Raw genomic sequence first — 72,089 nt, 5'->3', positions numbered from 1 at the left:
ATGCTACTTGCTTCTCCTCTTGACACACTTATTCCAACAATGCCTCTATGGTTGGTTCGACAGTCTTTTGCAAAACTTCTTTCTCCCTCTGTCGTAGCTTCGTGAGCTTACTATCCATTTCCTGCAACAGCTAGAAGGACTCATCTTGCCACGGTTGAGTCCTTTCTATCAAAATATTCTCCCTTCGCCAAAGATCTTCAATCTGATTTTGAAGATTCGCTCCTTCTGTGATCCTTGCAAGCCTCTGTGCGACTGGTAAGGTCTATGAAATTGCCCGGATTTCATCCAACTGCTTCTACTTTTTCTAGAGCTCCTCATCAATCTGCTGAATATTTGGATCTTCCTGCAGTGAGGTCCAAATCTGCATGGTTTCATCTAGTAGTCTGGCACAGTCCACCACTGTTAGTGATGCCTTTCAATGCAGCTTTGAAATCCTTTTCCCTCTACTTACATGCTTCTAGTGGCGTGACTGGATGCAACCTCATTTGCAACTCAATAATATTGACTTCATACTAAAACTTCATTTTGGCCAGCTTATTCTTTGAGTCCCTTATCACAAGGGCAAGGTTTGGGACCTTCTCTGCTAGTGACTCCTCTTCATAGAGCTTCACGTCTAGAACTATGCTACAAGTATATGTAATGACTTTTTCCAGCTGTGATTGTTGCTAGCGTGCTCCATCCCTTTCCTTAACCAATTTATCGAGTTCCTTCTTCAACGAAGCTTTGTCTTTCTCCCCCTGAATGCTTAGCAACAAAGTGTGCTATTCTCGCTCCTTTAGTTCATCTGTAATATTTTGATAGAGTTCATTTAATACCTGGATCGACAAGATGACAATGTTCAGTTGACGCTGTCCTAGGCTTTTGCTCGCTCTCTATCTTCTGGTGATTCAAATTGCAATGATCTAGCTGGTACCTGCAAGATCCTTACTCCAAACGTTGTTTCTATTACTATATGTGCTGGTTTTTTGGTTATCTGTGCCAGTACCTTTAACTCCATGATGCCTTGCTGCACCTATGTCAAAATCATTTTGTAGCGATCATCGACCTTGTCCTAGGTCTCAACCGTTACTTCCTGGACCTTCTCACCAATCTTGTCAATGTCCCCATCAGTGAGGACAAGCGGTATTGCTCCCTTATATTTTCTCGCCTTCTGTTTCTTCCTTGGGCCCGACGTAGTTACCGTAGGTAACCACTTTTTGATGATGAATCCTCTGTTGGATCTACGTCGCTAAGAGGGTCATAGATATCTTGTTCTGTCTCTGGATCAGTCTCTGGCTTTGTCTCTAGGTCTGGTTCCTCTACTTCTTTACCTTTGTTTGTCCCACTTGGACCTGCGTGCTGTGCGGTGCCCCCTGCTACTTCAGTGTCTTCTATGGTTGGGGTCATCCATTCGGTTGACCATTTTTGTATTACTGTGAGTAGGTCATCTTAAGTGACCAAGTATGTCAGATGGTTCCATGTCTTTGTTGGATCTTTCCATGCCTTGATGTAGACTCTGTGGAAATCAACCTTGAATGCTGTGATGTTGCAATACTCCTCATACAAACTAGGCGATAACCTGGGCTACTGATTCACTACCATGTGCAAATCCATGCTTAATATCACAAAGAAAATTATGTTTTCCTACGTCATGCACGATGACTCCTTAGTATGCCACAGTGAGGCATACCGCGCGAATTCACATACATTTGTTTCAACAGGAGGAAATTGTGAGTCCTCTGGCTCCTTCCATGTGATCAAAGCAATGATCAAGATCAACCACGCATAGGGAAATGTTTTTCTTTCCTCTTGCACTTCTTGACAATCCTCCAAAAAATCCTTGCACAAGTACCCGAACCAGTTTAACAGAACCCCATCACTGCACTTCGCTGCCAAAGACACCATGACCACGAGAACTTCATTCACTCTACACTTCCTCATTATTTTCCCTACTAAAATATGTGTGGCAAAGTGCACCCCATGGTTACTGATAGAGTTGATCTCGTAATCACGCGACTTCTTTATAATATCAAACTTCTCCTTCATGGTTTGTGCCATTGCCTTGTCTTGGTTCTTTTCGACAAATTCTTCGGCGGGGTCCTTTCCTTGGTGAGATAGTCTAGTAATCCTCCTGATCAACATTTCATCAATTGGGATCCTCGTTCCCAGCTAGAGGCATCCATCATGAACTAATGCTAATAGCTTTCGAACACAGGCTCTGTTGGATGTGCTTCTACTGAAGTGTGGAAGATATATCATGTTTAACAGGCCTGATCTCTGCAATCCTATAGCCCACCGATGCGACTCCAACCTCCTAACTCCACTCCCTGAGAAATAGACTTGGTGTAAGTACTTGCTTGGTTCGAACTGCGGATATTTTATTCTGTCATTAAAGTCCCAGTCACCCATTTTCAACTGTGGTATTTTCCCCAACACTTCGCTTTCAAATGACACTTTCTCCTGTAGCAATGGTGTGAAAGTTCCGAACTTCATATCTTTCGGATCTTTGACTGATTAGGTGCTCAATTTTATGCTCAAAAATCAAAGTGTTAGAATTTCACGCTCAGCTTCAGATCGAAGAGCTCATCATTCTGAATCCAATGGTGCAAACGACACTCAAATCTGAGCTCGTATGCAAAAGTTAGAGCAAGTCAAAGTTTAAGTTTGACTTGTCTATATAGCAGGATTAGATGACGTGGAAAAGGTCCTAGCGAATGAGGAAGCACCAAGTGGTAGGATTCCATTGGACCTCACATATTGCATATCGCAGTCGTACGCAGAAAGGTGTTAAGAATCGGCCCGACGTAGATAGGTTATGATGTGATTTATTTGCAATCGTATATCGCAGATGGACGAGTATTATAGAAATGGCCCCTGATAGGTTGGGCTACGATGCGATATCGCAATCGCATACCGCAGGAAACACAAGTTTCACTTAATATTGCCGCTAGTTCTTCGCTGATTGCGATGAGCGATAAGACCTCGGACATGATACTTTTATGGTCCACAGTTTAAGTTCCCGTTGGGTCCGCCGATATTGCATCACACAATCACACATTTCCACTGTGTTCACAGATTTTATGCCACCGGTACTTGTCGATTGCAATTTGCGATATGGCTAACAGGTTATGGCCCGCGACACAGCCAAATTCTCGCATAGTTAGCAGATTTTGGAGCGAATTTGTGGGATTATGTCGGTTTTGAAGAAATTTGTGGAACAAATAGTGGGAGAACTAGGAGAAGTCATAACTTCTTTAGTTCCTATCCACACTGTATGAAAAAAGAGGCTAGATAGCCATTTTTGAGCATTCTGAACTCATTGAGACATATTTTAGAGGCATTTAAGCATTGTAAACACACTTTTGTTGTAATTTTGAGCATAATAAAGAGGCCCAAGTATTGGACGCTGGACCAAGGAGACGTAGCCCAAGAGGGGTGAACTCCTCATCAAATCTCTATGTAATGTGTTGTATTTTGATGTTCTTTGTTGTTATTTTGCTGCCGTTCAACATATGTTTTATGTTAAATTGTTTATAACATTTACATAATAAACTCTCATGGGAATCAGTTAATTAAGCAAACAAGGTGAATACTTAAGCACTTTATAAGCAAATGATAAGCATCTTGGGTTTTATTCTGAATGGGGAATTAGCACAACATTACTAATCTGCTCCATTTCAGATCAAGTTGGTATGAGAGCACTAGTTTTTGCTTACTATATTTGCTTTGTGAAAGAAGGATTTAATTGTTTGCAAGTTTGTGTCATGCTAACAAGGTTAAAACTCAAAAGAGGAGAAGGGAAGCTGGTTGAAAGCCCTATAGTTGGCTCAAGGGGAAGAAGAGAAAGGTTGCCAAAGTCCTCTACACCAATACATCCTCAAGTTGCAAAAGTTGTAGTTGAGTCTTCAGAGACTATGTCTCATGAAGGAGAACCTACCATGAAAGAAGATGAGAAGGCCTTTAGAAAGGATTTCTTTGATATGACAAAGATGGTGAAGGTCCTCTATGAAGAGAGGAATAACAAATTTCAAGGAGAAAGTTCCAAACCCCCCAAAGGAGAATGTTCTTAAGGAGGAGGTAATGGGAATGGAGACAAACCTCCACCCTCTCCACCATCTTCTTCATCTTCTACTTCACAAGCATCTTCACACTCTTCCACTAATACAACCCTTACTCATACTTATCATCATTCTACAAAAGGAACTATTAAATCACCTTTTCTAAAGCTTGATGTTAAATTCGAGTTGCCTATGTACAATGGAGAAGTTAATGCAGAAAATATGGATAACTGGATTCATCAGTTGGAGGTGTATTTTAGAATTCAGAACCTTCAAGAGGATGATATCAAAATTCAGTTGGCTTCGTTGAGAATGGAGGGTGCAACACCCATTTGGTGGGAAGCAAGGACTTAAGACGAGATCAAAAAACATGGTAAGATCTCTATTGCTTGGTTTGATTTCATTGCTTCTATAAAAAGACATTTATACCCTTTAGCCCATATGCAAAAAGCTATCATGAATTGGAAAAATTTTAGACAGTTAAAAGGTCAAAATGTGCAAGAGTATACTTAAGAGTTTAGGAGAATAGCTCTTATACTAGGAGTAGACTTACAGTCACAAGATGCTTCACTGAAATATATAGGAGGTTTGCATAGCTATATTTGACACACCATTCTTATGTTTAATCCCACTAACCTTGATGAGGTTTGTGTTCAAGATACACACCTCGAAGAAAGAGGGGAAAATGTACAAGAAGAAGGTAAGAAGAAACCATTCCAGAGTGGTGGAAAAGGAAAGAATTTTAAAGGAAAGTAGAATAAAAATGCTTCTGTTAAGAAAGAAGGGGAGAAACCCGTGTGCAAGAATTGTTCCAAAGAGGGTCATAATGAAGCGCATTGCTAGAAGCTTCATCCCAAATTACGACAGAAGAAATTTAACAATACAGGGAAGCAAAATACAAACACTGCTGTACAACAAGACTTGGGTTTTGACTCAGGTGATGAATCAAATATTGTAACCACAATCACTAAGGGAAAAGCCGTGGAAAAAGAAAGCAAAGAGGAAGTCGTGGCAAGCACCAGCGCAAAAAATAACTCCAACAACGTTTCAAATGAGGAAAACAGAATTGAGTTGTTCCACATCCAAGTTATTTCCAAACACACCAAGATTGATACGTTATTTGACAACGAATCTCAGGAAAATTTAATTTCTACAGACTTGGTCAAGAAATTGAATCTGGAAATTGTGCCTCATCATAAACCGTATCCGTTGGGTTGGATAACCAAGGATGCAAATCTTCAGGTCACAAGGAAATGCGTTTTCAGGTTTGCAATTATTGCCAATTTCGTTGATGAAGTTGAATTAGATGTAGTTTCGCTGGATATTTCTGGAATTGTGTTGGGAAGCCTATATCTGTATGATAGGAAAGTCGTTTTCCATAGATTTGAGAAAAAATATCATTTGTTCAAAGATGGAGTGGAGTATATTGTGAGAGTCCATCGTAGGAAGCTTAATTTATCTTTGGCAAGCATGGGGCAAATGAAGCGACTAGTCAATTCCAGCAAGAGTCTCGTGCTCCTTATGATCAACTAGAAGAATGACACGGAGCATGAATTCTTTGTAGGCTGTGACGTGAAGATGAAAGCTGAATTGGTTTATGTGGTCAATCAATATGGAGATGTGTTTCAAGAACCAAAGGGATTGCCACCAAAAAGGGGAATTCAACATGAAATTCAGCTACAACAAGACTGTCCACTCCTAAACATCGATATGTATCAAATATCAATTCCAGAAAGTTTAGAAATTAAGAAACAAGTCCAAGAATTGTTAGATAAAGATGTAATCTGTCCCTCTACTTTGCCATGTGGTTCACCAATTGTTTTCGTACCCAAGAAAGATGGAACCTGGTGCATGTGTGTAGATTATCGAGCTTTGAATAAAATTAATATAAAGAATCAATACCCACTGCCCAGAATTGATGATTTGCTAGATCAATTGAAGAATGCAAAATATTTCACTAAATTAAACTTGAGAAGTGGATATCATCAAGTTAGAATAACTGAGGAGGATCTTTGGAAGACTACTTTTAAAACCAAATAGGGATTGTTTGAGTGGCTGGTTATATGTTTTGGTCTTTGCAACACTCTAGCTACATTCATGAGAGTTATGAATGATGTTTTAAGATCCTTTCTTGATGAGTTTGTAATTGTCTATTTAGATGATATTTTGATATTCAACAAATCACGAGAAGATATGTCAAGCATATTAGGAAAGTGTTGGATGTCTTGAGAAAATAACAGTTATTTATGAAGATATCTAAATGTGAATTAGGGAAAATTTCCTTAGTGTATTTGGCCCACATAGTTGGAGGAGGTGAGTTGAAGATTGACCCCTCTAAAGTGTCGGTCATTGTGAATTGGTCAATACCCAAATCAGTCACAGAAGTAAGGAGTTTTCTGGGAGAAACGCAGTATTGGAGGAAGTTTGTTAAATTGAAAACTAGGGCCAAACTTCAAGTGGGTCATCTTATTCATGGTTAATAATATTTTTATTAGATTCCTCTCATCGAGAGGTGTAGGATTGATCTAAAGATCATCCGATTCCGATAAGTATTTATGGAGATATGAATTTATTTTGATTATGGAATTATTTTTAGATAGAGGAGGAATGACCTGTTATAGAGTTTTTGTGAACGCAACGTTTCGGACTACCAAGTGAGTCCATCATCAGGGGATGCGTCAATTATTATCAAACCAACCTACAACTCATGTAGGCTCAGAAGCCCAACAATCGCATTTATTCAAACATCATCAGTTGTGTATAAATACAAGAGGACTTTTCCTCATTTGCACTCACTCATCTCATCACATCTCTCTCTCTCTCTCCTGCGCAGAAAAGAGGGTCTTCTCTACTGCGCAAAAAATAGTCTCTGTCTCACACATGTGGAAGGAAGCTGCTAAAACTAAAGATGCAATTGCAGATCCAAAGTTTGACCAACGTGGATCATCAAACCTCCTCTTCTAAACTGCGATGTAGGTTCATCTGAACCTCCTCTGAAGGCTGCAACTTTTGGTGGTGGAATCAAGTCGATCCGACGGTCGGTTTGCGAGATATCGATTGCCCTAGTTTGAAGGAAGCTGCTGAAACTGAAGCTGAAACTGCAGATCCAAAGTTTGACCAGCGTGGACCATCAAACCTCCTCTTCTGAACTATGTTGTAGGTTCATCTGAACCTCCTCTGAAGGCTGCAACGTTTGGTGGTGGAATCAAGTCGATCCGACGGTCGGTTTGCGAGATATTGATTGCTCTAGTTTGAAGGAAGCTGCTGAAACTAACGCTGCAATTGCAGATCCAAAGTTTGACCAATGTGGACCATCAAACCTCCTTTTCTGAACTGTGCTGTAGGTTCATCTGAACCTCCTCTGAAGGCTGCAACTTTTGGTGGTGGAATCAAGTCGATCCGACGGTCGGTTTGAAATATCGATTGCCCTATTTTGAAGGAAGCTGTTGAAACTGAAGCTGCAACTGCAGATCCAAAGTTTGACCAGCATGGACCATCAAACCTCCTCTTATGAACTGTGCTTTAGGTTCATATGAACCTCCTCTGAAGGCTTCAACTTTTGGTGGTGGAATCAAGCCGATGCGACGGTCGGTTTGTGAAATATCGACTGCCCTAGTTTTGATGATGAAGCCGTTAACGCTGATGCTGCTGATCTAGGGTTTGCTACTGCTGATATCAATTAGATTTATTGTACTATTTCTCTTTGCTGAATTACTAAAGATAAAAGAAGATTTGCTCAAAGGGTTTCCCCACACATTGTGGAGTTTGTCCTTGGCTAACCGCCACATCTTGTGTCTCTTTCTTTGCTTGTTTTCTGTCAATCATTTAATGTTCTATCTGGACTTTACTTTATGTACATGTGATTGCTAATATGTGGAATATAATAAGAAAAAGAAGTAAAGTATTATAAGCATAGAACATACCATAAATTAACAAAGTTCATTGCCAATTTCTCTTCCATAGAAGATCCACTACATGCTTTGACCAGCATGAAGGTTGTCTTCTAGTGGGGAGGCAAACAACAAAAAACATTTGATGCTTTAAAATAAAAGATCAATTCAACCCCAATTTTAGCATTACCGGATTTGAAACAACCATTTGAAATGCAAACAACTCAACTTTTCTTTCAAAATGTATGGGTTCATTTTGATTGCCTATTTCTATTGTAAGTGATCGTGATTCCTGATTTGTCAGGAATTTTTGGTCAAGTTTTTGGAACTTGATGGACACCAAGTTGAAGAAAAGTACAACATTCCATCCACAAACAATGGTCAAACTAAAGTGGCTAACATGACAATTATTAATTTTCTAAGAGGATATTGAATTAAACATCCTAAGTTGTGGGATGAACAATTGCATTATATTCAACATGCTTACAACTGACCAAAACACTCTTCTACTCTAACTTCGCCTTTTGAAGCATATCTTGGTTAATTTCTTAAATCGCCTCTGGATTTTATCTTTGAGAAAGATGTCGCTATAGATGGAAATAGCGACATAGACATAGAAAATAAATTCATTGAGAAAATTCAATTGATTCACCAAACAATTCAAGAACAACTAGAAAAGAGTCAAGGCAAGTATAAGACAAGGCATGATAAGCATCGTGTGGATCATCAGTTTCAAGTAGGTGATGAAGTTTGGCTATACATTAGCAAGGAAAGGCTTCAAGGTGAAGGTAAAAAGCTGAAACCAATCCGTTATGGTCCATTTAAAATTCTGGAAAAGATTGGTAATAATGCTTTCAAGCTTGATTTGCCTTCATATATGCAAATTTATTCCGTTGTTAATGTTGAAAATTTGAGATTGTATGAACCTCCTTTGATTGAAGATCAAGGAGAAAGTGTACAAATTCCATCAATTGAAGAATTTTATCCATAATTTCTTGATGAGTTGTTGGCTTAAGGGGGCCTGACCCAGGTTTAGAGTTGTTCGCGCCAACCAACAAAAACCTAACTGCTGGCCCTTTTGGCAACAACCTGCATAGCGCAGGCTGCGGTCTCACCCAAAACAGTATTGGGGGATGCTAGAACCAGGTTTTTGCATCCAGGGACATGTGATAAGTGGTTCTTAAGCTCCTATAGTTCAGATATGCCTTCACACAGATCGGTAGTCTCCAATGGATCACTACTGCAACTCTATAAAAACGGCTTCAAGACTTTCACAAAGGTCTGCAATCAGTTTTTTTGGACCTTAACTAGGAAAATTACCTACTTTCACGCATTAAGAAATAACCCTAGATCTGATTTCGCGCAGATCTATCCAATTCATTAGAAAACATAGTAGAATCAACCCTTAACTTCGTGAACACAAATAATTACTTAAAGCATGCATAAATAAGATAGATTCAACAGTTTCATGCAACATTCATACATTATTTCATGAAAACATATCATTGAGCGACAAAATATAACATAAAAATAATCAACATAAATGCTTAGATTGCACAATAATTCTTCAAAATTAGTCTTTATTGATCTTCAATGTCCAGATTACAAATTCTTCTACCCTGCACACTCAACTACAGGGGTCCACGCACTCATCTACAAACTTACCAAGGCCTCCTATGCACTTAGCTACGGACTTACCAAGGCCTCCTGCGCACTCAGTTGCAGGAGCCTTTCCCTTCTTGCCTAAGTATAGGAAGCAGAGCCTTCCTGCCTTAGCGCTTGCTCAAAACAACAAAAACCATTCAAATTTCACAATTCTTCATTCTTAGTTTTTTCTAATACTCGCTATGACTCAACTATTTATAATTTTCTTCCATACAATACCATGGTCTGCGGACCGTGGGAGAATCTTAAAACCGACCCAAATAAGGGGCTAAGACCCCTTGACTCCTATCTACCTACGCGCTCCACATCCACATTTAACAGAGACTTTACATATTTTACAAAAATTTATACAAAACTTGGGTTAACTAACCCCAAAAATTGACCCTAGGGACCCTATCCCAACATGAGCTTTAGCGTGACACCATACTTGACAGAAGAATGAGGTCATCAAAGAGGGGAAATGTTTATTATCTTCGAGTGGGTCTCAAAGGTACAAATCCATCAAAGGCCAAATGGATTGAAGATGGGAAGGTGAGGGAACAATACCCTCATTTGTTCAATAACAAAATATAATATTTTGGGGTCCAAAAGGCTTCCAGTGGAGAGGAGTGATCAAGTGATCAAGTTTATGCTCAAAAATCAAAGTGTCGCAATTTTTTCAAACTCAGCGTCAGATCGAAGAGCTCGTCATTCTGAATCCAACAGTGAGAACGACAATCAAATCCAAGCTCGTATGCAAAAGTTAGAGTAAGTCAAAGTTCAAGTTTGACTTATCTACATGGCAGGATTGGATGGTGTGACAAAGGTCCTAGCGAATGAGGAGGTTCCAAGTGGCAGGCTGCCATTGGCCCTCGCATATCGCATATAACAGTCACAGGCATAAAGGTTTTAAGAATCGGCCTCGACGCAGACAGGTTGCGATGCGATCTAATTGGAATTGCATATCGCAGATGGATGAGTACTATGGAAATCAACCCCTAGAAGGTTGGGTTATGATGCTATATCGCAATCACATATCAAAGGAAACACAAGTTCCGCTTAAGATTGCTGCTAATTCTTCGTTGATTACGATGAGCGATATGTTATGTGTTACAGTTTATATGCTGTTGGGTCTGCCAATACCGCTGATTAATGTTCCCGCGCCGATTGCCGATTGCAAAATACGATAGTTTCCGGACGCGATACGTTTATGAGCCACAATTTAAGTTCTCGTCGATCCCGTCGATATCACATTGCACAATCACACATTTCCGCCATTTTCATAGACTTTAATCCGCCGGTCATTGGCGATTGCGATTTGCGATATGGATGACAAGTTATGGCCCGCGACACGGCCAAATTCTCGCTTAGTTAGCAGATTTTGGAGTGAATTTGTGGGATTATGTTGGTTTTGGAGAAATTTGTGGAAAAAATAGTGGGAGAACTAGGATAAGTCATAAATTTTTCAGTTCTTATCTAAATTGGATGCAAAAAGAGGCTGGATAGCTATTTTTGAGCATTTTGAACTCATTGAGACAGGTTTTTGAGGCATTTGAGCATTGTAAATACACTTTTGTTGTAATTTTGAGCATAATAGAGAGGCCCAAACATTGGAAGCCGGACCAAGGAGACGTAGCTTAGGAGAGGAGAACTCCTTATCAAATCTATGTGTTGTGTGTTGTATTTTGATGTTATTTTTCTACTGTTCAACATATGTTTTATGTTAAATTGTTTATAACATTTACATAAGAAAGTCTCATGGGAATTAGTTAATTAAGAAAACAAGGTGAATTCTTAAGCACTTTATAAGAAAATGATAAGCATCTTAGGTTTTGCTCTGAATGGGGAATTAACACAACATTACTAATCTGCTCCATTTCAGATCATTGACCGGCTTGACACTCAGTTTTCTCGGTGGCAAATATGGTGGAAGTATAGAGGGAATTTCTGCACCCTTTGTCTCTATCGGAAGTATCTTAGCTTCCTCCTCATTGTCATGGATTTCCTCTGGTTCTTCCTGCTGTACTTGCTTCTTCGCCTTCTCCTTGGTTTCTTGGGATTTGCTTGCTGTTCTTTTGTTGTCTTCTTCCTTGGGGAAGTTCTTAGCTCTACTCCAAATTACCTCTTTTCAGGTCTTTTCTTGGGTTGTTCTCCTGTAATTACTTGTTTTCGCGGTGACCTCATGCGCCTTAGGGACATGGGTACATTTGTTGCTCCGATTTGATCACCCTGGGCTTCCATGAATCCAGCTAGCCCTTTCTTTGAAAATGCTCTAGCAATTTCCTCAAAGCTTCTCTTAGACATGCAACAACTCTCACACTTAGTTGTAAATTCTCAAACTGAATTCTCAGACAACAAAGTGTAAAATGTGGCGGGAGACATGGCCTTTATAGCAAATTTGAATTTAGAACCTCATTATTGGCTTAGTCTTTATTCATTTAATGCAGGTATGGCACTAGATTCAGCCAACTGTGCTTCATAAATGTGTTTCTCCTGCACCTTTTAACAACAACTTTCTTTTAACGGTAGTTTTTTCCTTCCAATGGTCAAATTTTCTAGTTATCTTCGACAATCGTGTAGTAATCTACCCTTTGTCGTGATTCTTCCAAACTTAAATATACTTCTGAATATCGTGCATTAATCCTCCTTTGGCGTGGTTCTTTCAGAATTCGACATACTTTTGAATATCTCGTAATAATTTTCTTCGGCGAAGTCCCCTATTACAGAGTAGTTTATAGTCCAGTGCCCACTTTCAACTACAGGTGGCACTAAGACTCTTCTCCTTTCATTATTTAGTGAGAATATTCAGGGAAAAAGACGTCCCTGTATATCTTCAATATGCTACCATTCACTCGTCCTGGGATGAGCTGACCATTTAACTTCGTGAGTTGAATTGCGCCACCATTAGAGACATTTCTAATAATATATGGTTCTAGCCAATGTGTCTTAAATGTTCCTGGGAACTTCGTGAATTCGCTATCATATAAGAGTACAAGATCTCATTCTCGTAATATCTTTTTCTTGATGTGCCTGTCATGCTAGACTTTCTCCCTTGATTTTTGTACTTGTTGATGCAAACCTACTATAAACCCGTCCTCTTCCAAAGCAAGCAATTGCTCCATCCTCTCCTCCATTATATCGGAACCTGCAATGTCTATGAAGGATACAATTCTTAAACTGGGCATAATGTACTCCATATGGATCACTGCTTCTTGTCCATATACCAACCTAAAAGGTTTCTAGCCTGTCAATTTTTTGCATGTTGTCATGTATGCCCACAACACCACTGGAATTCTTAGATCCCAATCATTCCTGTTCACATTACACACCTTTGTGAGTGCGTTCTCCATAATTTTTTTGAAAGCTTTGACTGCCCCATTCGCTTGAGGGTGATATGGTGTAATTTTATTATGGTGCACTTGAAATTCCTCAGTTAATGCTTCAATGTTCCTATTTAAGAAGTGTGACCCTTGGTCACTCATCAATATCCTTGGACACCCAAATCTAGACATAATGTATTAAAAAATTAACTTCACGACGATATCTGCACTATAATCCTTCACTAGATGTGCCTCGACCCATCTCGTCAAATAATCAGTTGCAGTGATTATGTATCTTGCATCAGTCTTCTTTCCTGGTGGGTTAATAGGTCCAACAAAGTCAATATCCCACTCGTCAAATGCTTGCAAGATTACCTGTGGATTTGATGGCATTTCGTCTCTTCTAGATGACCTTCCTATTCTTTGACATATATCACATGCACGAAAAAATTCCTTTGCATCCTTATGTATTCTGGGCCTCCATAACCTAGCTCTCAAGATTTTTTGAGCAATGGCCTTTCCTGCATAATATCCACTTGCGGCTCCTCCATGACCTTCTACTAGAATATTTTTCCTTTCATGTTCTGGGATGTATCTTCGCAGTATTTCATCTGGTCCCATTTTGTACAAGTGCCCTGTAATCAACTGCTTTTATCACCAACTCCTCATTCTACTGTGTAGTGTACTCCGTAGGTGCCATTCTTGTGGCTAGAAACTGAATAATATATGTGAAGTGATCATCCATGACCCTAATTGCAAACAATTATGCGTCGGGTAGTTATCTTCTGTTGAGATTGCAACAAGATGATGGAGCTTAGTGAAAAGAGTCGCCTTCACTAAGTGGGCCCGCAGGCTATTTTTGGCGCAAGTCTATTTTTAGACATATGGATCATGTCTATGGATTGCAGGTTGCTGTTTATGGATGATTGATCAAGTTGGGAAAAATATATGGACTTCTATTTTTGATGAAAGTGTGAGTGATCACAGTGTGAGTGATCAAAGTCTATTTTTAGACTAGCTGTCAAAAAATAGAAAAGTCAAATATTATTATCTCACAATAATATTTGGACTATAAACTTAATCTTATTCTCTTGGAGCACTTCAGTTTGAGCTACAGAGGTGGCACATGCAGATGTCAGAAGGAAATACGCTTTTCTTATGAGTCAGTTGAGTTGTTGCATGCATGACTTCAGTTAGAACTCAATCAGTTGAGTTTGGTGGAGTTGATTGTGGAGTTGATGGAGTTGTGTTCAGTTTAGCTTTGTTAAACTGGTTGTATTTAGTCTAACTGTCAAATAGACTAGAGATGAGTTGGGTGAATTAGTTATTAATTAATTCACAATTTATTAACTCATAATACAACTAATGAATACATCAGCTAACTCAGTTGCATGTCAGTGCATGTTCAGTTCAACAGGGACAGGTGGTAGAGAATCAGATTGCTATCAGTTGTGACTATAGTTGTGCACCAGATCTTGCACAATCAAGGGATTGAGTATGCCAATGAGTTTGCTCACGTATTTGCCAACATTATAGCTTGTGCTCACGTCCAACAAAGAGTGAGTGTCTATTTTGCAGGTGAAAAACGAGTTTGGTGAGCCATTCTCATCAGTTCTTGAGCAGGTATTGAGCAGTGGAGGCAGACAAGCAGTGGAAGAGATTTGGAGATCAGATCTGAGCTGTATTGTGTGTAACAAAGGTGGAGATACTTGTGAGAAGTATTATGCTGTGTAATGTTACATGACTCAATCATTAATATACAGATAGTTGGGGTTTTTTAGCGAGATGCTTTCCCCGGGATACATACTGTGTTAATGTGTGAATGCTCTTGATGTTTTATTGTTATTGATGCTGCTATATTGATGATCAACGTAGAGGAGCTTATGTATTGTGTATGTTTTCCGCAATAGTACATGATCAGGATAATCTCCATTGAATATGTGTTAAATTATTCAAAATTTCTACATGGTATTAGAGCTAGATGATTTGTAGAAATTTTCTACATGGTATCGGAGCTGTTGATCATCAGATCTACTATTCAGGAAGTGTTTACATTCTATTTCTCTAGGCAGAGCCTATAATCGGGCCAGGTAGCCTCTGGATTCATCCTTCCTTTGGAAGGTGAAATATCCGGTAAAAGCCCATACAGTCAATCTCTGTACGAGAAATATTTTGTTCTCACGAATTCTAGATCGGAAGCAGTTGAGTTTGGAGCTGGTGGAATTCGAATTTGCAGCAGTGTTGTTGAAATGTCTTTCAACGGATTGAAAATGTTATTCCAAAGCAAGAGCGACCTCGCGCTCAAGGATAAACTCAGTAACAATAAGTATGAGAATGGATCTTCATCAAAGGTATCTGATGAAGAGAATTGCGCTTTCGCTGCCAAAGCAAAGAAGGGGAAGAACAAGAAAGATTCTCATTCTGGTGCGAAAGGCAAGAAGCAGGATATGTCCAAGGTGAAGTGTTTTCACTGTCACTAGCATGGACACTATGCCACAAATTGTCCACAGAAGAAGAAGAACAAGCAAGCTGCTGGATCTGCAGGGGGAGAGGCCTTAGCTTCTCAGTTTGAGCTTGATTTTTCATTGATCGCATGCTTGGTTTCAAGTGTGATGGGATCAGTGTGGTTCTTGGACAGTGGTGCGTCTTTTCACATGACGGGAGATAGAGATTTGTTCTCTGATCTGGAGGACAAAGATCTTGGAGTGCACATCGAGATGGGCGATGATGGTAGATACAGTGCGACCGGTATCGGTACCATTTCCTTTGAGAGGGAGTCTGGTAAACCCTTTGTATTGAAGGAAGTCATGCATGTTCCAGGATTGAAGAAGAATCTCATCTCAGTGGCGATGTTAGAAGACAAGGGGTATGATGTTGTTTTCAGCGAGGGAAAGGCCTTCCTGCGCAGCAAGACAACTGGTGAGACCCGGAAGATAGGGTTCGAGTGAGGAACCTTTATCAGTTGCATGTAGATGGATGCGCAACAATGGCAGACAAGGCAGAAGGATTGGTGAGCCGGGATGATGGCGAGTTGTGGCACAGGAGATTGGGTCACCTTCACCATGGAGCCTTGAAGATACTGCAGCAGATCACTACAGGACTTCCTAAAGGCACACTTGCGCAGTCAGATCAGTGCAAGGGGTGTACTTTGGGGAAGTTTGTGAAAGCCACCTTTCATGAGAAGGATAGTCGCACCACGACGATCCTTGAGAGAATTCACAAAGACGCGTGTGGACCTTTCTCAGTTGCTTCGACAACAAAACACAGGTATTATGTGACTTTTGTTGATGATTTCTCTCGTAAGTGCTGGATCTTCTTCATGCAAAAGAAGAGCGAGACATATTCAAAGTTCTGTGAATTCAAAGCACTGGTCGAGAAGGAGTCGGGGAAGAAGGTGAAGGCTCTTAGGAGCGATAATGGTGGTGAATACATCTCGGACGAGTCCAAGGATTTCTGCAAGACAGAAGGGATTCGTAGAGAGCTCATAGCTCCCCATAACCCACAATAGAACGGGGTAGCTGAGCGGAAGAACAGAACGATTGTGGGTGCTGCACGGGCAATGTTGCATGATCAGGGCCTACCCCTTCACTTGTGGGCAGAAGCATGCAATACATCAGTTTATGTGTAGAACCGTTGTCCTCATAGGATACTTGGCATGAGTACACCTGAGGAGACTTATTCTGATAAGAAGCCTGATCTTTCTCATTTGAGGATTTTTGGTGCTAACGTTTACATGCATGTGACGAAGGATGCCAGGAAGAAGTTGGAGCCGACCGCAGAGGTTGGGATATTTGGGGGTACACTGATACGCCCCACAACTATCGTGTGTATTTGCCAGACAGTGGTAAAACTGTTGTGCGACGGGATATAAAATTTCAGGAGGAGAAAGCCATGAAGTGTTCGCTTGAGAGGGAGCTACACTTGCATGCAGATGAGGAGCCATTAGTTCCTAAGGATGAGCTTCAGGACGTGGATCAGCCATAGGACGAGGTTCATGGAGTGGAAGAGACCACTCATGCAGCGCCAACCATCAGAGGGCGAAAGCGCTTGACAGACGCTGAGCGACTGGCTCAAGATGCAGAGAAAGTTGTAGGACCACCTACAGCCCAACGCAGGTAGAGAGAGTCACCTGATCGGTACACTGGATACATGGCTCTTATGAGCAAGTGTGTTGTGACTGAGCCATCCTCTTTCGAGGAAGTTGTGGAGGATCCTGCATGGGTAGACGCCATGGTGGAAGAGTATGATTCTATTGTCAGAAATAGTGCATGGGAGATTGTTCCTAGACCGGAAGGGAAATCAGTGGTGGGTTCGAGATGGATCTACAAAGTTAAGCAGGCAACTGACGGGAGTGTGGAGAAGTAAATGTTGGCATTATGATTCAAGTGTTGTCCTTGATGGCAACTCACTCAGAGGTTGGTACAGGTGATGGCAACTTAATCAGAAGACAGATCTTAGTACAACATGCCAAGGAAGTTCATATACGCAGGTTCGTTAAGCCCAAGTCGCGTGTACACGCTAGTTGGATTCAGAAAAAGCGCGTGTATGTGGAAAAGTACCTTTGGTCCATGGTGGTTAGTCCTTGGAAGTTGTGCCTATGATTTCGGACCATTGTGTCTCGACGGGCGTGTCGATCCCTAGTTTTGAAGTTGATGGTATTGTGTTACTATGGTTTTGGTTCTTGGTATTGAGCAAGGCCTAAGGCTATATAAGGAGAAGAAGATCATTAGGCAATATCATCTTTCGACAAGGCTTGAATATCTAAGAGAGAAAGAGATCTGATATGCAGGTTCTGGGTTGCTTGATCTAAGCCAAGGAGAGATCACATCGGTTGATGGAAGACTAGATCTAAGGATAGATCGGGATCTAATGGTTTGAAATGCACTATCATGATATGGTTGATTATGCGTATTTCTAGATCTGCATATTGTCGCAATGTTATGTTCTGGGTCTAACTGATGTCTGGTACAGCTGCAAATTGAGAAAGTTTATTTTTAGATCTGTACGCAGGTTGGCTTCGGTAAAAGCGCGTGTATACGCGGGTTTTGCTCATTGAAGTAGCGTATATCTTTTGAAGCTTGATTTTGGCTTTACAGTGGGGTCTGACTGTTATTTCAGAGTTCTGTAGTTTGCTCTGTGTTCTGGTAACTGGTGATTGACAGGGTTCAGTGGTTCAGTGATTCAAAGTTTGATAATACTAGTATTGGTTGTTTTATGCTTCAATGATCTGTTGTGAAAGTTGAATGAATTGGGGTCTACAGATTGTAATGTTATGCTTCAAGAATATCCAGTCTGAAAATGTATGAAAGGTGGTACCTAAAGGAAAGAAGATTGTAGGTCAGCACCTACGTACTAGTATCTTGGCTAGTACAAGAGCAAAGGGGGTTGGAGCTCCCTTCCAAGGAAGTTTGGAGAACGAGAGAAGGTTGTAGCCTTCTGCAGGTTGTAGCCTGCGTACTGGTATAAGGCTGCACCAATACAAAAGATTGTAAACTGAAGTTTCATATTAAAGAAAGATAGAGACAACTTGCAGCAGGTGGTTTTCACCCACATTGGGTTTCCACCTTACATCTTGGTGTTCATGTGTGTGGCTTTTGATCTGTTCTGTTATACTGCACCTGTTTACTGTTAATGTGGTGAATAATGTCCTGATGAACTTAACTGAAGAATAAGCTAACTAAATTATGAGTTTTCTTCTTATACGCTGTTTTATTTAGTCACAGTAGCGTGTACACGCTGGTTCACCTAACTGAAGTAGCGTATATGTTTCTGAGCATTGAAAAAGTTTGATTGATCTGATAATACTGATTCACCCCCCCTCTCAGTATTATTTCCAACAATTGGTATCAGAGCAGGTCCTTCAGAGAAGCTTGATCGCTTGAAGGGAGATCATTCTTCATGAGCAACTACGAGAAAGAAGCATCAATCAGGCCACCGATTTTTGATGGGACAAATTTCAATTATTGGAAGGTAAGAGTTACTGCATATCTTCAATCTCTTGGTACAGAAGTTTGGAACATTGTAGAAACAGGCTATGCTTTTCCTTCAGCTACTCCTACAGATCCAGCTGAGAAAAAGCAGTATGAAACAAATGCAAAAGCAGTCAGTACTCTATTAGGAAGTATATCCCAAACAGAATTCATGAAGGTCATGCACTTCAAATCAGCAAAAGAGATATGGGACAAAATGATCACTAGCTATGAAGGAGATGAACAGGTAAAGGAAGCTAAACTTCAAACTCTCAGGATTCAATATGAGACTCTCAAGATGTATAATGATGAAAGTGTGGCTAATTATTTTCTTCGGGTAGATGAGATTGTTAATTGCATGAAAAATTTGGGTGAAGAAATAAAAGAGACTATAGTAGTTCAAAAGATTCTAAGATCATTATCCCCCAAGTTTGAATCTAAAGTATCTGCAATAGAAGAAAAAGAAAATCTCCGTGTTCTCACTATGTCTCAGCTACATGGAATTCTAACTGCTTATGAAATGAGAAAGGGAGGTCCATCTGACAGAAGGGAAGCTGCTTTTAAGGCATCAGGAAAAGAAGATTACTATGAAGCAAGCCATGTTCCAGAAGAAGAGGAAGAAGAATCAAATTTTGTCAGAAATCTTCAAAGGGGTTCTGGAAGGTTCAGAGGTAAGCTACCTTTCAAATGCTTTGCTTGTGGAAGAGTAGGTCATTATGCTGCAAAATGTCCTTATAAGGATAAAGGAAAAGAACCTGCTAGATGGAATAAGAAACAAAGTGCAAATAAGAAAAGCTACTACACCCATGAAGATAGTGATGGCTTATCAAACAGTGATGAAGATGAACAAGGTAATAAATATAAGCTGTTAATGGCATTTGAAGATGATGATTATGAGGATGCTGTAGATGTGGATAATCTCTATAATGAAATTACTAGACTCAAGAGATGCATAGAAGAAAAGAGTGTGATCATTGATACTTTGCAATTTCAAATTGATGAAAAGGAAAAACATCTTGAAAAACTAGAAGGTGAAATTGTTGGTCTCAGAAAAGAAATTGAGAAAACAAAAGCTATTAATCTTAAGTTTGTCAAAGGATCTGAAACTTTGGATGAGATTATCAATGTGCAGCGGTCTCCTCTAAACAAGACAGGTTTGGGCTATAATGGAGAAACCTCTCAAGCATCCACCTCAAAAAGTTATCTTGATGCAGCAAGAAGAAATGAGCAGAAGAACAATGAAGATAATCAGGTAAAGCAGGGACGAATTACAAACAGAAACTATCAGGGACAATCCTTCTTAAGGGTGAACAAAAGCTACAACCAACCACAGGTAAAATCTTCTCAGTTTGGCTCAAGAATAGATGAAAATAGAAATTACAATCAGTTGGCTGGTAGATTCAATAACCGCAGAAGCTTCTTCAATGGACAATGCTTTTCTTGCCATAACTTTGGTCACAAAGCAGCTCAATGTGTTGCATATAAAACAATCATGACTAGGGAAGCTCAAAAACAAAGAAGTATGACAGGGATTACAAAGAGGACCTATAACAACTTTTCGGTTCTTGAAAATGAAGTTGAATGTTCTATTTGCAATAATTTTGGTCATAAAGACTCTGAATGCAGGAGCAGGTTTCAGGAGAAAAAGGAACAAGCCACGAGCACCAAAAAATGGAGAATAAAAGAACCTCAAACAGAAAGATGTGGGATAGCTTTTTATGCAGAAGGACAGGAAAATCTATGGTACATTGACAGTGGATGTTCGAAACATATGACAGGTGATAAAGAAAAACTTGAATCTTATTCTACTTTAGAAAAGGGAAAGAAAGTTTCTTTTGGAAATGATACTCCTGCAACTATAAAAGGAAAAGGTATTGCTCCTTTGAAAGAAAAGGTCAAGGCTGGAAATGTTTTGTATGTTGATGGATTGAAGCATAATCTACTAAGTGTCAGCCAGATGTGTGATCAAAAAACCGAGGTTATTTTCAGATCGAATGGATGTCTTGTTCGTGATCTTGATACAGGTAAAACAGTTCTCAAAGGCAAAAGAACTCCAAATAATCTGTACATATTTGAAGAAGGACAACAACAATGCTATCTTAGCAAGGATGAAGAGCACTGGTTATGGCATCGAAGGTTGGGACATCTAAGCTTCTCACAAATAAGGAAAGCATGCAAATATCAGGCAGTTCGCGATCTTCCAGATATCAAAATTCCAGACAACACCATATGCAAATCTTGTCAGTTTGGAAAGCAAACCAGAACTAACTTTCCAGAGAAGGAAGGATCAGCTAGCTTGCCTCTTGAGCTAGTCCATACAGATGTATGTGGTCCATTTAGGAAAAGGACACCTCGAGGAGAAGAATATCTGATATTATTCATTGATGATTTCTCAAGGTTTGTTTGGTTAGGGCTTATGAAGCACAAAGATGAAGCATTCGAAAAATTCAAATCCTTCAAAGCATTGGCTGAAAATGAATCAGGACACAAAATTAAGTGCCTCAGATCTGACAGAGGTGGGGAGTTCACATCAAATGAATTTTTCGATTTCTGCGATGAACATGGGATAAGAAGAGAATTCTCTACAGCTAGAACTCCTCAGCAAAATGGGGTTGTGGAAAGAATGAACAGAACTATCCAACAAATGGCTCGTGCTATGCTCGATGAATCAGGTACTCCTGCAACCTTCTGGGGTGAAGCTGCACATGCTGCTGTTATTATTCTTAACAAAACAAATGTCCGAGTAAACAGCACTCAAACACCTCATGAGCTTTGGAGTGGTAAAACTCCTTCCGTGAAGCATTTCAAAATCTTTGGGAGCAAATGTTATATTAAGAATACTGATGAGCAACTTGGCAAACTTGAACCTAGAGCAGATGAGGGCATTCTTCTTGGTTATTCTCCACATAGCAAAGCATACAAGTGCTACAATAAAAGACTTGGCAGAATTGTTGACAGTATTGATATAGTGGTTGATGAGAAGGGATATATTCCTAGGCAAGTTCATCATGAAGACATTGAAGAAGATGAAGGTTACTCTCAAAGGCGAAATGATGAAGAAGAAGAACCTCAAGAAGAAGAAGAATCTCAAGAAGAACCAGAGGAGCAGACAAGAATAGAAGAGAAGACTCCATCCAGATATGTTCAAAAGAATCATCCAGAAACTCAGATTGTGGGGCAGAAAGAAGCAGGAGTACAAACAAGAAGGACACTTGCAGAAGCTTCAAGCTACTTGGCACTACTCTCCTCCACTGAACCACAAAATGTGAAAGAGGCATGCAAAGATGAATGTTGGGTCAAAGCAATGGATGAAGAACTTGAGCAAATCGAAAAGAACAACACTTGGGAATTAGTTCCTAGACCAAAAGATAAGAATGTAATAGGAACAAAATGGGTCTTCAAGAATAAATTAAATGAAAATGGAGAAGTAATTAGAAACAAGGCCAGACTTGTTTGTAAAAGGTATGCACAGCAAGAAGGAATAGATTTTGAAGAGACCTTTGCTCCTGTGGCAAGACTTGAGGCCATCCGAATGTTCCTTGCTCTCTCAAGCTTTCAAAACTTCAAGGTATTTCAAATGGACGTGAAATCAGCCTTCCTGAATGGAGACTTAGAAGAAGAAGTATATATTGAGCAGCCAGATGGTTTCATTCTTGGAAATGATCCAAACCTTGTATGCAGATTGAAAAAGGCACTCTATGGACTCAAACAAGCTCCAAGGGCTTGGTACTATCGGTTGGACAAATATCTTCACCAACAAGGCTTTTCAAAAGGATCAGCAGATAGCAATCTCTATATAAAAGTTGAAAATAACAAATTGCTAATTCTTGTTGTTTATGTAGATGATATTATTTTTGGCAGCAATGAAGAGACTATGAGTCAAAACTTTGCCTTGGTTATGCAGAAAGAATTCGAAATGTCACTTCTTGGAGAATTGACATATTTTCTTGGATTGCAAATCCAACAAAATGAAGGAGGTATCTTCTTGTCTCAAACCAAATACCTCAAGCAGATCTTGAAGAAGTATGGCATGGAAGAGTCAAAGCCAGTATGTACACCCATGGTTACAGGATGCAGCCTCAGTGCAAATGATGAATCAGCAGCAGTTCACCAACCCACTTATAGATCCATGATTGGGAGTTTGCTTTATTTGACAGGTACTCGACCAGATATTACACATGCAGTAGGAATGGTTGGAAGATTTCAAGCCAACCCAAAGGAAACTCATCTTCAGGCAGTCAAAAGAATCTTCAAATATCTTCAAGGGACCCAAAACTATGGCTTATGGTATCCTAGAAATACAGATCTCACTCTTCATGCTTACACAGATGCAGATTGGGCTGGAAGTGTGGATGATAGGAAAAGCACAAGTGGTGGTGCTTTCTTCATGGGTTCCAGATTAGTATCTTGGTTCAGCAAAAAACAGAGTTCGATTGCCTTATCTACAGCTGAAGCAGAATATGTGGCTGCAGCATCTTGTTGCACACAACTTCTTTGGATGATGCAGACCTTGCAGGACTTTCAAATCACTTGCACTCCACCCGTCTCTATCTTATGTGATAATACAAGTGCAATCAGCATTTCAAAGAATCCAGTCATGCACTCAAAGACCAAGCACATACCAATCAAGTACCATTTTCTTCGGGAACAAGTGCTTGAGCAGAAGGTCAAGTTGGAGTATGTTCCTTCTAAGGAACAAGTTGCTGATATTCTCACAAAACCACTGCCCAGGGAAACTTTTGAATATCTCAGACAAAAGCTGGGAGTAGTTGATGCTTCATCCTGCTGTTGAAGCTTGTCTGTTCTACAGAAAAGTTGGTATACGCAAGTTACGAAAGGTATATACGCGTATACACGCGGATGTATGCTGGGAAGTCGCGTGTATGGTGTACGCATGTTGCAGAGATTATATCCGCGTCCATACGCTGTTTCATGCAGGAGGAATCGCGTATATGAAGTTCTGAACAGCAAGGGCAAACTCTGGAGTTCTGAACAGCAATGGGTATGTCAGAATTCTTCAAGCACGGTTTCAGGAGGTGCAGCAGGCACAGGTTCAGGGGGAGCAGCTTAAAAGTCTCATAAAGCATTGTTGGCATTCAGATGTTTTGGTTGTTGATTTCAAGAAAAGGAGCTCAGAAAGAAATCCTGGTTGCTGATCTAAAAAGATGTTTATAATATGCTGCTGATGACTTTCATAAGTCTTGGTCTAGATCTGTTGTCTCTATGTCATATATCTCTCTTGTGATATCTCTTTTATGGTGTCAAGGTCATGTAACGGCCTATGTTGGTTTCCCCACTATGCCTGGGATGAATGCTGTAATATAATTGGTTGTTTCTGATATGTCCCCTCTTGGTAGGGAGTATGGATGTAAGTATTGAGTCTTTTGGTGATAGGAAAGTCCCTTATGGTGTATAAGTCTTGGTTCTTGTTGAAGAACATCTTTTGCAGATCTGGCCTACTGTCAGGGGGAGCATGAGTCAGCACAGCCAAGCAGAGGTATCAGCATGTCCTCAGGGGGAGCACAGCCCTTTGCCCTTGATGTCAAAGGGGGAGAGTGACTTGGTGTGGTGGTTGCCATCAAGTCCAAAGGGGGAGATTGTTGGCATTATGATTCAAGTGTTGTCCTTGATGGCAACTCACTCAGAGGTTGGTACAGGTGATGGCAACTTAATCAGAAGACAGATCTTAGTACAGCATGCCAAGGAAGTTCATATACGCAGGTTCGTTAAGCCCAAGTCGCGTGTACACGCTAGTTGGATTCAGAAAAAGCGCGTGTATGTGGAAAAGTACCTTTGGTCCATGGTGGTTAGTCCTTGGAAGTTGTGCCTATGATTTCGGACCATTGTGTCTCGACGGGCGTGTCGATCCCTAGTTTTGAAGTTGATGGTATTGTGTTACTATGGTTTTGGTTCTTGGTATTGAGCAAGGCCTAAGGCTATATAAGGAGAAGAAGATCATTAGGCAATATCATCTTTCGACAAGGCTTGAATATCTAAGAGAGAAAGAGATCTGATATGCAGGTTCTGGGTTGCTTGATCTAAGCCAAGGAGAGATCACATCGGTTGATGGAAGACTAGATCTAAGGATAGATCGGGATCTAATGGTTTGAAATGCACTATCATGATATGGTTGATTATGCGTATTTCTAGATCTGCATATTGTCGCAATGTTATGTTCTGGGTCTAACTGATGTCTGGTACAGCTGCAAATTGAGAAAGTTTATTTTTAGATCTGTACGCAGGTTGGCTTCGGTAAAAGCGCGTGTATACGCGGGTTTTGCTCATTGAAGTAGCGTATATCTTTTGAAGCTTGATTTTGGCTTTACAGTGGGGTCTGACTGTTATTTCAGAGTTCTGTAGTCTGCTCTGTGTTCTGGTAACTGGTGATTGACAGGGTTCAGTGGTTCAGTGATTCAAAGTTTGATAATACTAGTATTGGTTGTTTTATGCTTCAATGATCTGTTGTGAAAGTTGAATGAATTGGGGTCTACAGATTGTAATGTTATGCTTCAGGAATATCCAGTCTGAAAATGTATGAAAGGTGGTACCTGAAGGAAAGAAGATTGTAGGTCAGCACCTACGTACTAGTATCTTGGCTAGTACAAGAGCAAAGGGGGTTGGAGCTCCCTTCCAAGGAAGTTTGGAGAACGAGAGAAGGTTGTAGCCTTCTGCAGGTTGTAGCCTGCGTACTGGTATAAGGCTGCACCAGTACAAAAGATTGTAAACTGAAGTTTCATATTAAAGAAAGATAGAGACAACTTGCAGCAGGTGGTTTTCACCCACATTGGGTTTCCACCTTACATCTTGGTGTTCATGTGTGTGGCTTTTGATCTGTTCTGTTATACTGCACCTGTTTACTGTTAATGTGGTGAATAATGTCCTGATGAACTTAACTGAAGAATAAGCTAACTAAATTATGAGTTTTCTTCTTATACGCTATTTTATTTAGTCACAGTAGCGTGTACACGCTGGTTCACCTAACTGAAGTAGCGTATATGTTTCTGAGCATTGAAAAAGTTTGATTGATCTGATAATACTGATTCACCCCCCCTCTCAGTATTATTTCCAACAGTAAAAGGCAAGATTTGTTGCCCGAGGCTTTTCACAGATTGAGGGGATCGATTATGAGGAGACCTTTGCACCTGTCGCAAGGTATTCTTCCATACGGACGATTCTTGCTCTCTCAGCGTAGATGGGATGGCACATTCATCAGATGGATGTGAAGACTGCGTTCCTCAACGGAGTCATTGAGGAGGAGGTGTACATTGAGCAACCCGAAGGCTTTGAAGTCTTCAGCAGCGAGTCGCATGTGTGTAGGCTCAAGAGAGCACTGTATGGGTTGAAGCAAGCACCACGTGCTTGGTACACACGGATAGACAGCTATTTCACAGGACTTGGATTCTCCAAGAGCGAGGCGGATCCGAACCTATACCAGATTGTGGTGGAGGGTAAGTTGCTTATCATTGTACTGTATGTTGATGATTTGATTCTAACGGGTGATGAGCTGTTGATACTGTCATGCAAGAAGGATCTTGCTACAGAGTTTGAGATGAAGGATTTGGGCCTCCTTCACTATTTCCTGGGATTGGAAATATGGCAGCGCAGTGGTGGACTGTTTGTTTCTCAGGGCAAGTATGCTCGGGAGATACTGGAGAAGTTCAACATGCATGGCTACAAGCCTGTTGATACTCCTCTTCCTGGAGGTTGGAGGAAGGAGGATGCCACTTCGGGAGAAGAAGTGGATGCCACTGTTTATCGACAGTTGGTGGGGTCGCTGATGTATTTGGTCAATACACGACCCGATATATGCTATGCAGTTAACCAGCTTTCACAAGCTATGGTTAATCCTACCAAGCTCTTCTGGAAGGCGGGCAAGCATGTATTGCGCTACTTGAGAGGTACATCGGGATATGGTTTGTGGTACAGACAGGAGGATGAGGTGAAGCTTTGTGGCTTCACGGATGCAGATTGGGCAGGGAGCCCAACGGACAGAAAGAGCACATCAGGAGGGGTCTTCAGTATTGGATCGACAACAGTTTCTTGGTACAGCAGGAAGCAGAGATCCGTGGCACTCAGTTCAGCAGAGGCCGAGTATATGGCAGCAAGTTTGGCTGCATGCGAGGCTATATGGATGAGGAAGATCCTGGTTGGTTTGTTCGGTTCTCATTTGGATCCTACTGTGATTTACTGTGATAACCAGAGTTGCATTAAACTCTCGGCTAATCCTGTATTTCATGATAGATCTAAGCATATTGACATCAGGTACCATCATATCAGAGATTGTGTGCAGCGGAGGATCATGTTGCTTTCATACATTCCAACGGAGGATGAGGATGCTGATATTCTGACGAAGGCTCTCACCAGGAGCAAATTCGAGTACCAACGAGGCAGGATAAGGGTTGCTGATAATCCATATCTTGTCGAGAGGGAGTGTTGAGATTGCAACAAGATGATGGAGCTTAGTGAAAAGAGTTGCCTTCACTAAGTGGGCCCGCAGGCTATTTTTGGCGCAATTCTATTTTTAGACATATGGATCATGTCTATGGATTGCAGGGTGCTGTTTATGGATGATTGATCAAGTTGGGAAAAATAGATGGACTTCTATTTTTGATGAAAGTGTGAGTGATCACAGTGTGAGTGATCAAAGTCTATTTTTAGACTAGCTGTCAAAAAATAGAAAAGTCAAATATTATTATCTCAAAATAATATTTGGACTATAAACTTAATCTTATTCTCTTGGAGCACTTCAGTTTGAGCTACAGAGGTGGCACATGCAGCTGTCAGAAGGAAATACGCTTTTCTTATGAGTCAGTTGAGTTGTTTCATGCATGACTTCAGTTAGAACTCAATTAGTTGAGTTTGGTGGAGTTGATTGTGGAGTTGATGGAGTTGTGTTCAGTTTAGCTTTGTTAAACTGGTTGTATTTAGTCTAACTGGTAAATAGACTAGAGATGAGTTGGGTGAATTAGTTATTAATTAATTCACAAGTTATTAACTCATAATACAACTAATGAATACATCAGTTAACTCAGTTGCATGTCAGTGCATGTTCAGTTCAACAGGGACAGGTGGTAGAGAATCAGATTGCTATCAGTTGTGACTATAGTTGTGCACCAGATCTTGCACAATCAAGGGATTGAGTATGCCAATGAGTTTGCTCACGTATTTGCCCACATTATAGCTTGTGCTCACGTCCAACAAAGAGTGAGTGACTATTTTGCAGGTGGAAAACGAATTTGCAGAGCCATTCTCATCAGTTCTTGAGCAGGTATTGAGCAGTGGAGGCAGGCAAGCAGTGGAAGAGATTTGGAGATCAGATCTGAGCTGTATTGTGTGTAATAGAGGTGGAGATACTTGTGAGAAGTATTATGCTGTGTAATGTTACATGACTCAATCATTAATATACAGATAGTTGGGGTTTTTTAGCGAGATGCTTTCCCCGGGATACATACTGTGTTAATGTGTGAATGCTCTTGATGTTTTATTGTTATTGATGCTGCTATATTGATGATCAACGTAGAGGAGCTTATGTATTGTGTATGTTTTCCGCAATAGTACATGATCAGGATAATCTCCATTGAATATGTGTTAAATTATTCAAAATTTCTACATCTTCGACACTGGTGGGTTCTTCTCCTATCTCCAATATTGATAGATGACCGGGCCTGACATTTAATCTTCGTGGCTTGACTACAACCTCAAAATCATACTCCTGGAACAATAACAACTATTGACATAATTTTCCTCTTAAAATAGGTTTATTCACCAAATATTTGAACGGAGAGTGATCCATGAACATCTTAAAATGTGCTCCCAACAAGTAGTTCTTGAACTTCTGTAATGTATAAAGCATAGCTAACACTTCCCTTTATGTTTTGGTATAGTTATTTTCTACCTTGGACTTTTGACTTGCAAAAGCTATCGAGTGATCAAATTTCCTACACTATGTTATCACCTGGATTGAACCTCAGGCTGAACGAAGGCAATGCTAGGGTAACCACAAACCACGATTAGCCAAGTAGCTAGCTCTACTAGGCCAGGAGAGGGCTCTCTTCATAGGGATCTCAACCAAGATGACTGGATCAGGAAAATGATATTAGGCTAGCTATAATATCACAAGATTTGATTTGTTTTGAAGGGGTTTTGCTGGATCAGGAGGAGTCAAACTGTTAGGGCAAGAAAATTAGGACAAAATTGCAGGGTGTTTGATGGGGCAAGGTAGGAACAAGGCTCAACACCTTAGGGTTTGATGGATGAGGTTAAAATACAGGGGAGGAGTTAGGAAGAGCATGTAAACCTTATGGATTCTTCCTAAACTGAAGAAAACACAGACTGTGAATATTTTCCAAAAGCAGAGTATAAGTACCATGGTTTCTGCCTATCAACTTGAAAACATCCACTTAGAAGTTAATAAATGATTAAATTGGAATAAAAAATACATTCTAACACATGAAAACATAAGAAAAACTGAACTGAACATCATACCACATGGATTCCAAAGAAATAGCTGCATTTTTTCATTAATTTCCTGCTAAAACTGATACAAAATGATGTCTCTTCAAAGCATAAGCATCCAACTGAGTCCAACCCTTTACAATGAGAAAGAAGAAGAAGATATAGAAATTGATTCAACCTCATCCCATCCTCAGGGGTCGAGTCCCTATGATGAGGAGCTAATCTAACCAACACTGAACACGAAACTGGTATCTAAGCATCCTAACAACTTGCCTCTAAAAGTGAGGAAACTGATTCATTTGTGCTCAAAATGACTTTTAATCTAGTGAACCTACCTTTTAATACATATTACCCATCATATTTATAAGCCTAGTCATCATTTACATTAGTAAAAATCCCTCCATGAGAGAAGATCCAAAATTACAGTCAAAGCACAGTGAAGTGGCAATTCAATGCAATTCTTGTCCTATGCGCAACGCTTTTTGCAGGTCCATTTTGGAGGCCTTCCCGGTATCTAAATTGAGCTCATGATAGCTCATTAGAAATATCTGCAAGTCTTATTTACAAAACATTTTGAATTTATTCATTTGGATCTCATTTGACCTCTCAAAAGTTGATTCTCCCAAGACTGTTTCTATGTGTCCAAAAAAGGGCAAAAAGGTCATTTTTGGAGTGTTTTTTGACCTTTTGGTAGACTAGTTCTGCTCCAAAAGCTTAGCAAATGCATAGGGTGCATATACTCATCGCTTTGAATCCAAAATTTTAAACCATTTTTCCATTGGGTGTCCCTAGGAAAAGCACAGTGCTAGTGGCAATGTGCATAGAACTAGATTTCTTGAGGTCCATTTTGGAGGCCTTCTCGATATCCAAATTGAGCTCATGATAGCTCATTAGAAAGCTCTTCAAGTATTATTTCCAAAACATCTTGAATTTCTTCATTTGGATCTGATTTGACCCCTCAAAAGTTGATTCTCCCAAGACTGTTTCTGTGTCCAAAAAGGGGCAGAAAGGTCATTTTTGGAGTGTTTTTTGACCTTTTGGTAGACTAGTTCTGCTCCAAAAGATTACAAAATGCATAGGGTGCATGTACTCATCGCTCTGAATCCAAAAATGTAAACCATTTTTCCATTGGGTGTCCCTAGGAAAAGCACAACGCCAGTGGCACTCCAAATTTGATAAAAATTTGTGGCCAATACCACCATCAAGCATCTTGATGAGCCAAGGAAGCTTTAGCAAGAAACCTAAGCCTATCCTCCTCCTTTTTGCCTTTGAGTTCCTATTTTAGCTTTGTCTTCATTTGCTTGACCCTTATATTACAAATTTCGTTTTAGGTCCTGTAGTGGTAGGCCATATGCTTGATGATTTGGTTGTCCCTATTGGCCCTTTGTAGCTGCGTCTCTAAGTGAAAATTGACCCTCTCAAGCCAAGTTTCTCTATCCTCTTTGTCCATGTTTGTCGAATTTTGAAGTTGTGTAACCCTAGAGAAGGTAGTGAAGGAGTGAGTATTGGTGATTAGGGATAGGGGAAGGGGAGATGAACTTATGTGGTGTAGGATTGAATATATATAATATGAGAATAAGAAGGAGGGTATTCTTCTTTGATAGGGGTTGTTTGGTAAATAGGGTTTTAGGATTTTTGCTTTTGGGGATTTAGGGAATAAGGGATATGGAGGGATTTTTTTGAGGGGATTAGGATAAAAGGGATATGGAGGGATTAGGATTTCAGGAATAGGTGGAGGGATGTATAGGAGAGATTAGGGTTTCAAAGAAAAGGTGGAGGGATGTATAAGGGATTAGGGTTTCATTTTAGAAATAGCAAACCAAACTAAAATTGATGAATTGAATGCCAAGAGGATATATTAGATATCACACTTAATTGTTTATAGGCTATAGAAAGCAAACATCAAGTTTTGAGTGGTTGGCAGAGTGTTTTGGCACTTGCTAGCCCTATGCATAGCGCTCTGTCTCTATGAAAACCGCTTTGTTGCAGGCCACTTTTGGAGGCTTTCCCGGTGTCCACATTGATCCCATGATAGCTCATTGGAAATATTGTCATGTCTAATTTCCATAACATCTTGAAGTTTTCAATTTGGAGCTCATTTGCCCTATCAAAAGCTCAATCTCCCAAGACTGGTCAAAATGTGTCGAATGAGGCTGCCAAAATGCAAATTGTTGTTGCAGTCAACTTTTGAAGATCTTCCTCAACTACAAATTGAGCTTATGATAGCTCATTGGAAAGTTATCTGTGTCTAGTTATCACTTGACTCATAAAGAAAATCTTTTGGACATTCCATCTAGGAGAAAAATTTCTTTTCCCAAGGTCATTTCAGAAGTGCATCAACTCTCGTGAGGCAAATAATGTTTTGGACATTTCTCCCAGACCATGGGACCTATGTAAAAACAGAAGGACATTTTTCTTCTTTGGTCTATGATAGACAACAACCTCTCTCACTTTTGTCAAATTCATATTTTATTGGTCAGAAACATCATTTGAATAAAAACTATCCTGATTAGAGGAACAAGGGGATTTATACAAATGAAGGGAAATGAAGGGGATGAGGGGCTTATAAATTCTTGAGAAAATTTTGGGAAGTAGGGAGGGATGTTAGAAAGCAAGGGAAAGTGGAATTTCAAGGATTGAGTGAGGGGAATAGGTCCAAAAGGGCAAAACACATGCCTAACCTAGAAAAGTGTCAAATTGTAGCAATAGGCTAGAGTTTGTGGGAAAATGACAAATTTGAGGGATATCATTGATGGGAAGTGTTTAATAAGGTATATTAAAGGTAGGGGAAGGTGTATGAGCATCAGGATACAAGTTTTGTTGATGATTTGACCATCCAAGAAAATTACCTTCAAAACCCTAGGAGAGGGAAATGAGCCTTACCTAAGCACAACTGAAGCAAAAACAAGGTGTAAAATGACCCATTGGAACCTGAAATAATGATGAAAACTCTTTGAATGATGGTACACTCAGTCAAATGGTGACATGGACCAATATTTGGAAAACTTTGGAAGGAGTAAAAACAATCCTAGACGTAATACCTAGTGACCAAATTTTACTTGAAGACTCACTTAAATGACAAAAATTTGACTTTAACACCCCAAGACCACTTTATAAGAGAATATTTGATCACTGGTGGAAGGCCACAAAGGCTGACACTAACACTATGCAAGATGCATTGACATGTACATGAAATTCCTTATTCAAGTCCGGAAAAATGAAATCGGTGCAATTACCATCCTCTCCTTCAGTATATCCTGACTCTTCTGACATTCTTCATGCCATTTACAAGTGACATATTTCTTCAATAACTTCTCCATGGGTGCAATTATCTGCGCATACCCCTTTATAAACGTTTTGTAATAGCAAGTGTGTGCAAGCGTCGTGAGCATTTGTCTCACTATATTCGGTGCTGGCAAGTTCACAATGAATGCTATCTTTGCGGGATCCACCAACAAACCTTGTTTGCACACAATATGCCCCAAGATTATGCCACAATGCACAAAAAATATACACTTTTTCAATTTAAGTGAAATCTAATGGTGCCTACATGTATCCAACATAAGCCTTAAGCTCGCAATATGATTCTTTAATAGCCCAAAGATTGTCCAATCATCAAAGTAAACTTCCAAGAATTTATGTATGTACTCCTTAAATGCTGCAAAAATGACTCTAGAAAAAATGGCAGGTGCATTATTCAAGCCAAAAGGCATCACCTTGTATTGAAATGAGCCCCACTCTGTTGCAAAAGTTGTCTTATGTCTATCTTCTGGCACAATCCTGATTTGATGGTAACTCGAAATGACATATGTGAAAGAATATGCCTCATGAGCTCCTACATTTTCCATTACTTTGTCTATAAATAGTGCAGGGAAAGGGTCATGCACACATGCATCATTTAGTTTCATTAAGTCAACACAGATTCTGATCTCTCCTTTAGTCTTCTTTTCTTGAACTATCATGGGGCTTACCCATTTAGACTCTCCGACAAGTTCAATGATCCCTACTGCTAGCATTTTATTTAGTTCTTCCTTCACTTTTTCCTTGTATTTCGGATTCAACCTATAGGGTCTTTGCTTCATAGGATTCGTGTCAAGTTTCAGAGGAATCCTCATAACTCCTAGGTGCCCTAATATTCCCTTCATTTCTGAAAACTTCGTCGGGAATAACTCCTGGTATTCATGTAGCAACTCTGTGATTTTACTAACTATATCTGCGTCCCAATAGTCTCTAATTGTCGCGAACTTTGGGTCTTCCTCTGTCCCAATATTCACTTTCTATGTTTTCACCGGATGCGTTATCTCTGGTATTTCTGGTTCTGGTGCAGCAACTTTGTGATTTCCTTCCTATTCTGGTATATCAGTATTGTGCAAATCTTCATCTTCTTCGGCAGTGATATTATAAAATTCCAATGCATTTTGTAATTATGCAGCCCAATCATGCTAGCATGTTGATGGAGGTTCATTCTCAATTTTTTTACTTTAATTTCCTAAATAGTCGAGTCTATACATGGGCAATCATTGTCAAAACTAAAGGTTATTATGAGCCCTTCAACCAAATCTGTCCAGTTTGCAGTTCCACGTCATAGTTCTGTTTCAAGATACCAATTCATAGGAATCATTTCTAGTGTGTGGATAAATCCATGTACCCACTCTTGTTCTGGAATTTATTTCCAACCGAAGTGCAATAATGAATATGCTCCTAGGGGATCAACCTTACCATCATACTTTACTTCAATTTCTGTGTCGATTAGGCCAAAACCGATCCACATTAATTTGCGACACTGCTGCCAATCTGCGATATTTGTTTTATGAGTACCTCACCATCTAGTAGGTATAGACCTCAAACCTACATCCAAAGCTTGCAACCTCTATTCTTCTGTTATTTTTCTTTCATATTAGTCAAGAAACATGCTCACTTTTCTGATCCCATCATAATAAGGCAGATTACATACCTTAGGAGTTATACAACGAAGTGATTTTGTGATAGAGACTTCATATAACCTATTCTGCCAATTTTCCAGCTCTTCCTCCTAATCTGACGTACAAGAGTTGTCCTGATCCCAACCCAATTTTCCATCTGCAGTAGGATTAATCCAATCTTCCTCCTTAGCTATATCTGATAAATGTTTTCGACATCTGCGTCGCAATACTCATCCTGGACAGGCTCTGTATAACGCACTACTTCTGAGGCATCTAGAGGGACAATGAACCTCATATTGTCTCTTTTGAACACCATCTTTCTCTTCTTCAAATTGATTATCCCAAAATTATGGAAAGACCAATCCAATCCAAGCAATGCCGGATAAGGGTTGTTATCATCTACAATTTCGATCACCTTAAAGTCTACAATGGTTCAGACTCCTTCGATGTAGACTATGATGCCAGGTAACCTTCCCATAGGGATGATCTTCTGTTGGTTAGCCATCCTCAATTGTATTGGTGACCATTGCAACTTTGATATTCCCATTTACTCCCAAGTTTTATTAGGTAACACGTTGGCATAAAATCCTAAATCCAGGATTACAGGATCCATATCATATTCGCTGATTTGCGCAGTTAACCTCATTTCCTTCCTTGTTCTTTTCTTGTGTCGATGTAAATTGTTTACTACGCGAAGATCGCTTCACATCACCTCTTTATCAATGCAGGAGTCTATCAGCTCCGAGAGTCCTTCGATAACCTTATGATTCCTTAACAACTTTATGCAAGTTTGTAAAAATGAATTCAAAATAATTGGATCTAATTCTTGTGTCTGAGTAGACACTTTGTCACAGTCCTTCTTTGGCATTAAATTTGGTTGTGCGCTAGATGTTGAAGCCCCAACATCTATGAAGCTTCACTTCACTCCCATGAAAGTTGTTTTTTCCTTTTGGATACTGAACCCAGGGACCTTTTCTGCAGTCTTTCTTACCCATGTCACTTCTACATTTTTTTTTACCTTTATCATCTTCCATCGCAAATCCACTCCTTGTTACGATGTTGATGCGCAGTTCATCTTCCCTTGGCTCAACGTTCATCATTTGAATATTTGCTGCAGGTTTCTAGTTTCTTTTCTCCTACATCTTTGCAATAAGGACGAGAAATTCTTCTATCCCATGATCAAAAGATTTGCAGTAGATGTAGGTTGTAGTAGGGTTTTGAAAATCTCTTGTGAAGTGTCCTTCCTGTCCACATTTATAACAGAGAATCTGACCACGTCATCAACCAACTCCTCCTCCTTGCCCTCGTCCTTGTCCCTGGAATCCTCCTCGACCAACATGCTGGCCTGAATCCTTGCGTGTATTTCCTTCATCTTGTAGTCTATAAGAATCAGAATTGCGCTCCATCATGAAGTCATAACTTTGAAAATTCCTCTCATCATGGCCCACCGACTTAAAAAAGTTGAAAAACAAATGCTTCGAGGTCTATACTTAATTTTGTAATAAATATAAATCTTCAGAGCGATGTTGGCCTCTCATTCTACAATTCTCGCACCACAAAATTGATCCTGGGTTTACTGGATTAGGTGCTCCACTTGCCAAGTAATCTCTGAACACAGGGCATTGATACTTATAGTGGTCCTCTGCTTTGCATTTTGTATATCATACTTCTGATCTGGTTTCTTTACCTTTCTTGAGATTTTGCAATTGCAAGGTCAAATTTGCTAGCTGACTTTGTATTTGCTGTACTCCTGCATGAGTATCTTTGATCGGTGAGGATTCTAGCTTCAATGCAATCTCCAATGCCTCGGTTTGAGTCGCTATCTTCTGCTGCATTAGGCATAACCTAATAAGTCGCAACAACGCAACTATAAAGCATTCTTTATGCTGTTCTGGGGGTATGTTAAAGCTTACTTGTCCCATCAATACCTTGAATTGTTGATCCAATTCCCACACGGACTCAGTAGCTGCCTACTTGATTTACTTCAACTCCGTAATGCACCGTGATTCTGAAATCGGTCTCTTGAATTGTGATACCAATGCTTTCTTATTTTCATCCAATTAAGTAGCCTAATTAGTCACAAAATACTTCATGTACCATTTCACCACTCTTTCTCGCAGCATTGTGATGAACTGCGCCTTATTTACATCTTCGTTAGTGATTTGTATTGCTTTCCATACTGCATCAGGTACAAAGCAGAACTGGTCAAGATCCTCTAATCCAAGACCTCTAAAGATAGGGAGCATAATATCATCGCCCATTTTTCTTCTTGGGGGCTTAGGGGGAGGGGGAGTAGGGTAATTATGGGGATGGGGATGGGACGTAAGGGGAGTAGATGGATGGGGAATGCCAAAGATGCCCTCGTTTTTATCAACTCCCAACTTCGACACACCTTCAGGATGGGAGGGGGAATATTGCGGGGTTGCGGGATTACTTCCTTCTTCTTCACTCTCAGACCCAGCTAACAAGGGACTATAGTCTGCCTCAATAAAGTTCTTTGGTCCGTGCTCTACTCTATATCGCTCCCCACTTCGTGTAGATCCTAGTCCTGGTTCAGACTTATTCCCTCTTCATCCAAAATTTAATATTATTGCATTCACATTATGCCCTTTTCACATAAAATCATTTTAATTGACAAATTCAAAGAGGCTAGGTACTTACCTCGCGGACCCTTGAAAAATATTTGCTCATTTTCGCTGTAAGATATAGTCACGTCTATTGCGAATTCAATAATAAATCCTCTCAGGATACTGTCAATCCAAAAATCAACCGCTCTTGAGACACTGTTGTTAGTATTCTTGAGTCGCTATCAATTTAGGGCTCCATGCAGTAGGCTCGTCGTTTTTGAAACAAGTCTTATGCTCGGTCAAGTTTGATACCCATTCATATGGTTCATTAGCAAACGTCGCGAAGAAGATCTCGTGTTGTTCTGCATAGATATACCTCTGCAACCAGGATTTAGTTGACAATCGCGGATTTCTGTTTTCTTGAACTGCGAATTCTCGCTCTTTTTGTTCAACCCACTCCTGAATTTCCTTCTTCGACGGACGCAAAAACATATCCCTCAAAAAGATCCCGATCCAAACAATGGAACCGTTTGTTGGCTCAAGGGGCTTGGACCCAGGTTCAAAGTGTATTGTGCACCAACAAAACCCTTAACCATTGGCCCTTTCAGCAATGACCTGCAAGCAGATCACAGTCTCACCCGAAGTGGTTATGGGAGGTTGCAGAACCAAGTTTCTGCACCTAGAGGGATATTTCGTTGTGGCACCTATGTGTTTTCTTATATTTTATACTGATCTACAGCTTCACATACATAAGATACTTTTCACTTTTTCTTTAGCTCTTATTATTACTATGAAAAACCCTTCTCTTATCAGGAACGAATGGATGGATTGATCCCTTACTCTCTTATTCATCCCTTGCCTAACACCTTTATCCACTTCACACCCCTAAACATTAGCTTTGTTCCCTTCTATATATGTCATAATATGTAATATTCTTATCTATTATTATAGTTTCTTGTTTGACTTACAACCCATACTATCACCCAGATACCGTACAATCGTTGATGGAGGGAGGGATGACCTGAGAAAGCTGGATGATTTTTATACCGGCCAGTTGTTCAATTATTTGAACTTAGAGCATTCAATGCACGAGCCTTTGACCCAATCCAAGCTGTCTGGTATACATATAGTAAGAGAGATAGATATAGGCTCAATCTAATTCATGTGGTAGAGATATCGTACTCAATTGAGCTCCAACCCATACCCAACCCCGGCCAGTGAGTTGCTATTCCTGTCAACATTACGACTTATATTGTGGGTGGATATTGTATCAAATTAGAATTTCCATTTGTTATGGAAATATTAGGAGCTATTCCCAAAATCGTCTCACTTCTTATTCTTTCTTTAAACGCACTTACTATTCCTTCGATCTTGTGATCGATGGCTGGATAAACATATCAGAGAACAATATAGCATGTATTATTTCACATAAATAAGTAAAAATCATGCATATCAGTACATATGAACACAAATTATGAATATAGATGCACAATATTTCACCAAAACTTCTTCTTTAGTAAGATAGATCTTTCAATACATACAACTTCTCAAACAACACACCCAGTTGCAGGCAGTCTGCGCACTCAGCTAGAGACTCTTCAAAGGCCTCCAAGCACTCAATTGCGACACCTTCTCCTATAGACCCAAAATATAGACTAAAGACAGAAAAGTATGATCATTACCCTATGTCTCTTATCTTTTGATGAGCATTACATCTCCTTATATATTTTTCATTACTATGGTCCACATATTATGGATTCGACAAAACAATGAGCTAAAACCCGATACTCGTTACAAAATGAGGGGCTTTTACCCACCCTAAAGCCCCTAGACATCGCACAGTGAATAGAAATTCGAGGACTCCGCACGCTTCGCTCCTCAAAATGCGAAGTTTTTGACCAAAACTGGACCAGGTTGGGCCACACCCAACAATATATATATTATATTATTCTCAAAGGTGTATGGTACTAGTCAACATGTGTTGTTCTCATGTTGTGAATTCATTAATTAAATGGCCAAGATGAATTTATTACTATGATATTTAGACTTTATGAATATATCTTGGTCAAAATTAGGTAGTATCCTATCAATATGTTTAGAAAACTATGAATTACTTCAAGGATTGCAATAGTGTCCTCGTCCAACCAAGGATGATTTAAATCTCCCATGTTATCCCCAAAATGAAATCTCCTTTTCAACATCCTACGAAACAATCCTATATCCTTTTGATTAGATTAGTAATATCTAATATTTTCTTCCACTACGTTACATTCTACTTTAAGTGGGATTATAGGCAATGGAGGGATCTAATTCATAGGGTTGCCTATATTAAAAAAATATATATCTACCATATATTTGACATTGCAAAGCAAGATCTAGCCTCTCTATGATCTCTTTGACACTCTTTTCCTAATATAGTGAGGGAGGAGAGGATTGATGGGAGGCTTGCCAAGTGTATTGGAGTACTAGCATGTAACATGTTGAAAGACATTTTATTCATGAGTTGGGACTTCAAATTCATATTCATTTCCTTACATGATTAGATGAACATTGTGAGTGTCAAAATATTCCATAAAAGGTTTCATAGGTTTATCACTCTTTCTAGTGCTAGAAGAACTATTGAAGGGAAATAATTCACTGCCAAGTAGTTCAAGGGACTCAATCCAAAAGAGAGGCCCAATTAGACTCTCCCCTATTTGGGATAGTTGAGTGTTCCATACAATGTGGCTTGGAAACTAGTTTTGATGGGATATACTAATAAGTAAAGAATAGGAACAACAAAAAATAAACAATATTAGTCCATATTCCCTAAAACACAATTCAACAATTGATCTATAAAAAAACAAAGTAAGATAAAACTATAAAACAAAGTTGTAATCCAACAAATAGGATGAGTTGAGGTATACATGATGACAACTTTAACTCTATATCAATTATATAAGGGCAAATAATTAATCCATTTAAAAAAACAAATCATACTAAATCGATAAGGAAATTTCGTCTAATCTAACATGCGAAGGAACATGTGCTTGTATAGAATAGTTTGTTGACACACAAATTCTTATCACATGGGTTTATTGGATTGATATTCCAGAATAACCGTTATGTGGAATCCAAGCACTGATGTTGATTAAAAGGAAATAATAAGAAGACATATCTATTCTATACCGTACAAAAGAAATTAATATTAACAAAATAATCCAAGGAACATGTAAATATCTTAATCAAAACAATTAATATAAGAAATTTAAATTACAAAATAAAACCATACTATTCCTAGAATAGTCTAGATATAATTACTTTATAGATATTGGCCAAGAAATTGGCTTCTTAATTTTAAGAGTGGAGCAAAAATAGTTACTATAGTAGGCTTAAGTTCCCTTGAATGTGAAATTTCCCAACCCCTAATCATGGGACACAACTCATCTATGTAGCATTACAAAATATCCCTCGTAGTCAAGAATATAGGAGATCTAATCATGACACTAGATTTAGTTCCTAGGTTTGTCATGTAAATTCCAGGAACAAACTCATTCAACTATAGGAAGTCATGTAGTTGTGCTATGCATGTTGGCCATGTGGTATCCCTAGCTCCTTTAGATAACTTACATTGCCTAGTCATGATGAATGCATATATGATGTGTCATTGATTGATATTTCATCATGCCTCAAATGTCGATCTCTAATCCTTAGTCCACTTCCTTGCTAAAGTGTGTCCATCAATGAACTCTCACGTTGTTGGTATTTAAATGCTCTGTTCCATGTTTTCATTTTTTGGTGGCCACGTTCCTACTCTTTTATTTTTATTTTTTTATTGGACTACCAATTTCAACTTCATGATGCTTAGTTACTCTCACTCATATTGTGCAGTGTTTGCATATCCTTGCACCTAATCTTGTTGAAGTATAATCATGATAGTTCGAGCTTCACATGAGAGTATATAGGTGTAATACTATTTATGGGTATATAGTTTTGGTAAATAAGAGATATAGTTGATTGTGGTTATTGAGGTTATAGTTAGTAATGATGGGGATAATAAAGGTACAAAGTCACAATGACAATAATTATATGTGATAGAAGATGTTATAACCAAAATGGTTAGGGCTTAAAAATGTGTTCTATAAGAGCTAGGGATTATATAAGTTACATGATTAAGAGTTTCATAGTTTTACAATATATGGCTTAGTGATCAAATCAAAGGGTTAAGGAATATCAAGGTTACAATAAGAATGGTTATAAGGGATATAATTTATAATGACTTGGGTTATAAAGATTAGTGGTATAGGGGTCATGGGTGACAATAGTTTAGGGTTAAGGATCATTATACATAGTTGAAGGGTTTAATTAGGTTATGTGTTAAGGGCCATATTACATGTTATAGAGTTAAGTGTTTAGGGTTAGAAGTGTTATGTTGTATAATAGTTAACGAATAAAAAGGTTAATGATTACTAATTAAGGTTATTGATGCTGTTTTTCAAGGGATTTATAATTATAAAATCTCATAGAGATAATAGGTAAGGGATTATAATAGTTAAGGTTATGGGTTATATGATTTTAAGGTTGAGTGTTAGTGCTCAATGATTATAAGAATCATGGGTTAGAAATTACTATGGATAAAGGCTATATATGATATTATATCTTAATATTTTTAAAGGATATTAAATATTAATATTTCATCAATATATATGTTTAGGTGATATGGTTATAAGATAGTGTGAAGAGTTGCACCACCTCACATTTAAGGGAATGGTGGAAAGAGAATCTTTTGACTTAGTTACCGGAGAATCCACAGTAAAAACCATTTTCTGTCAACGTTTCAAATCCCAACCGGGATCCATCATCAAGACTTCTTGAATGCTTGATAGTAGAAGAGCTTAATTGAGGGATTAAATAATAATGAGGAGAGTAGATTTTGGTTTTTGGGATGAGATGAATGTCGGCCTTTTTGCTTGCGATCAACTGTGTTCACCTTCCAAGGAATATATTATGAGCAGACATCTGGTGTGGCAATGGGATCACCCCTTTCGCCAATCGTGGCCAACTTATACATGGAATACTTTGAAAAGAAAGCCCTGGAATCTTACCCTTTGAAGCCAGCTTGGTGGAAGTGATTCGTCGATGATACCAATATAAAATGGACACATGGTAAAACAAAGCTTGACAAGTTTTTTATTCACCTAAATTCTATCTCACCAGAAATAAAATTTACCATGGAGCTTGAAGAAAACATGAGCATCCCATTTTTAGACGTACTCATCATCAGGAAAGAGGATGGCTCTTTAGGGCATAAGGTTTTCAGGAAGTCAACCCACACAAAAAGCTACCTCCACGCTGATTCCCACCATCACCCAACCCAGAAATTTGGTGTTTTAAACACTCTTGCTATGAGGGCCCTTCGAATTTCTGACACTGAGCATCTGAATGAAGAAAAGAAACATTTAGTTTCAACCTTTGAGAGTATAGGCTACAAAGAAAAAGAGATTAAAAGAGCTATAGAGAAAGTTGAAAGAAGGATGTTATCTCATAAACCTAAGGCTCAAGACCAACCTCAGTGTGGTAGGGTATTTCTACCTTATATTCATGGAGTAACAGATAAGATTGCTAAAATCCTAAGGAAGAAAAACATAAACACACAATTCTCAACACTTGGAACTATTAGGCAAGGTATGAGGTCTGTCAAGGATAGTATTGATAGACATCAGCTTAAGGGAGTCTATAAAATAGATTGTTCATGTGGAAAAAGCTACATTGGTGAAACAGGTCGCTCCCTGCAGACAAGACTCAAGGAACATGGAGCTGATATTAGGAATGAAAGGTCTCATACCTCGGCCTTGGCATAACACTCCTAAAAAACAAAGCACCACGTCTGCTTGGAAAACGCCTCAATTGTCGCAAGGGAAGAACAACATCATAGGCGAAAGATTAGAGAAGCTCTTGAAATTATCAAACATCCCCATAATCTCAACAGAGACAATGGTATGGAGATTAGTGGAAGCTGGCTTCCCCTAATCAGAGAAATTAAGGTCAACAATACATCTTAGGCATAGCAATTAGTGGTAGATTTCCCTCTCCCTTTCTAATATTTAGTAGTTAGTAGCATTGCTATAATAATTTAATTATGATAATAATAATAATAACTAGTACTTAATTACAATATTTACATTAGTAATTATGATAATAGCTATTACCTTATCATTAGCTATTATTATGATGTATTAATTAAAAGCTATTAATAAATCTATTAATTAGTTAAGCTATTTATTTATAAAAATTAAACACTTGACATGAATTATCAATTATTATTACTAATTATCTATTAATAATTAATAATTGATTATTGATTATTGATTATTGATTATTGACTATTGATTATTAATTATTAATTATTAATTATTATGATTACTATTTTAACTATTAATATTAATTATTAGGTCTTGACATGAATTATCAATTATTAATTATTAATATTGATTTTTAATATTATTAATATTAATTAATTCCAATATAATAATTATTATTTTAAGTAATTTTAATATACAATACACTAATATTACTATTCATTAAATACCAATATATATTAATAATAAATATTTCACATACTATTTTATAATAAATATTATACTAACATATATTATATATATTAAATATTAATACAATATATTAAATATTACTATTCATTAAATACCAATATATACTAATAATGATTATTTCACATACTATTTTATAAATAGTAATATTATACTAACATATATTAAATATTAAATGCTTATATGTAGTATTAGTATAATAATCACTAAATATTTATAATAAAGATTATTATATTAAAATTAAAATTAATTAATTAATTTTAAATATAATAATAATTAACATAATAATAATTTATAATAATTTAAAATCAATTAATTAACTCATCAATAATTAATCAAAAATTATTATTCAAAAATCTACAATTAATATTATTGAAAAAAGGCCGACATTCATCTCATCCCAAAAACCAAAATCTACTCTCCTCATTACTATTTAATCCCTCAATTAAGCTCTTCTACTATCAAGCATTCAAGAAGTCCTGATGATGGATCTCGGTTGGGATTTGAAACGTTGATGTAAAATGGATTTTACTGTAGATTCTTCGGTAACTAAGTCAAAAGATATAAACCACAGATGTCTTAAATCTGGAAAGAGAATCGTTAAGGAGGTTGGGGATGATGAAGGTGAGTAAATATATCAAGCATCCCTAAAGATAACTAAATGTAATATGGTACTACAGAGAAGCCCAACACAATGTTAATGGGATGTTACTATGATGTGAATATAATTTCATAAGTTGCAATCTTGATTAGAATATATGAGGATTTTTCCATGGAGTTTATAGAGATGAATGGAATAAAAAGAGAGTCAGGGAAGAGGAAAATGATGATGATGATGATAATGATGGTGAAGATGATTATGATGATGATGATGATGACGACGATGATGACAATGATGATTACAATGATGATGATGATGAAGGCGACGATGACTATGTTGTTACACGTCATTTTATCACCATTTCACAAATGTAGATCTCTCACTATCTGATGAAATCTTGCAAGCAATCCCATACAATGTTGGAAGTAAAACCATTCTGAAAACAAAAATAATCATGGATCACATTGTTAAAAAAACTAATTTCAAGCATTGTCGCACTTTTCCTAGTCATTACCTGCACAAACAAAGTTATAGTTATTATAGCTTGACAATTGTGACAACTTTTTAACGTAGGTAAAAATAAAAAGCAATTTCTAGAAGCCTTGTTGGGGAATATTATACCAAAAAGAAGGACTTGAGCCCCTATCTATTTGGGCCTCATCCCATGGTTCATAAATATATCGCCTTTCATTATGGAACCCTAATCCCCATCTTTATGGATTTGATCCTTAGGAAGAGGATATCAAACCTCCTCCTCTTGGCTTATAAATTCAACACAGAATAGAGGGGAAGGGGTTGAATTTTGATGTAACCTTATGCTATCAATTTGAGGTTCGAAGCTTGTCACTTAAGGGAGGATTGGATACTATTGGAAGGATATTTTTCAACATCAAGGTTAGGTTGGATGTCTCCTTTTTATTCAAGATTAATACAAGCAATTGTTTCTTTCCTATTTTCACTTGTTATGATGCTCATTGCAAAACTCCTTGATCTTTTGCATAGTTTGTAATTGAGTATTGGATTCATGCTATGATATATGTTATGTTGCAATTTCTATATATATTGTGTTTCAATCTTTATCTATGTTATGATTTTATTCCTTGTTTGGTTTTGTTTATGCAGATCTTCTCTTGAAGCAGCAAGGAAGGACTTTTGAAAGCATCAAGGGACAACTCAAAGGAAATCTACAAGCATTTCATAGAAAGGTAAGAGGCTCTTGCACATTTTATATATCATGTTTCAGTTATAGACTAAGGAAAGTTTACAGTTACTTGTTCGTTTGTTTCTAGATTTGTCTTTGAATCTAGGGAGATCGTTCTTGCGGACAAGAACAATTTTTCCGCCATAAAAAATTGGTGACCATACTAGGGAACGATTAAGATTCTTCAGTGGCTTAATTTACTTACTATAGCCTTCTTGTATCTTAAGGGTTTTGTTCCGATCCTTAAAAACCTTTTTTTTAGGCTTGTGAAATGTTTTTTGTTTTTTTTTTTCTTTGCATGTCTATGTGTCACACTTTTCATTCATAAGAAGTGTGACATTGCACACTTTTCCTTTAGAAAAAGTGTGACATTGTTCACTTTTCCTTCAAAAAAGGTGTGACATTGCTCACTTTGTCTTTAGCAATAATGCGACACTGCATTGGTGTACACTGTGTATGTGCGACAACCTTAGAAAAAGTAGAATTGGTAGGGTTTTACCCTCTGGGTATGGAAATTTTCATTTGTTGTAGTTTTTTGGGTTTGTGCTCGTTTAAGAAAAGTCAATCATAAATTTAGATTAGTGTGTTTGATTGTCTTTTTGAGAAAAATCACTTATCTTTACAGTTTAGGGTTTTGAGTTTTTGTTGGTTTGTTGATCTATCAAAAAAGAGTCTTTCGCTTTTGGAATTGGTTGTGCCAATCTCTTTTTTTCAGTGAATCTCATCATATATTCATTTATGCTTGTTGTAAAGAGTTATTTCATCGATTTAAAAGTTAGTGTCTCTCATTGAAAGATAATCCTGATTTGAATTTTCTTGTTTTTGTGCTTGTTTTAAACATAAAGACGAAAAAAATTGCTTGGAATTGATTTGCATTAAAATTTTCTTGTTGAAAATTAGCGCATTAGATAATTTGTTTTGTTTTCTCTTATTTATCAATTCTTTCATTGTTAGAAAAGAATGAAACTTTCTCCTTTTTGTAGATAAGATTTCATCGAATTGAAGAGGTTGTAATTTCATAATAGCTACATTAGTTGAATTGAGTTACTATACTAGTTGATTACCATACAGATTTTACCATAATGAAAAGGGAAACAATAAAATCAATTAAAACTTACCAAGTCATTAATTAAACACAACATATTTAGTGGATCTAAGTTAGAAGGCGTGTTCCAACGTCTATAAACATAGGAGTTGTCGTTAATTGTCTGTGTTACATTTTGTGGGTAGTTAGTATTCCACGTACGTAAGTATATGTGATCATTCTCCACATACCCTTGGGTATATCGGATGGCACTCCACGTATGATAAGTATATAAAAATGCTTCCTATTGTATATGACACTAGAAAACACTAACATTGACTGAGCTTCCATGTATCCTCGGATATATCGGAAGACCTCCTCTAGGTTGCAAACCTGTTATAGGTAACTGAATTAGCCACCTTCTTGTTTGTGATACACCGGGCACATCATTTGGGGAGATTGCCTACACGTACTAGAAATGGTATTCCATAGTTCACAACAACTTGGTAACATTTTATACCTAGTATATCGCTTTTACAATTTTTTTTTTTTTTAATTGATACCAATTGTGAATTTAAATGTCATAAATTTCTAAAATTCTTAATTAAAATTTCACTTTTAGTAGACCTAAGTTTGAATATGATGGCAACAGTTCCATAATTTACCAACCAAGGTGCCCCTCCTAACGAGGATCCTAGCCCTTTTCCTTACTTCAAAAATGTTGGTCCTCCTTATATGGCTACATTGTCTCTTTCCAGATTAATGATAGTTTTACCGGTATGGTTTTTTTCAACCTCATTGGCTTAAAATACCCAAGTTTCTTCCCCTCAACCGGATTTTTTACCTCATGTTGACTCGTTACCTTCTTCACCCATCATGTATTCTACCCTTTCTTCTTCTTTGCGCAGTGAAAGTCTTAATGCTAGTAAGAGGCTAAGAAGAAGAAGAAGAAGAAGAAGTGAGATAAGAAAGGAGTAAATCAACCAACCATGGTTGTGATGGTTGATAATGTTTAGGAACCCTCCAACATGCATCGCAAGCCCAACTACCCTTGCAAGCTTTGTTACAGTGACCACTTCTTTATCAATTACCCTGATATTCTTAAGGTCTTGGAAGTATGGTCTGAAAATTCTTATCAACTTATTATTGATTCATCAATCAATGATTCTAAGGTTCCAGTGAAAAAGGGTAAAGTTAGGTTTACTCGCCTTTTCCCTCATATGGATGAAGCCTCTAAATTGTTGTAAAACCTTACTGTTTCTCAACAAAAACTTCCAACTTGTTACCATAAGCTTTCTCCCAATCTACAATATGCCATACACATAAAAAAACATTGTCAATTGATAAGCATATTTATACTTGGAAATTTTAAAACAACATGCCATTTGGATCAATATAATTGTAAAAAAAACTTAGAATGGGTGAATATGCTTTCCTGATAATCTTTTAAACCATATGCTAAATCAATCTTCCTTTGTTTAAGATTGGTATCTCCACTACGTTTAGCTTCTTTGACCAATATAGACACACCATACCATGATAACCTACAATTATTAGCTTGTTTTCATCGTTTAATCCAACCTTCATCCAATCAAGATTGTTCGCAATGTATAAATGTATTATGTCCGACTCTCGATAGACTGTATTAAAATAAAACAATTCACACACACACGCGCGCACACACACACACATATAATTAGTTACCACATAATACCTTCATAATAATGGATTATGTAGGAAGACTAAAAATTAAATAAGTACAATATACATAAAAACAAAAAATCAAATGTACTATAAATCTCCACTATCTACTTACATCTCACTTTCCTCATTCTACCTTTCCCCATTAGGTGGTCCCCTTCAAATATGTTCATGGAGCTAACCTCCCAAATGAGATCCAATACATTAATGATTTTTCCTATTGTAGGATTATATGACAAATATAAACCATGGTTTGATATATCATATATCCCTCTACCGTAGAACTGTTGGAAATAATACTGAGAGGGGGGGGGGGTGAATCAGTATTATTATATCAATAAAACTTTTTCATTTCCATATTCAGATTCATATATGCTACTTCCATAACTTCTTATGATTAAGTTAGTTGATCCTTAATGAGTGCATTAGAACATTATCAACCATATTAACAATAAACAAGTGCAGTAAAATAGAACAGATCATCACACATAAGCCACACACATGAACACCATGATATAAGGTGGAAACCCAATGTGGGAGAAAATCAACTGCTGCAAGTCATCTCAATCTTCTTCTTAATAAGAAAATCCTTTTACAATATTTATGTACTGGTGCAGTCTTATACCAGTACGTAGGATTCTACCTGCAGAGAGCTTCAACCCTCTCTCGTTCTCCTGTCTCTCTTGGAAGGGAGCTACAACTCCCTTAGCTCTTGTACTAGCTAAGATACTAGTACGTAGGTGCCGGCCTACAATCTTCTCTCCTCCGGGTACCACGTTTCATACATTTTCAGACTGGATACACCTGAAGCACAACACATAATCTGAAAGGCCACGTTCCATCCAATTTTCATATTGGGCCCATAAATATCATTGAAGCACATAATCAATCAATCTTCTGGATCACCCCAAACACCAGATCAATACATATACAAGGATAATATGTGAGTTATCAACCAGATCTAGTCCATTAGATCACATAAAGTTAAGTCATCAATCATGCTGCTATCAGAACTCAATACCAGTAACCAAACATCAAATATGCACCCAGAACCCTGCAGAATAGTCAAAGGCAGTTAAAACAAATTTCAAGCAGGGTCCGCAACTTCACCAATAAGCATCTGCGGATATCCGCACTTCAACTGTCACTGTGCCTGCGGATCTCCGCACCTGCACCTGCGGGTTGCCTGCGCACCTCCGCACCTTCTCCGTGTCTGACTTGCGCACCTCCGCACTGTGCCTTCTGCTGCGCTGCGTACCTACGCACCTGCGCCTTCAGCTGCGCTGCGTACCTCCGCACTTTTCCTGTGTTGCACCTGCGGTCCTGAGGTTAAAGGTGATTTTCAGACTTCAAGCATACCCCAGACTATCAGATCTACAGATCTGATCATGCGCCAAGTTGATCTCGACCCATCAGTAGATTCGCCTTATAAAGCTCATGTTTCTCCTTGATTTAGATCTAGACATTACTCCCAAGAGATCATTAGTATTTCAGATCTAGCTCACCTTAAGATATTCAACCCATAAGCATGCTCTAGCCAAATGATCTCCTTCCTCTTTTATAGCCTTAGGCCTTTCACAATACCACGGACCAAAACCATAATAACACAATACCATGGACCCGTCGGGCTAAATACCAAGGGTTAAACATAAGAAACCCCATGTGTGCTTTTCTCTGCATGAAAGTGTGTGCACTTTAGGACCACACCTTTTTGTTCTGTGATCCCGCAAACATGTCCACACCTTATGAACGCAGAACCTGCGGACCCAGCCTATGACCGCACCTACTGAACGACGCACCTGCGTACTTCTTATTTTCTTCATTCTTTGTGAGCTGATCATCAATCTCTGCTACTGACCTATTGTACTGGGATCTATCACCTGTATAAGTTGCCATCAAGGACAACACTTGAGCCATAATGCCAACAATCTCCCCCTTTGGACTTGATGGCAAGGTTAACATTAATGGCAAGGTTAACTTGTCATACTGAGGACTTGTCTTTTGATTCCTTTGAGCTGTCCTGCATCCCATGTATTATGTCACATCTGATATCTCTTCTGTAGATTCATCTAGATATGTATAAGTGAGATGTTCTTCTATGAGTGGGTTGCCATCAAGTACAACACATGCATCATAATGCCAACAAGAACCCTTACAACGTGCTCTTTTTCTGACCAAAGCCTTCAGTGGTTTCAAGTGTCTCTCAACCATCCACATTGATATTGTGTGTACATGTCCACACTTTTCGATGTCCTCAACTTGGTGTATGAGGTAGTGTTCTTGTGCATTGAAAAATGTCGAAGGTAGATACTTTTTAATCTCACACATTAGATGAGGAATTTGTTTCCTCCAATACTTTATATATATTTTTATCTATTTCTTGAGATGAAAACCATCTACAATTAATGAAGAAAACAAATAACAGGTTTCAATAGAAAAGTATACAATGCATGATGACAAGTAAAACACATGCAATCAAATATAAGTTGTACAACAAATTTTGAACAAATTACATTTTACACATAAATCTCCACTTATATCATGTATTTACCACGATCATATATAACATGTTTTACATTGTTGTCAAATTTATCTGGGAGAGATAGAGGTAAACGATACTATAACAAAAATAATGATCAATCATGATTTATTCCCAAATTAGTAGAAAAAAATACCAACAAGATGTTTCACCAATGTAAAAATATATAAATAAATACCTTAATAAACGTATGCTAATCAGGAGTTTTTACCCCACCTAATTCACCTTTGTTTTTTAGGTTATTCTTTATGTTTGAAGGAAATTTAGCTGAAAATTTAATTTTTTCAATAACCTCTTTAACATTTTTGTTTTTTTTCCTCTATCAATAACTATGGAAGCGCACTTATATTTTGGTCATCTCCATCTCTATTTAAATGAATCACAATTTACATTGCATGATTCGCCTCCTTAATGTCGTTACAAATCTTGACAATTTTTTCTTTATCTCTCCTTCCATATAAGATTCTCCATAAGGTCTTTGTTACATTCTTCTCAATGTGCATTGTATCAAACAAATGAACAATTTCTAATTTCTCATAGTAGGGGAGTCTATTTAATTTATCAATATAACTTTTCATTTCTCATGGAAGTGCCTTGTTATTAATGCCTTGGTGACCTACAATGTGAATCATAGTTAAAGATATTATAACAACAATATAACTTGTCAATTAATACAATGAAGAAAATTCGATAAAAATATAAAATAATCCAACCATTTCATTTATATTGATACATAGACAATTTGATCCATACCTTGAGAGACTCTATTGTATTGCAAATTCCATGCATGAGGTGTCATTCTCCGTGGTCTTAATCCAATCTCTTCTTTCCCATTGTAAATATGTTTTTCGGTACTTCAGTACCTATGGTTCTTAGAAAGGAAGTGCATATACTCATCAAACACCTCATTTCCTAAGATTTGTGAACAACACGATTTAATCTTAGGACCACAATTTGGACACGAAAATTTTCCCTTTGTTTGAAGACTTGCAAGAGATGGAATATTTTTTATATCAATTATTTTAAGTATGTACATTGAAGAGACTATTTAAAAAACATACATGAAATGAACTTCATAAAAATTAACACTATTAAAGTGCATGGTAACGTTATAACATACCACAAAAATGTGTTAGCCCTGGGGCATCGTGAATTCTCCATACAAGCATTGCATGGAATTCAAATTCCCTTTGTGCATTTATTGGTCTAGAGATATCATACATAGTGACACTATTCCATAACCCCGCTAACTCATCGATAAGAGGTTCAATATATACATTCATATATTTGACCTAGTACTTATGTAATTGATTTAACATACAACAGATATCTACTACATATATGAGTAAATAAAAATAATATAAGACATAATTGAACATATATGAGTAAACCAATTAATACCTGGAACAATATATTGTGTTAATTTTTTTTTTAAACAAATTAGCACCCAGAACAATCATTGTCAGCATTATGTGCTTCCTCTTTATTGACATCCATGAAGGAATGTTATTGTTGATAAAAAAACATCGAGTAAGCAAATCTGAGCTCTCCAAATGGATTGCCACCATCAAAGGCTAATGAAAGCCTAAGATTATGAGGTTATGTTTTAAACTTTGGCCACCTTTCCTCTATATTCCTAAATGCAGATCAATCTACATAAATTCAAAGGACATCATCTTCACTTCTATTGGTTGCATGGTAATCCATAAGTTGTGCTATGCTTTTGCACCTAAACAATTGTCGCAGACATGGAATTATGGGAATATAATGAAGAACCTTGCGAGACTCCATTTTTGTTATTTTATTGGTTTGATATCTACTCTCATCACATTTTGGGAATTTTTCTTTCGACGATTTTTATTTATAATATAAAATATCATCATTAGGACATGCATGAATAACCCGATACTCCATTCCAATATCTTTCATAATGGCATGTGAATCTCGGTACGTATGAGGTAAAACATTTGATGATGGTAACAAAAATTCACCTAACAATATACAACATAAAAAACCAATAGTACTGGTTAATGTACTAAACAATATTAATCGTACATATTGCATCCAAATGTTACAAATTAATTAAATGTTGATCAATATACTAATTACATTAAAAAAAGGAAAAAAACATATTTTATCATGTATGTAGTACTAAATGTCACAAAACATACTACATACCTTATGAGTTTTGTCACACACAGTGTTTCACAAACCATTCACTACCTTTAAGTTAACCAAAAATAATACAAAAAAGAGAAGATATGTTTCTTAGCCTTCATAAAGAGGTCCAATTACCCTCTCAAGTATAGGTTTATCAAAAGCACGACATTCCATCATCACCCATTCCTACATTATTAAATGTCTCATGGATCAATCTATTTGTCCATATTCTTCAACTGTGTTATCAAAATCATTATTTTCTTCCATAGGATCATTAGCTTGATTCTCAATATTCACTCCATGTTCTTGACTAGGCGCTTGTACTACAACCACCTCTTCCTCTTCGAGCAATGGGATAGGGGGTTGATACTATACAATTATAATAAATAAAGTAATATTAGTACATATAACAAATATTTAAAAAATACAAATACAAAGACAACTAATTATGTGAAAACGAGAAACAAAGACAACAAATTAATGATGACGCTTGTGCAATTTATCAAGATATCTAAGAATATGTTGAAAAAATGCAGGAAAGATGTTACTTTTCTTGACATGTAGGAAGAGAGACACTTTCTAAGATATATCGTCACAACCATAATAAAAAAATATTCATCTTATTCTTCATTCATCATTATAATGTCAAATTATTTCTTAGTTTCACTCAGAGACTAGAAGTTTTAAGATGATGGGTGAGTAACCATGAGCTTGGGTGAGAGAAAGAAACAAATGCAACAAATCAATGCAATCATGAAGCTTGTACAATTTAGAAAGATGTTTAAGATTACAAATGTACTCAAAATACTTTTCATTCCATCACATATACAAATGTACTCAAAGTACAAGACTCAAACAATAATACCAATGAATCCATGCAATACCAATTAAGTTCAAGAAGGAAAACCTCAAGGTAAATACTACAATATTGTTCACAATGGATTCCATAAGACAAGCGAGTGAGAGGGGAGAGGACACAAAACATATTTTATCCCCATATCCTCTCAAATATTCGATTATGACAAGTTGAGGGTGGATAATATATTATATTTTTTAATCATTTTTTAATTAAAAAAAATATTTCTAAAGAGGATGTCGACTTTTAATCTTATATGAAAGGTATTCTCACAATAAACGTTGCTACTAAAATTAGTTGGTGGCTAGATGGGTCTAGGATTAATGTACAAGAGATAGATACGTCTTTCTTATTCTTTATTGTTTGGTCTTGTGTTTGTCTCTAATTATTCTTTCTATACCCTTTTATTTATAATTTCCTATTTTTTGCATCATTTCTCCTAAATAGGTAGGTATCATATTATCTAGGTTCGCTGATCAAAATAAAGGCAACAATGTGTTTGTTGATCTAACTTATTAGTTTCATTTTATTTTTTATTTTTATCATATGTTTCACTTATTAACTTTGAAATCAATAACCTACGTAAGAAAATTAGATAGGATCCCCTTTTTTCTTTAGGCAAGTGGCAGGGAACCCACTAAAGACATTTTTCATAGGAAACTCTTTTCCACGAAGACACGACGTCAATCTCTAATTCTACATAAAATGGGGTATTCTTTATTTTTTACTAAGTTGAATATTTTACCAAAATGTCAAAAACTCTCTCCTTTGTACTTGGTGGTAAGTGAATGTTATAGAATAAAAACATTGCGCCTACTTCAAAGGACATTAAAAATGGAATGTTCTACCTCGCATGAGTGATAATAAGTAAGATAAATTTGGAAAAAAAAATCATTAATGATATATCAAATATTTCATTAATCTATCATTTTCATAGAACTATTATAACTTTGATATTACTTCAAGTTTTCTCACAGTTTACAACAAATGAGACCCTTTACTTATCACAAAAATAGATTTTATATAGACAAATCTTCACTTTTATATATCACTTGGGCTTAAAAATTTCATTGTCACCTAAAACATTTTGAAACACCAAGTGCAAGGCTTGTGTCCCATACCTTTTTCCTTAAAAATGAGAAAAAGTATCTTTTATGAGAGAAATACATTGTACTTTTTAGGAACATAACATTTTAATAAATTGTGGTTTATAAATTTGAACATTTTAATAAACCCCCTAAACATAAATTATCCCCCTAACATCTTAAACCTATTCCCATAAGCCCTTAAACCCCAAACCCTAACCCCTAAACCCTTAAACAATAACCCTTTATCTCTAATAGCATAAACTAATTAACCCCTAACTTGACCTAACCCCTTAATTGACCCTAACTATGATAATCAAATAATATTTCTCCACATCAAGATAACATAGGTCAAACATCTCCGAAAATAATATAAACATTTACAATAGAAAATAATACAAAGACATATAATCTAAAATACAATATAAATATTGACATTTACAAAAACAATCTACAATACAAATAGATATAATGAATAACTTACTAATGGATGATATTTATGCTCGTCTTCAGCGTGTCCATAGTCACTATAATGCCTTTTAGTTGTTTTTATTAGAAGTCCCCTTACCTTCAATCCCTTGATTATTTTACAAAGGAATAACATTTTCGATCTCCGAAGCACCCAATGCCAATCCCATGTCTCCTTGGCCTCCTTGAGGAATGTTATGTGACATCTTTCCTCACCAAAATTTCAATGATGATTTTCTTAAAAAATTAACCACAAGCTAGGCCTACAACCTGTTGACGGTACTAGACCTACCAACATTTAGGGGATCACCCCGGTATGAAGTCCCAGCTAGACCTCATACGGCATAGCAGTCGGCACGGACGGGACAACATTAACAACATATACAACACATTTCCATTAATATATTATGCATTACAACAAATGAATCAGTTCAGATGTAGAACACATGGTTAAAGCAACATGCATTATAACTGTTAAATATCAATCTTACAAAAAATACAATACATGTGTGAAAACGTGTTGGCCTATTTACAGGATTCTGAATTAAGTGAAAGTTCCAAGACACATCGTTACACCATACATCACTAACCCCATCAGTGGGGCGTTGGAGCCACTACTTACTCCTCAAAGAAAATATTACAGACTCTCTTGGCTATGTGGGAGGAGCTGAGGTGAAAATTCCCTTCATGTACAAATGAGGGGGGTATTTATCTCCAAGGGTGAAACTGACCCTTGTGTCTGTTCGACTACCCTCATGATGGTTCGACTTCCATGACTTTCCAACTTACATGACTCTATGTTCAACAAGTGGGTCTCTTGGACTTCCACATTACATCACATTGTTTGACATCAAGCCCATAGTGGAGATGTGGGCAACATGACTCATGACTTGACTCAACATAACTTGACATGACAATGTTGGTACATTCGTGCTGCTACTGGAGTGCATGTCGAGCTAGAGTGTTGTTGAGTGATGGATGCCTTCATGGTGTACCATAGCTTCACCTTCGCATGGCGAAGTGCACAGGGTCTTCGATGGCCCTTAGTTCGCTTGATGAAGATTTAGCATGTTGTTCCTTGCTTTCATGCTTGAAGGCTTGACAAGATCATTTGTTAATGAAGGTGCATGTTCATCGCGTTCATCCGCTTCGCATGATTCGTTTGTTCATCATCTTCACATGCTTCATTCGTTCATTCGCGGTGAACTTTTTCATCTGCATGTGCTCCCTTCGTTCATCCCATTCGTCGTCTTGACATGTTTGTGGGTATACCTGTACCTGCAGTCACTCATGACGTGATGACATCAAATCTAAAACCTCCTAGTCTACCATGACGCATGATCATTCAAATGCAGGTGACTAGGAGAGGCAATAGGGTTGTGATGTGGGATGATGGATCCAGGCAACTGTTGATGAAAACTGCACAAGAGTCACCGAGAGATGGAGACAGGCAATCTGAGTCGATAGTGACTGACTGCAATGTCTAGCTCGGCTGGGAGGCAAAATTGCGCAAATTTTGGGAGGAACTGTTAGGGCTACTGGAAGGAAAGGCAGGTATGGTCTGTGCATTTTCTGGAATGAATAGTCAGCAGGGGCTAGACAACCAAATTTGCGCAATTTTCTAGAAGAACGGGCCGGACTGCATGAGAGGTTAGCAGGCAAGGATTGTGTAATTTTTCTGGGGAACTGTCTAGGAGACTGGCAAATAGATCTATACAGTTCCTAGGGGGAACTTCCAGTTGGCTGCTGGGGTCATTGGTAGCCAAATCTATGTAATTCCCAGAGGGAACTTCCAGTTGGCTGCTGGGGTCACTAGTAGCCAAACTTGCGTAGTTCCGAGAGGGAACTGCTAGTTGGCTGTTGGGGTCACTGGTAGTCACACTTGCGCAATTCCCAAAGGGAACTGCTAGATGGCTACTCAGTCACTGTTAGCAGAAACTACACAATTCCTGGAGGGAACATGCAGTCTGCTACTGGGAGATGCTGGTTGGGAAAACTGCATTAAGGCTGGGAGGCCGACCTGCTGATCATCTCTGAGCTGAGTTGACTGATGGGCAGTGGGAGGCCTACTCATGAGCACTACGCAATTGCTGAGATGAACATTCGGTCGACTTTCTGGGTGGCCAGCATGAGTGTTGATTGAATTACTTGCGGGCAACACAACATGAAAGAACTAGCTTGGTGCTTCTGCTCTGTTTTGGTTGACATTTGATCGAGTCGAAAGCAGGGTGATGGTCCGACTATTAGTGAAGAGTCTGGTTGTCAGAAATTTAGTAAAAATGACTAAGTGTGTGAACTTTCGAAATATGCATAGGTGATCATACGGACATACACTCGCATGACTTGACGACGAAACGACCAAACCATCCAGACACACATGTTCAACATGACTGACTGATGGTGAAAGCGACAAGCATGACACTCGTGATTGATCGTTCATGATCGAGGCGACACTTGCGCGAAAGTGAATATGACTTTGTGTGTGAGTGCGATAGATGCCTTCATGGCGAACACAATAAAAAACATACGAAGCCTAGACTTTGAGCATAACCAAAAAACGGTCGCAAGCATGACTTAGACATCAACATGTAGAGCCTTGAGCGCAATAAACAAGAAAGGAAAATGTAAAGACTCACACAAGCTCACGGAGTGAATTAGAGTGGGTGCAGTCATCAAGTGAAAATCTCCAAGGGAGGCTCTGAAATTGGTGTAGGCCAAAATTTTGGAGGGTGGTTGTAGCGCTACAACACTTGGCGACACACTGGTAGAACTCCAACTTCTCTGTTTTCGGTTCATTGCTAGCACTGGGCCTTGGTCTTTCAGGAAGTATTGAATTATTGTGTAGATAACTTCAGTTTCCCCACTTACCCCATGGACATACATGGTTAACCCTTTGCCAACTCAGTCAAACACAATCAAAATTTTAGCTTAGATCTTAGTGTTTCGAATCTGGGAAGGGTAGTTTAGTTTGCGAGTTGAATATTTTTAGAGTATAAGTTTTCATCTATGGTGTTGCTCCGTTTCTAGTAGGCCTAGACAGTACCCTGGCAGAGTCATGCAGGAGCACACACATTGATCCATTGCGAGCGATCCTGGTCATTACCTCGGTGGAGTTGCATGCTTCACCTCTCTGCGCAGGAAGCCTTTCTCTTCTTTCGCCTTCGTATTTTTTTTTAAGAGAACTGTGCATAGGCACTTATTTATTTTTGGGGCAGAAGAGAGACCCCGACTTATTGAGAGCATAAGGAGTTGTTCCTTCAGAGAAGCATGTAATACCTTTGACATAGGTTTGCTCGTTATATTTTTCCCCTTCTCCATTTATACTAATTAGATTAGCTTCAATACACAGAGAAAAAGGCTGAGTACAAGCATGGGTCTTCCCAGTGTGGACACAGGTTCATGGTTGGACCAAATCTTCCCTTACAGACGGTTAATATTTTTTTTTCAGGACTTCATCAGCCGAAGGTTGTAACCAAGCATAGAGAAAATGGACACAAGACTAGCCAAGTGTTGCAGTGTCACAAGTCTCTTCAAATTTCAGCCACATACTCTATTCAAAAGCTGGAATGTAGTATTTGGCAACACTTATTTGCAGAAAAAAAAATAGTAATATATCAAACAAACAAAATGGACGTGAAAAAAAAATACTAATCATAATAAAAAAAAGCAAAAGAAAAGATAATAAGAAAAAGAAACCAAATGAAACAACAAGCAGCAAGCAGACTATGTACAAGGCACGGGTGTGGCCCGACCTAATGAACTAATGTTTGAGGACTTGGCATTTTTACAAGAAGATTATCAATCCTCCCATCAAGTGATTGCAAATGATAGATGTGTGTGCCAAGTTTCTCGTGGACCAGTGCCAGTCCACTGGTCTCCGCTGGCATTCCAGAAAACCTTTAAGTGAAGACAACACTACTTTCTTAGGAATTGTTGTCAACATGGGCTCGGATGATGGCACGGGGTAATTTTTTTTAACTCTAGGAAGAGTTCAAGTTTATGAAGTCAATGCATAAGTGGATCCTCCTAGATTTCTTATGTGGAGGATTTAAATAAGAAAACCAAGTGCAATGATGAACTTTGCAAGTAATCCAAACACTTAAAATGTTAATCAAACTATTCGGTGAAAGGAGTACAAACAACATGCATGTGTTACCTATTCTTTGTTGTAATGGCTTGTATTCTCCTTTACTTGGAACCTCATGTTGGATTGTTTGCATGTAGTGGGTACTCAGGTCAACATCTACTCGTGCAGGTCCATCCTGGTACTGTTCAATCAAGGCGTCAATGATTGGTCACTGTTGCAGTGTGTAATTTGTACCGAGATTAGCCATCTTCGAATCATGGTGGATCCCCAAGTTGCTATGTTTGTTCATAGTGTTGGTCTTTTGTGTGTTCAGCATGAGTTCTTCAACATCATTGTTTGTGACTCCAAACTTCAAACAACTTGAAATCGTGCATAGTTCCTTGTTTTGGATGACTGAGATGCACTCACTCCTTGAGTCATCATGCGTTCCTGATTTATCAAGACTCATGGTCCACAACTTGTGTATACATGGACCATTACTACCATTGTTGCTACTAATTCTACTAACAAAAAAGAAAACTATACAAGTTTCATTATCATTAGTTGGGCGAGGAAGGAGTCCCAACTGCTTGTATGATGAGGTTGGTGCTGGCCGTGTAAGATAACACTCCAATGTCTTTTCCAGGAAGCAGTTTCCAAACATGAGTTCTGCGAAGGCTAATGGTTTGTTCTCGCTGTTAAGGGGAGTGAAATTGTGTTTCATATACCTCTCGGATAACACTCGGATTTGGTTTCATTTTCCCTTGTATAGAAGCCACAGGTAAGACCAATTTGTAGCAAAGTATCCATCTAGCTTGCTGGACCAGTCTCTGCTGAGCAGCAGACCATATGCTTCCGGTATGTCCACAACAATTATGTTGATGCACTAGTGGAATCGATTGTCATGGGATAGTCGGATGATCACATCTCGTAGTTCACCAATGGCTGGTACTAATGTTCTATAGAGTTGGATGATTCTCGCGGATGTTTCGCTCCATCATGCATTGATATTCTTAGAAATGGAGAGCGGCATGGTATTGGCTGCCGTGCCAGAATCAACCAAACAGTTGTGGACATTGTAATTGAAAAATTCAAATGAAAGTAGGTATAGGGGGCAACCTGAGTTTTCTTCTTCCATTCGGAGTGTATTGAGTACAATGGATAGTGATTCGGAGGTGTGCATGCTCCCTTGTTGGTAGAGGTCACGCTGTCTATTGTTGTTGTTGTCCCAAGACGCGCAACAAGATATCTCGGTGGCTCTAGACTTTGGCTAACTTGAACAAACTAATGTTCGCTCGAGTTTTCTTCATGTAATCGACTATGTTATAATCCAGAGGTGGTAGACTCACCGAGGTGTTCGGGGTAGAACAGATGCTCGTGTTGTCTTGCGGATTGTTCTGCAACTTATTGCTCACAGATGTGTTCTTATCTGCCATTGTCTTCCCGGACTTGCTTAGTGTTTGTTTCTTTGAGGCAGCTAGTGGAGCGACCTTCTTTATCAGTCGTCTCACTTTCTCTTGCATCTCCTCAAGTGTCGGGGGAGACCCTTTACTCTTAAGATTGTAGCGATCATTTTGCTTTAGGGGCTACTTCTCGGTGTTCGTCTTCGAGACTACTTGCAAACACTGATATGCGTTCAACACATGACCAGAACTTGGTGCTTCATCAGGTGCAACCTCTTCGCTATCATCAGCATCTTCTGGTTTCTCCTGTATGTCACCATTCGGGTCGAGTGTATGAGTACAGACAGAGGTAACAACTCGCTTCCAATCTAAACAAGAGTTCTTGGGATGAAATTCTTCATGGAAGGAATAGTACTTAGGATCAGCGAATTTATCGAGTTGGAACATAGGCTTTTGCGCAGATTTGGAGTTGAACTGGTTATTGCTTGATGAGCCGGTTGACAAACTGATTTCCTGTCTTTGTCTGGATGGGTGACTATTTGTGAATGTGTTCATCTTCCATTGCTTGAGTTCGGACATTTCGGTTGTCAAGTTCTTGACGAGGCGAGTGAGGGTCTCAATGTTAGTTGCTTCCTTGTCTCTGCCTTTGCTCGCTGTTGCTTGGGGATTTCTACTCACATCCTTAGAGTCCTTCATTGATTCATCATCCTTAATGACTCCAATGGCACACAAGTCTTTCTCAACAATAATAACCTCTTCAGATCTTTCTAACGGCATTGGCCTCACAGCTCGCTTGACAAGCTACGCAATGGTGGTCGTCAGTACAGATGTGTAATAGTCAACAGTGATGGAGTCATGAGGTTTGGTGTCCGCTGCAAACTTTTTCAAGATACGCGTAAACCTCTTATTGAAATCTTTTACTTTTTATTTTCCCTCCATCTTGAGGCTTCCCAATTCTTTGAGTAGCAGGGCTGGAGTCTTGTCATCAACAAACTTTTCAAGGAACATTTGTTTGAAATAACCCCAGTTCTGTATAGAGTTGGGTGGAAGGCTGTGATACCAAGAAACTGCTCGGCCGTCCAAGGTACATGGAAACAATCTACATGCTATGTCATCATAACGTACCTCAAGGGTCTGCAGCTATAGGTAGAAGTTGTCTAAGTGGTCTTCTGCCTTCACCCTGTTGTCAGGGTTAAACTTGATGTTCATTCTCTTCACTCGATTCGACATCTTGTGCAGAACATTCGAGAGAGCCAATGGTCCATGAGTATTCCATTCAAGATTTGGGTCAGCCATCTCTTCATCCTCTTCGTTTGCTTCCTCTCCTTCAGAATCTGATGGTTCTGGATTTGAGTTCATCGGTTCGTCTCCGCCTCCACTTCCTCCATTGCCTTCCCCTCCACCTCCTATACCGGAGTTTGATCCCAAGACCACAAGAGTGCTTTATTTGTCTTCAAAGAATATTGGAGGTTCCTCTCTGTCTTCAATAACTTCTTCCAAACCTTCAAGAATAGCAAGGACTACTTCTTTCACCGATGATACAACCACTCCAATGGGAGTGGCCTTTGGCTTCTTGGATTTGTGTGGAAGGTAGTGTATGTCTTGGATCAGTCCAACTTCTTTCGCGAACTGGCGAGTGATGGGACGAACATAGCAAAGGTGTTGATATGAAATCTCGTGTTCAATTATGGGAGCTGAGGAGTAACCAACTGCTGAGTCGTGACAGAGGGAGTGCGAGTTACTACCTTGACCAGATGGTTGATGAGTGAGTGTGAGGGGAATTTCAGCCATGTACAAATGGCTGCCCTCCTTCTAGCGCCAAAAATATTTACAGTGCTGGACCCACCAACATTAAGGGGATCACCTCGGTATGAAGTCCCAACTAGACCTCACACCATTTGGTGTGGGAGTCCCATCGGGTATGATGGCCCAGTTGCCATTGTCTTAAGGATTTGCCTCAACTCTTTCTTGTCAGCGCAAGAGAGTGGTTCGGTTTGTCTTCGAGAAGTGAGGTTTGCATGCCTGGTGAGTGTAAGTGTACTTGTGTCAATGGTTCTTTCACTATGAAGGGAAAAAGGTGAAGGCGAGTTCCAGGTTGAAAGGGATGAGTCCCAACTCGGCTAGGAACACACAACACAAAGGACATACACAGCTTCCGGTGGATAAGTCCACTTGGATGCAGCAGTCACAACATACAAGGTAAGATAACACGCACAACACTCACGAATCAGTACGAGACAAGTGCAATGATTGTTTCATCAAGGTTCATGTGAAAGGTCTATCTTATTTCCAACAGAGCAGTCGACATAGACGGGACATCATTAACAGCATATACAACACATTTCCATTAATAGATTATGCATTACAATAAATGAATCAGTTCAGATGCAGAACACATGGTTAAAGAAACATGCATTACAATTGTTAAAGATCAGTCTTATAACAAATACAATACATGTGTGAAAACGTGTTGGCTTGTTTATAGGCTTCTGAATTAAGCGAAAGTTCCAAGACACATCGTTACACCATACATCACTAACCTTGACAGCGGGGCATTGGAGCCACTACTTACTCCTCAAAGAAAAGATTACAAAATCTCTTGGCTATGTGGGAGGAGCTGAGGTGAAAAGTCCCTTCATGTACAAATGAGGGTTGTATTTATAGCCAAGGGTGAAACTGACCCTTGTGGTTGTTTGACTACCCTCATGACCATTCAACTTCCATGAATTTCCAACTTACATGACCCTATGTTCAACAAGTGGGTCTCTTGGACTTCCACATTACATCACATTGTTCAACATCAAGCCCATAGTGGAGATGTGGGCAACATGACTCATGATCTGACTTGACATAACTTGACAAGACAATGCTGGTACATTCATGTTGCTGCTGGAGTGCATGTAGACTAGAGTGCTGTTGAGTGATGGATGTCTTCATGGTGTACCAAAGCTTCACCTATGCATGGTGAAGTGCACAGAGTCTTTGATGGCCCTTGGTTCGCTTGATGAATCTTTAGCATGTTGTACCTTGCTTTCATGCTGGAAGGCTTGACACACTCACTTGTTTGTGAAGGTGCATGTTCGTTGTGTTCATCTGCTTCGTTCGTTTGTCTGTTGGTGAACTTGTTCATTTGCATGTGCTCCCTTCGTTCATCCTGTTCGTTGTATCGACATGCTTGTGGGTGTACCTGTACCTGCAGTCACTCATGACGTGAAGACATCAAATCCAAAACCTCCCAATCTACCATGACACATGATCATTCAGATGTGGGTGATCGGAGAGGTAGCAGGGTTGTGATGCAGGATGATGGCTCTGGGAAACTGCTGATGAAAACCACGCAAGAGTCACTGAGAGATGGAGACATGTGATTTGAGTCAACAATGACTAACTGCAAGGTCTAACTTGAATGGGAGGCAAGGAAGGCATGCTCTGCACATTTTCTGGAAAGAACAGTCAGTAGAGGCTAGACAACCAAATTTGTGCAATTTTCCAGAGGAACGGGCTGGGCTACATGTGGGGTCAGCAGGTAGGGATTGTGAAATTTTTTTGGGGAACTTCCTAGGAGACTGGCAGCGAGATCTGCGTAATTCCTAGGGGGAACTGCTAGTTGGCTGCTAGGGTCACTGGCAGCCAGATCTGCGCAATTCCTAGAGGGAACTGCCAGTTGGCTGTTGGGGTCACTGGCAGCTAGACTTGCACAATTCCAAGAGGGAATTGCTAGTTGGCTACTGGGGTCACTGGAAACTAGACTTGCGCAATTCCCAGAGGGAACTGATAGTTGGTTTCTTAGTTACTGGCAGCAGAAATTGCGCAATTCCTTGAGGGAACATGCAATCTGCTGCTAGGAGCTGCTCGCTGGAAAAAATGCATTAAGGCCAAGTGGCTGACCTGCTGATCATCTCTGCACAATTTCTGAGCTAAGCTGACTGATGGGTAGCGGGAGGCCTGCTCATGAGCACTGCGCAATTTCTAAGATGAACAGTCGGTCGACTGTCTGGGTGGCTAGCATGAGTGCTAATTGAATTGCTTGCGGGTAGCACAACTTGAAAGAACTAGCTTGGTGCTTCTGCACTGTTCTGGTGATAGTTGATCAAGTCAAAAGTAGGGCGATGGTCCGGCTGTTAGTGAGGAGTCTGGTCATCAGAAATTCAGCAAAAATGACTAAGTGTGTGAATAGTCGAAAGATGCATAGGTGATCATATAGACACACACTCGCATGACTTGACAATGAAACAACCAAACCATCCGAACACACATGTTCAACATGACTGACCGACGGTGCAAGCGACAAGTGCGACACTCGTGATTGATCATTCATGATCGAGACGACGCTTGCGTGATAGTGAATATGACTCCGTGTGTGAGTGTGATAGATGCCTTCATGGCAAACACAATAAACACATACGAAGCAAATACTTCGAGCATAACCAGAAAACGGTTGCAAGCATGAATTAGACATCAACATGCCAAGCCTTGAGTGCAATAAACAAGCAAGGCGAATGTAAATACTCACACGAGCTCATAGAGTGAACCCGAGTGTGTGCAGTCATCAAGTGAAACTCTCCAAGGGAGGCTCTGAAATTGGTGCAGGCCAAAATTTTGGAGGGTGGTTGTAGCCGCTACAACACAACCTTTCAAAACAATCCTATTGGTGCTTCCTACTATGTCAAAGTTATATGATATTTGGGCCTCTAAATATATATTGTAATTATAATGATAAATTATATATATATATATATATATATATATATAATTTATATTATAATTATATAATATAATATTAATAAATATATTATTGATATTGTCGAGTCCCACAAGTGCAACTGGTTGAGGATGGGCCTCATCAGCAAGGCGACCCAAGATCAAACCTCACGGGGGGTGATTGTGCCCTGTGCTAGGGGGAGGAGACATGCTAAAAAATCCAGTCAGCTAAGGGTTGGTGTGGCCTAGGCCGGGTGCGATCCCCGGGTGACTTTGACGGCTTAGATGCCCCTGGGTTGCGGCTCCTCAAGCCACAAGTCAAGCCTGGAGGATCACAGACAACTTGACAAACAAAAAAATAAATATATTATTGATATTAGTTTTAATATATCCTAATTATATATTTAATATTATATATAATTATAATATTAATCTTATATTTATTATAATTATTTAAACTCAATGTAATGTGGTTCCAAATTAGATTTTTTCCAATGAAAAGAAGCCATTAATCGTGGAATTGAGTGTTATACAATGATTCCCTGGAATTTGGTTGATATTGGACTAAACGTTGGATATTTGACGGTAAAGGAACTCCCGTCGGATATTCGACGACCGTCGGCATTTAAAAAAACACAAAAGATATATTTAACTTATGACAATTTTTTTGATTTTATCCCTTCCGTCGAATTTCACTGTCGGATTTTTTTCCCATGTGTATTAGTGAATCAAGGCCAATAAAATTATATCCACGCAAAAATATTCCAAAAGATATGAAGTTGAGATACCATCTCCCAATGTTTCTTTGAGCAAAGTGATGTATTGTTTATTCAAGTCAACTAATATTTTGAAAGCACGTTTTTTTGAGGGACATGCTAAACTCTTGCAATTGAAGGATATATCTTTCATTCGGTAACTCCTCCAAGATCTATCATTGCTCTAAGAGCCCCATCAATGGATTGTTGTTTTCTTACAACAATTTCATCTTGTGATTTTTCTTTGGCTTTTCACAGATGTGACTTCCTTCCCCTCCCTTTTCCCCCTTGAGTTGAAATATAGAGTTTCCCCAAACCCCCCACAATACCTTCTGTGCAGGGGGAAGATTGTTCAAGAGCAAATATTATACAGGATGTCCTCCTCCATTGAATCGTCAAATAGACTCTTCTAAATAGAGACCATAGGGGATGAAAAACCAATATTGACACTAGGAAATAGGCAGGTTCCCACTAAGGGAGAGGGAAGTGAGTCTAAAAAGTAGGATGATGAGAAAGTAGTAATTTTGGAAAACAAACCGACAACTTCCCCCTTTTTTGAAAGAGAGTTTATGAGAGTCACAAGAAAATAAGAAATAATAGAAACCAGAGATGATTAATACCTTCCTTTATCACCTGTGTTGAGCCACTTCCACCACTTTAGGAAGCACCTTCTTCTAAGGAATAGAAGCCGCCATCTACCCAAAAATATGTCAAATATGACCATGGTAGAAGTATGTCATCACGGTCCAAATATGTGTCAAGAGAATCACCTAGATATTTAAGTAAGATAAATTTAATGTTAGATTCTTTGATTTATTCAACCTGAAATCATGTGCCAAATCATCATGGTCCAAATATGTTCCAAGAGAATAACCCAAATATTTTAAATCAACTTGCACCAGTAATTGATGGAAGGCCAGGAAAACATACATAAGTAGGGACTACGTTCATCCTTACCCCAGTCACATAAAAAAGAGGGGTCCCAAATTTAAAGAAAACCAGGGTAGAATCAATTTGCCAAACCAAATGAGATGTCCATAGAGCTTCAACACGATCCTAAAAATTGAATGGAATCTAACCTTTAGCAATCAGTATAATATTGAGGGATAATTTTATATGAGGATTCAATTCTTTTTCTTCTAAGCTTGAATGGTGTTGTATTAAAATTCTGGCCTTGAGATCGACCCACTAGGGTTTTTCCACCAACTCTACAATATTTCTCATCATAATGTATTCTCCCAATACCAGATTCAACTTCATCCGATTAGCCTTTTTCTTCATGAAGTGGCTCTTCCTCCACTTCAAACCATCTTCCTTTTCTCCTGAGGAAACAAAATTAGCTACTACACCTTTGTTTCCATCTTTTCCCGATACTCTATCTCTAGTGACGACTGAGTTCTATCCCTCTTCCCCTTTCACAACCAAGACCTTGTTGATAAAAATACTGGAGGTTGTTTAAAGGATAATTGCAAGAGAGAATGTTCGTTCATAAGTAAGAAAATAACGAGTTGAGTGAGGAATAACTTGAGCCAGGAAACCCACAGAGTGAAATCGAAGAGATGACACTGTAGAACCCCATAAATCCAAGGAACAAAATGCCCACTATGACCTACCCCAACCATGTCAAGAGCTATAGGAAAGGCTTGAGAAACTGAAAAATAACCCTCAATGTCCACATAGATGGCGCCAAATTATTTTTATGGGAATTTTGGGGTATTTACCCAAATAAAACTGTCCCTATTCATAGTAAACAATCTCTTCGTCATCTATGATTCCCCTTCATGCGAAATTAGCCATGGACCTAATCCACTCCTTCTAATACATGTGCACATTTCATGCCTCTCATCCCATGAGAGTAGTCCTCTTAGTTTCCTTCTAGATCCATTGCTTTTTTTTTCCTTTTTAATTTAAAATTCTCATTAAAAAAACAAATTTTCTTGTTTTGTAATTTTAGATTACAAAAAAAAAGGTGTTGCATGGAGCACCACATTTTGGTTCAGCCTTGATTTCAAGTTTTTGGTTCTTATTGGCACTAGTTATCGAGTCCAATACTTTGAGTAGAGTGTAGTTTTAATCTTGAAATTAAAAAAATGTGGTGTAACTAGCATCACAACTTTTTAATTTACAGACTGACTTTAATGCTTTTCTTTTGCAATATACACATTGTCATGGATAGGGTTTCAAAAGAGGTGTAACTTTCAAGAAAAAGGACTAGGAACATTTCTTTTAATTTTGGGGGTTTATTTTAAGGTTAGAAAATTACATATCATAGTTGCAAAATTTTGTAATTTTAACTTTGAAGAAAATAGATACTATGGGCAACACTACTTTTAAAACATGGATAAAAACAACCACTAAATGCAACCTCTAGAAAAATAAGAAGTTATCAAGTTGGTAACTATGTTTTACACTAAATTCATCTATATAATAAAAAGTGTGACTAGGGAATGAATTGAAGAAACCCTAGCCACATTGTCGATGGTTTTAGGTTCTGGAGCATCTGACCCTCTGCTTCCTCCACATCCTCCACCTAATCTTGGTATTGATGCTTTCAATGCACTAGTTTATAGTGGTCTAGTGTTCTAGCACTCCAACCTAGCCGAATTTGTGAAGAAATTAGATGATGTCTTGAAAATTACAATTCGTGATAATTAGTCTCACACAATGGCTCTTAGACTAGTAGAGAGAGGTCTGATTGGACAATTTATGGGATTATGGCCCTTCTTGTGCTCTTTGAATATATGGGTAGATAAAAACAAGAGATCCATGATTGAAGGACAACTTTTTATTTCCTTTTGTTGGAGGGGGTTTTTCCTTTTCCTATTTGAAAATAAGGTAGATCGAGATATAGTTTTTCAATGTGGTCCATTTTATGGGGGCTCAGGGTTTGTATCTAAATCAAAGGAGTCTAAATTTCAACCCAAAAAATGATGACCCATCAATTATTCCTGTTTGGGTTGAAGTACTATATTTTCCCCTTCACTTTGTGAATGAGGAAACCTTTAGGAACATTGGAAATGTTATGGGCTGCTATATTGATTGGGCAGAATCACAAGAAGGTATGCAATCTTATGTCAGGATTTGTATAGATGTGGATCTTTATAAGGGACTCCTGATAGAATAAATCTCTAGTTAGATAATTGGACTTGTTATTAAGTAGTGGATTATGATCAACTACCATTTAAATGTAAGAACTATCAGAATATGGACGTATTTCTCGAAGATTCCCAAAAGCAGAAGAAATCCATAAAAATAATAACGAAGGAGAATAATGGCAACAACTAAAAATAGGAAAGGGTGCCCCCAAGAAAATAAATCATTGAGGACATAGAAAAAATGGATTAGACCTATAGGCCTTCCCTCTCCAAATAAATTAGTGGCCAAAGTTGAAGAATTCTCCTCTAGTAAGCACAAATGTTTGGCAGAGAAAAAATCTGATGCGCTTAATGAGGATGTTGAAGAAGGGGAATCCTTGATCCATTACACCAAGAGATCCAACTAGACTCCCCACGTGCTATTTTTTAGGGTAAAAATGATGTGCCTCCCCTCAAAGATGTTCCAACTCAATAAAATTTAGTCATGGAGGAAGAGGATGAACCAAAAGAGGAAGAGGTACTTCATTCCCCTAGAAACAATGGGAACTATTAGTGATCTTTGGTTTCATGATTTGTAGATGAAAAATCAAAGGGTTAAAATATAATCCATGAAAAATCATATAAGAAAGTAAGCCATAGCACTAATAGAGATGTTAGAAGTGCACATGTAGAAAAGGATGAATAGCTTAGAGGACAACAGAAGAGGCCTTTTAGACAACCCCTAAATGACCCTAAGATAAGGATTTGGGGACATAAAAATAAGATGCACCTTCCATAAAGGAGAAAAATAAGGAAGGTGATATTGTACTTATAGAAAAGGTTGAAGATTATAATTCTTCATCCTCTCTATCGTTTTCGTAAGTGTTGAAGAAAATATTTGGCCCATCCTCTCCTTTGACAAGAGGTAGGAAAGGCATCAAAGAAAGAAATTCCCACTCTAAAAAATATCCAAGTTTCTTTGATTTAATGGAAGTTTCTTTTAATCATTATTGACCATGCTCTGTTTTTGCATCAACTTGTGTAAATGGCCCAGAGATATAATCCCACCTCCTGTTAGTTAGTATGAGTTGCAAATTTTGTCAAATTTTGCAAGTCTTTTGGCATATTTACACATATAGGCATATTGGTTTAAATATCACATAAATCATACTTTTTCATCCACTGGGTGTTAAAAATAGCAACAAGAAAATCCTAATTTAATTTGTCCTTGAATTAAATTGTAATTCTATTCTCATATAAATTTGTAGCAGTAAACTAAGTTAATTTGACTTAGTTGGCTCAGTAAATTTGAGTTGGAAGTCTATCTAGATTCATGTAGAGTGATCCCTAAATTTTAGGGGCCCAGGTTGAGTTCTTATTGAGTTGTAATTATTTAATTCAATTTAACTGAGTTAAATTTAGTTAAACTAGTTCTAACTGTTGGAGGAACTAGTGAGTGGTCAAGTGAATTAAATTGGATTTAATTATTATGTAGTGATCAATCAAATAACTGATAATTCACTCAAAAATATATCATGCATGTCAGTTTTGAGAAAGACTCAGTTGTGATTAGAGTTCAGGGATAGTGTACTATCAGTTGTAAAATCATCTAAATTAAACTGATGGTGGACACAATCTGAGGAAGGCCTATGGATGGATTGCGCAGTTATGAGTTAGGAATTTCCCAATTAAATTTGGGCTAATTCCCGAGGGAACAACGCAAGGAAGTAGGAGCTTGGTAGGCAACAAATTTGGCTAAGTATTGGCTTGAGTTGGATTGTGAAGCATCGAGTGAGATTGTACTTGTGCAAAGATTGTTTGGGTTGAACAAGAATTGTATTTTCTTCTCAGATCTTTTGGTTAATTAAATATATAGATAGCAGGGGTTTTTAGCTGAGTCTTTCCCTAGAAAATTATTATGTTATGTGTGATTGAAATTCTTCACTTTCTTCTTCGTGATTTCATCAATGAATTTTTGTTTTCGCGGATGAGTAGAGTAGATTCAAGTCAATTATTTTAGCATATCACAATCTGTAGTTTGAATCTATAATAAAAATATACATGGCATCAGAGCTGAAGTCCCTATAGAAGAGGAGAATACGAGTTTGTTGTGCAGGTGAAATCGAATTCGCAGTTTCATACTTCAGAGCTAGCAGGATGTCATTCTACAGTTTGAGACTTGAGCATGCCCTTGAGGGAAACTCGAATTACATACCTTGGAAGGACGAGATGGAGGCCATTTTAGAATATAATAGGGTAAATGAATTCATAGATCATGATATCCTAAACCCTCCAACATTTTATGCTAAATATTTGGCAAAATGGAGAAAGTGTGTGGAAAAGGCGAGAAGGATTATTCTAGAAGGAGTTCAAGATCATATTGTCTAGAATCTCCATGGTAAGGAAACTCCATTTGCAATGTGGAATAAATTGACGAACCTATTTCAAAACAACAGTGATCACAAGAAGTTGGGACTAAAGGACAAACTCATAAAGATCAAGATGGAGAAGGGAGACTCAATTCCGAAGTACTTAACCAAGTTCACCCAATGTCATGATGAGATTGGAAGTGTCAGGGTTACTGTTGCAGAAGATGATCTGGTGAGCCTAGCACTTCGAGGACTTCCTAAGAGCTGGAACAACTACCAGGACTCAGTTAATGAGAGGGAGAAGCTACCAGAGTGGGAGAGATTGTGGTCTGACTTGGTACAAGAAGAGATTCGACAGAACACTAGAGATGGATCCTCATCAAAGCATGATGATGAGGAGAACTGTGACTTAGCTGGAAATGCAAAGAAAGCGAAGGGTAATTCATCCCATCCCAAATCAAATTCCAATTAAGGCAATAAGAAGAAGGACATGCAAAAAATTAAATGTTTTCAATGTCACCTGCTTTGACACTATGCTATAAAGTGTTTGCACAAGGAGGCAGGCGAAGCTCTTGCTTCACAATTTGAACTGGATTTCACCCTTATCGCTTGCATGGTGTCATTGGTGATGGGTAGTGCGTGGTACCTGGGCAGTGGAGCCTCATTCCATATGACCGACAATAAAGAGCTCTTAA

Source organism: Pinus tabuliformis, chromosome X (assembly GCF_031772625.1).
Source record: "Pinus tabuliformis cultivar Carrire ecotype Pingquan chromosome X, CPIR1, whole genome shotgun sequence".
Classification (NCBI taxonomy): Eukaryota; Viridiplantae; Streptophyta; class Pinopsida; order Pinales; family Pinaceae; genus Pinus; species Pinus tabuliformis.
This window is presented reverse-complemented; position numbering follows the sequence as displayed.